General features: G+C 34.5%; 5 protein-coding genes and 2 long non-coding RNA genes across 14 annotated transcripts in view; 4 read left to right on the forward strand and 3 right to left on the reverse strand.

Annotated features, from left to right (window-relative positions):
* The first annotated feature begins 15,199 nt into the window (after positions 1 to 15,199).
* LOC145031406 (Cyclophilin-like peptidyl-prolyl cis-trans isomerase family protein) lies at positions 15,200 to 16,617 on the forward strand. Its single transcript, XM_078979950.1, has 6 exons — positions 15,200 to 15,358; positions 15,441 to 15,536; positions 15,656 to 15,717; positions 15,985 to 16,118; positions 16,197 to 16,281; positions 16,391 to 16,617. The coding sequence occupies exons 1-6, from the start codon at positions 15,290 to 15,292 to the stop codon at positions 16,434 to 16,436; spliced, it is 492 nt and encodes a 163-aa protein (XP_078836076.1). The 5' UTR covers positions 15,200 to 15,289; the 3' UTR covers positions 16,437 to 16,617.
* A 1,476-nt stretch (positions 16,618 to 18,093) lies between these two features.
* On the forward strand, positions 18,094 to 20,346 carry LOC145030018 (protein FAR1-RELATED SEQUENCE 5-like). Its single transcript, XM_078978459.1, has 4 exons — positions 18,094 to 19,186; positions 19,296 to 19,357; positions 19,412 to 20,164; positions 20,206 to 20,346. Exons 1-4 carry the CDS (start codon positions 18,094 to 18,096, stop codon positions 20,344 to 20,346), a joined length of 2,049 nt encoding a protein of 682 aa, XP_078834585.1.
* A 4,625-nt stretch (positions 20,347 to 24,971) lies between these two features.
* LOC145029024 (uncharacterized) lies at positions 24,972 to 25,456 on the reverse strand. Its single transcript, XR_013676322.1, has 2 exons — positions 25,357 to 25,456; positions 24,972 to 25,251 (listed from the first exon to the last, which is right to left on the reverse strand). It is a non-coding gene; the product is annotated as an uncharacterized LOC145029024 (long non-coding RNA).
* A 4,296-nt stretch (positions 25,457 to 29,752) lies between these two features.
* LOC145031407 (large ribosomal subunit protein eL21z/eL21y-like) lies at positions 29,753 to 30,667 on the reverse strand. Its single transcript, XM_078979951.1, has 2 exons — positions 30,346 to 30,667; positions 29,753 to 30,166 (listed from the first exon to the last, which is right to left on the reverse strand). Exons 1-2 carry the CDS (start codon positions 30,580 to 30,582, stop codon positions 29,909 to 29,911), a joined length of 495 nt encoding a protein of 164 aa, XP_078836077.1. The 5' UTR covers positions 30,583 to 30,667; the 3' UTR covers positions 29,753 to 29,908.
* Positions 30,668 to 55,307: 24,640 nt separating this feature from the next.
* On the forward strand, positions 55,308 to 57,048 carry LOC145031408 (uncharacterized). The gene is made up of 6 exons (XM_078979952.1): positions 55,308 to 55,513; positions 55,655 to 55,705; positions 56,283 to 56,334; positions 56,408 to 56,466; positions 56,561 to 56,606; positions 56,764 to 57,048. Exons 1-6 carry the CDS (start codon positions 55,388 to 55,390, stop codon positions 56,904 to 56,906), a joined length of 477 nt encoding a protein of 158 aa, XP_078836078.1. The 5' UTR covers positions 55,308 to 55,387; the 3' UTR covers positions 56,907 to 57,048.
* Positions 57,049 to 60,988: 3,940 nt separating this feature from the next.
* On the forward strand, positions 60,989 to 61,864 carry LOC145030019 (uncharacterized). Its single transcript, XM_078978461.1, has 2 exons — positions 60,989 to 61,246; positions 61,529 to 61,864. The coding sequence occupies exons 1-2, from the start codon at positions 60,989 to 60,991 to the stop codon at positions 61,862 to 61,864; spliced, it is 594 nt and encodes a 197-aa protein (XP_078834587.1).
* A 7,770-nt stretch (positions 61,865 to 69,634) lies between these two features.
* Positions 69,635 to 72,089, reverse strand: part of LOC145031409 (uncharacterized) — a 4,500-nt gene continuing 2,045 nt past the window's right edge. For 2 of the 8 annotated variants that reach the window (XR_013676944.1, XR_013676937.1), the window contains exons 3-5: positions 71,473 to 71,697; positions 70,415 to 71,277; positions 69,635 to 69,945 (exon numbers count right to left, since the gene is read on the reverse strand). This is a non-coding gene — a long non-coding RNA (uncharacterized LOC145031409). Of the gene's footprint in view, positions 69,946 to 70,414; positions 71,278 to 71,472; positions 71,714 to 71,897; positions 72,004 to 72,089 lie in introns of all 8 variants that reach the window. The other 6 variants (XR_013676939.1, XR_013676938.1, XR_013676942.1 and 3 more) reach the window with 6 other exon arrangements.

Genomic DNA, 72,089 nt, shown 5'->3' on the forward strand with positions numbered 1-72,089 from the left:
ACTCATCTCCCGACATCCTCTCTCATGGGTCCTACTACACGTAGCACAACGACCCCGGCCCCGATGGCCTCCCAAATGTGAAATCATATTAAAATTGTTCTGACTTCCTTTTCCTGAGGTGCTCCATATCGATATCCCACTCTCAGGCTCTAGAAATCATATTATTTAGGGTCTCTCACTCTGAAAAACTCATAAATTCCCTGATGTCATCCCTCAACATATCATGAGACCTTACCTTATTTATCTCCTCACCCGCTGCAACTGCGCAACCAACAGAGACCGCTCCCAGAATTTGGCACTGATTTCTCCCATAGTCTTAGTCATCTGGAGAAGGTCCTGAAACTCCCTCGCCAACTGTTGCACCTCAATAGGTGGTGCAAACTTTGCCCTAAAACTGGGTCACAAAATTTTCCCAAGTCATTCGTCTTTAGGGCTTCGCCTCCCAAAGCGAAGTCTACCTCCTCTCACCAATCTCGAGCTCTGTTTTTTAGAAGATAAGAAGCAAATCTGACCTTTGACCCCACGATGCAGAAACTTGTCCGGAAAGTGTTCACCATATCTGACAACCATCTCCTACTAGCAATGGGGTCTTTCTCCCCAAAGAATGTGGGCGCTCCATAAGCACGAAACTCTCGGAAAGAAAGAATGTGAGCACCTACAATAGCCATAATCTCAGTGCAGAATGCGCCCAAACGCTCATCCAGAATCTCCATAATCCCATACTTGACCATTCAGAATATCACAAGAGTCTGCCCCAAAATATTGTGGATAATCTCCGACGAGATGAACTCCTACACCCACTCATCAATCAACTCAGTATCTATAACATCCCGATGTTGAGGTATTTTTTTTAGTTATAACCCTATCTATAATTAAACATTGCATTTTGGTCCCCGAGTACAAAATGGTTAGAATGCATAGATACCCTAGGTAGGATAACACCTCGTATGCGGGGCGTATGTAGAGAAAATGCAAACCATAATTTTTAGGGTTTGGTCCATATATAAACATCATTATCTCTTATTTCTCATTACATCACCAGCCTCCCTCTATGAAAATCAACACCAAGCAAACCCGAAGTGAGAAGTGTACATTTTAAGCCTATTGGTGTACTTTGGAAGTGTTATTGAAGAAGAAGAAGGTGGTAAGAAGATCTTGGAGCTTGGAAGCACTTTGGATCTTGGATTATCCTCTTGTTAGCAACATCTACAAGGTAAAAATTTCACAACTTGATCGCTTCATCATGTAGATATAGCCATTTCTTCCTTTATGGCACTTTTTGGTCCCAAATATGGTGATTCTTGAGCATAGCATATTCTTTATCAAAACAATCACCCTTTTAGACCTTATGGGGGATCTTAAGTCATAAAAATGTAGTCTGTATGGTTGGTTTTACTCCATGCATGCTATAGAAGGTCTTAATGCATTAAGACGTTGATATTTTGTGTTTTAAGCGCTTATTGGACATGCAAAGTCATAAAGTAGGAAACTTTATGACTCATGATGATATTTTAGCCCTGCATATGCAATTGGAAATATTAAGTCGAAGAAATACGTGCTTAATAAGCTAAGAGGAGGGTTGTTACATACGCTTGGCATACCACAAGGTACGCTGCGCCTACGCAGATCTAGACCCGATGCCTTAGGCATGCTTGTACGCCCCTCGTACGAAGCTTGAGTCAACTCAGCTGAGTTGACTCGGTTGACTTGTTGACCTTTACCAATTTTGACTAAGGGTATTTGTGGGGAAATGTTATTAATTTAGAATGGAAGTGTTTTGGCATTTAGTATTTGGGTTGAGACAGTATTTAGGAGCAGTATATTGATTAGTTATTTGTTAAACTGTGAGGTGAATTTTCCTCACTGTACTTACAGGTCGAAGGCACTAAGGCCGACCCATTGGATTGATATTTTGGTTATTGTATGATGTTCTGATGTTATGATCCGTTAGATCTGTATGATTATTTGTATACGTCGGTTTCGTGTTCATGTTTGTTTGTTTCATATGTTGACATGTTGTTTGGGTTGAGGCGGTCCTGCTTTGTGTTGTAGGCCAAGAAATCCGGGGAGGACCGGATAGGCTGTTAAACCTATGAGGCGGTCCAGTTAGGCCGACAACCTGTTGAGCGGTTTAGATAGGTTGTAGGCTTTACGAGGCGGTCCAGTCAGGTCGGCTGCTCGTGGAGCGGTCCAGATAGGTTGTAGGCCCTGCGAAGTGGTCCAGTCAGGTTGGTTGCTCATGTGTTCATGCTTGTTTGTTATGTTTATATGGTGGTACTTTGGGGAAACTCACTAAGCTTTAGCTTAAAATTTTAGTTTTGTTTCTGATACTTCAGAGGACGGTGGCAAGGTGAAGGCGGGACCGTACACATCCTGGGTTTTATGATTGACTGGATCTTGGGAGACTCTGTTTTGAATATTGTTTTGATAACAATGACTATGTAAACATTTATTTGTAGTAAATGGGTTGTTTATAAAAGTTTAAATTTATTATGATTTTGTAAATGTTATAAGTTGGTTTCAGGGTCTTGGTTTGAGTGATTGCGAGGAACATCCGTGTGAATCTAATCGCAAACCAAGGAACTGCAAAAGTTTTAAAAATGATTTTCAAAATTGTTTTCAAGATTAATTGAGAAAGGATGTGATTTTCAAAATTTTTCACTTCTTCAATATTTTCCATAAATTATTCAAAATCTACAAGAAAAAAAAATGATTAATGCAAGAACACGCACAAAAATGCACATGTATATATCATGTAATATTCACATGTGATTATATAATGTGATATTCACATGTGATTGTGTCTTTTAAGATTTAAATGTGAAATTCACAATAAAATTTTAAAAAATAATCAACGAAGAACACTTACACAAAATGCATGTGTACATATAGACGTAATTCATATGTGATTTACATGTGAGTCACATGTAATTGACTTGTGATTTACATGTGAATCACATGTAATTGATATGTGATTCACTTGTGATTTACATGTGATTAATATGTGAATTGCACGTGATTTACATGTGAATTACATATAATTCATATGTGATTAACTTGTGAATCACATGTAATTCATATGTGATTCGGTTGTAATTTACATGTGAATCACAAATTAATCATATGTGAATTACATGTAATTCATATGTAAATTATATGTTATTTACATGTAATTCATGTGTGATTTACACGTGAATAACATGTAATTCATATTTATATGTGAATCACAAGTGAATCATACATGAATTACATGTGATTTATATGTGAATCGTATGTGAATTACATGTTATTTACATGTGAATCATATGTGATTCACTTGTGATTTATATCATATATGAATTTGCATGTGAATCACATGTAATTCATATGGATTCACTTGTGATTTACATGTGAATCACATGTAATTCATATGTAAAGTTTGCAACCAAAATACTTCAATAAGTTTGTATTTTTATTTATATGTTACACTAATAGATTAGTTTATTGGATGCTAATATGACCTTTGGCTACTCTTTTATTTATAAGTTTTTAGGCTTGTAAGCTTCAATGCGCCATGTTCTTGAAAAGGCTTTTTTTAGTTTCAGTAATCTCCTATTCTTGGTCATCTTTCACCTTTGTTATGTCCATGCTAAAGTAAAAAGATGACATCCATATGTTGGAAAAAGGCAGTGACTTTATTTGATTTAGTAAATGAGTTAACTCACCTAACTTGTAAAAAGATGACATAGCCCAAGCGCTCCAAACACATTGAATGAGATCATAAGAAGCCTATATCTGATAAATGGCCCTTTTCTTCCCCATATTTTGAACCCTAAAGCTGAATTCTGAATTTTAGCAGCATTTATATATTCAGGTTTGTTAGTAGTATTAGGTTGTTGATCCATTATTGTTCCAATTGTTGTCATCCTTAAATGCCACAAAATCAGGTAAGATTTTGTATGTATAAACCATGAAAAGAAATAACATTCCTCGTCATTTCTGACGAATAGCAACAATTTTTTAAATCTAAACACAACCCATTAACGAGAACTAAAGAATAAACATCAATCTTGGTAATAGGAGATGATCTCCTATTACCCATAATCAGGTTCATCTTCCAATGCTCCACATCCTCGCTTCTTTTTAGTCCCTGCAAGTCAGAGCAAATGTGAAAACCACATCCTGTATCAAGGACCCAAGAATTAGAATGCGATGAGTTTTTAGATAGGATAGTGTAAATACCTATCGAGGTTGGCTTAACTTTGCTATCCTTTATGTCTTGCAGGTACTTGGGGCAACTTCGTTTCCAATGCTCATTGTCATGGCAGTAAAAGCAAGTAAGCTCCTTAGGATCAGAGGCAGGGGGAGCTTCAGAACCAGCTTTTCCTTTGGGTCCATTGCTTGAAGACCCGACCTGGGAATTTCCCTTCAAGTTCTATTTTGAGTGGGATTTCCTCTTATTCCCCTTCCCTTGCCCATTAGCCAAGACGGGAGCAGCAACATCAGGAATGTAGGCAATACTCTTTCCCTTCATTCCACTTTCAGTGGTTCTCAGCAAGCTTTGGAGTTGACTTAATGTGGTTTCATCCTCATTCTGATGATAAGTCATAACAAACTGATCATAACAACTAGGAAATGAGTGCAAGACTATGTCAATAGCCAATTCCTCATCGAAGTTCACATTGAGAATCAAAAGAAAATCCACATAACGTTAGATGTGTTGCAGGTGGGTCGTGACGGACTCTCCGTCCTTCATCTTGTTGGTTATGATGGACTTTACTATCTCGTATCTCTCTTGATGAGCTCATTGATGGTACTTTTCCATCAAGTCCTTGTTCATATCATACGGACAATAGTCCTCATAGAACCTTTGTAGCCCATGAGTCATAGTAGCCACCATGATGCATGAAACTTTGGTCGCATCATTGCAATGTCTCCTATACTCATCTATCTCTTTAGGAGTAGATATTGTTTCATTAATCTCGTCTAGCTTCTTTTCGAGAACATATTCCTTGTCCGCGAAGCGTAAAGCCATCTTGATGTTGTGTATCCAATCATTATAATTAGTACCATCAAAAGTGACTTTTAAGTAGATGCTCAAGAGCGAGAAGTGGTTTGAGTTGTTATTTGAGGAACCGGGAGCATTGTTGGAAGTTGACATCTGAAAAAGGAAAAAGGAAAAGTTTTGATTAGATAAGGAAATCCTCAATATAACACCCAAATGAAATATTAAGATATAGGACCCAACTAAATAATTCACAATTCATAAGAGGGATGTCGTAATCTAATTAAAAATTATTTAAAGGTAGGTAAATGATGATTTACCAATTTCACCACGAAAAACAAAATTTAAACGAATTAGTTTTTAAATGAAATTCCTAGATCTTTTGAGATTCATTTAACTATTCAATGACATGTTTAATCTCGATTATGCCCTTTCCATTTGTAACTGGGATACAGAGGATCACAAACAAGGTGTGAATAACCATGCAAATTAGTTTGGTACTCTCGATGTCATTTATCACCTAATTAATGTGTCGGTTAACCACACACGATCCATTAATCAATGATAATTTACGAGACACCCATTGCCACCCTCTATTAGTCCATATTAGTGTGTCGGTTAACCATATACGCTCTACTAACGACTTTTATAAAGTGCAATGTACAATTTCATGGATTGACATCAAATTCACATTTTTCTAACGTAACTAAGATTGAGAATTTAATAAAAACATTTAGTTAATTTATTTATTCAATTATACTTATTAATGAGAATTAAGTGTCCTATCAAATCCGTTCGGCTAACGACCCTCCACCAATCAAAGAAACGGTGGGTGAAAGTGGACACTCATTCAACCGCCAATTTATAGCCAATTTCCTTATACCCCTTATAGATCGGCTTCGTGAACGAGACATACTAGCGGTTTGACTGACTTGTCTTATACGTATAATAAATATTTAAACTTTTAATATTACATATAGTATAAGAGTGTATTTTAAACATTTCAAAATACTAGGGTTTTTAACTTTATTAAAATTTCGAAAATTAAAAACAATGTTAATTCAAAATTTAAAATTTAAAACCTTTGATTTAATAATGATCTATTAATTAAACATTTAATTAATTTATTTAATCGGTAATGGATTATCAATTATATTAAACAAATTAATTTAACATAATCTATTATCCCCTAATTTCAAAATTATAGGAGGGATTTATAAGATCCCATAATTATCTAGTAAAACAATTAGGAAGATAATTACCAAATATAACAACCCTATCAAACCCTTGATTTTCGAAATATGGGACTTGGAGTGGAAGGAAAGGCTTTCAACCTTGCCTTATTTTTGAAACCATAGGGTTAGGAAACCCTAGATCTAAAAAATATGGAGGCCAAAGGAAAAGGTTTAAAAACCCTTAACAATTATCGAAAACCAGGGTTATGAGACCCTAATTTGCGAAAAATCCAAGGCATAGGGTTTAATTGCCATAAACCCTAATTTTGTCAAATTCAATCAATTACATCAAATCTAATTGAAAACAAAAACCAATAGCTCTGATACCACTTATGGGTTTTGAACATAGCAAACAATCATATGTGTGCATGCAACCCTAATTGTTGGATCTATGTTTTCTCTATTAGACATACAAGCATTGAACACAAAAACTAAAAACCATAGGATGCATGTAAAATTTTCAAAAATAACATTATACTAGGTTTAGGATACATACCTTTATTGTTATTAGTAATAACAATGGTTTCCTTGTAGATCTTGAACTTTGAGAGCAAATGTAACACCTCTAATGGCTCACAAACACACTATGCAAGAGGATGAGAGGATATAGGATAGAGGAGGGAAGTTTCTTAAAGTTTTGGATCTTCTAAGGTTTCACAAGGATGGTCGAAACCTAAAGTGGGAAGCTCCTTTTATAGTTATGGTTGCTTAGTCCCAAAGCTAGGGTTTGCTGGTGGAAACCCTCATTTCCAACTTAAGGCCTAAGCACCCATGGACTCCCCTTCTCAAGGCTTTGAAAGAAAATCCCCATGTGCTCCTTATAATTTTTGACCAACACTCTCCAGGGTGATCCAAGAGACCAAACCACAACTATTAATTAATTGCAAAACAGCCCCTGAACATTTAGTTAAATCCTTTAATCCCAAAATCAATTCAAATTAATTCCTGACTAAATATCAATTAAATAACATGATTTCTAATTAATATATTATTTGCATAACATATTAATAAATCATTTTATATACTATTTTATTATTCCAAATAATAAATTCAACCTCTTTCTCCAAAAGTCATCATGTCAAGTTGCTAGTATGAAGGTAACCCAAAAGGACAGTGATACCATCAATTCAAGTAGATAACAATTATAGTTATGGGCTTAGACACCTAATAAAACAACTACATCCCACTCATGGTTGCCTTTTTGACGTATATTGTTGAGGAATATCCTAAGCAGTGTTGTCCATCCCGATGACGATCCTTAGGCCAGATCCCTTCAATTAGATGATTTGGGGACAAAAAGTGAGGATAACGGGAACGAGTAACCGGGTTGAATGATTTGATGAATATAATGAACTTAATTATTTTGGGTTGAAAACCCTATGTGCTCACCGGGCTCCCAATCTGTGACATCCCCATTTTCACGGCCAGAAAAGACCAATTTTGTTTATGCTTTATAAAACTCAGAGTACTTCTTTTAATAAAAATGTTACGGAATTTGTTCCCAGAAAAACATGATAAATACGTTATTAAAACATTTTCGAAGAAACGTATTTTATTCATTTCAAAACGTTTGGGATGTCATCGTTAATACAGAAACATAAGCATAAACAAAACTTACATTTATTTACACTAGTGATCTACATCTCTTTAAATATCTCAGTGAAATGTGACTTCATATCAACACATGTGATATAAATAAACTGAATGGGTCGGGTTGGGAAACCTGGTGAGTACATAGGGTTTTCAACCCACAATAATATAATTATTATGTTTAAACAATCAAACAATCAACCCAATTACCCATATCCATTATCTTCTTTAATCTTAAGGATCTACCCTAAGAATTAGCTATTCCTCGTTCATTCATTCCTAAGGATCATCCTAAGGAATTGGCACAAAGTCCATCGTCGTCACGGTTTACAACGGTCACTAAGTCTGCATAGTCGTCGGGGTTTAGGCATCAAGTCTGCATGATCACCAAGGTTTAGGCATCAAGTCTGCATGATCACCAGGGTTTTGAGTACACCGGGTGAACACATCGTTCACAACACCTACAGGTTGCAAGCCTGCTAGTGTTTCACTGACTGTCTAGAATAGTCTGTGGTTGTAATCCATACTCTACTGAATGACGGGGCCATCATTTGGGAAAAAGGCTTCTCACATCATCCACCTCTCACCCTCACCTCGTGGTCTATAACACCTCTCAACTCATCATTCAACTCATATTCCATCTATTATATCTACCCATGTTTACCCCAACATTATCGTACATATAAAATACATATATAGTTTAAATCATTTAAAACATGTATAAAATCGTTCATTTAACATAGACAACAAGTACTCAGATAATATGCACACATAGCACGCAATTTATACAAAATACTTCATATCTATGTGTAAGATGAAAGGGAACTATGCACTCACCTGAAAGGTGGTGACTCAGCACTCGGACAGCGCTGCGATACTCTCAAAACAATTTCCTTCGATAAAACCTAGTACCAATACCACTAGGGTTTAGTCTAACGATAACCGCGACAAATTAATTAGTCTGACTATTATTATTATTATATAAGCGTTAATAACACTCAATATAACTCATAATAATAGCTCAAATAATTATTTTAAGGACCTAATAACATTCCTATAATTATTCAAAAGCTATATTAAAAATTGCGTAAGCGTAGCTCACTTACAGCGAATTTTATCGAAAACCGAAACTTTATTTGGAGCAACGCTTCGAAACCGAAAGACCCTTTTTCTCAGGACTCCGGGAGCCTCGGGGCTTCCCTCGGGAGCTAAGGGGTTTAACTAGGGCTTAGGGGTAGTGTGGGGTCTTAGAGAGAGAAAGAAACTAGAGAGAGAATGGAATTTGGAGTGAAAATGAGTGAGAAGTTCGGACCCTTCGCATGCCTTTTATAGGCGCCTGATCTTGGAAATTACGTTGGGTGTACCGAGGGTACGCTGGGCGTACTCCTCGGATAAGGCCTCTAGCTGACTCACACGTGGACCAACCTCAGAGTGGATAAGAACCGGAGGTACGCGGGGAGTACAGACTTTGGACGCTGGGTGTAATACGAGGCGACGTGTCATCATCTGAAGCGAGGACCGTGGGCCGCAAGCGACGGCTGTGATCTTTCCATGTCATCGATCCATGCATCAGTTTCACAAATTCACTTCCTAACTTCTAAAAATCATAACTTCCACATACGAGCTCCGTTTTTGACGTTCTTTATATCCACGGGAAGACAGGAACATACTCTACAACTTTCGTTTAGACTTTGTCGGCTAATTTTGACTCGATTTTAAATTTTATATTATTAATAGGCCGGAACAGGATTGGTCCGTTAAATCCTCATAACTTCTTCATCCGACGTCCGTTTTCGCCCATATTTTTCTCGTTACGCTACTCTTAACGAGATCTTCGATTCTCGTTTAGGTCATGTCAACTGAAAACCGCTCGATATAATATTTGAATTTCGGGTGGTACATTGCTAATTCGAAACTTCGAAAAATCATAACTTCTTCATACGAAGTCAGATTTGGGCGTTCTTGTTATCGATGTTCTTATTTTAACATATTTTACGACTTTCGTTTAGATCACTAAGGCTAAATCTCGCTCTATCGTAAATTCACTATTTACGTTTCCCGGTATCGTGCCGGTTCCATCGCGAAACTTCTTCGTTATAAATCGGATTTCGGTGTTCTTTATATGTATAGAAACCTTGAGAAATATTCTACAACTTGGTTAAGACTATTTATTCTAAATAATCTTTTGTCAAAAAGTCATTTTCGACCCCTATTGCCTCTAAATTCACTAGCCCGGATCTACGGGCGTTACACAATCCTGATCCACTCAGTGTCTTGTATTACAAGTAGTGGCCATAGAGCACATAAGTGATGATCTGATGAGAGATCAATAGATTATATGTCATTAGAATAATAAATGTTGTAAGGCTTGTACTATTTCTATTTATAGTTATGTACTGTATTGACAATGACATCCCAATGTTTTTAATATAATGAAAACAGATTCCTTTGTAAATGCTTTGATAATTTACTTATCATATTTTTGGGAACAAATTCCGCAACATATTTATTCAAAAGTACACTTTGGGTTTCAAATAAAGCATAAACAAATTGTTCTTTTATGGTCGTGAAATTGGGGATGTCACATCTCGTAAGACGAGAAACTCGTGACAAAATTGAGTCCAGGGCTGAGAGTTATATTTTCATTTACTAACCACAAAATTCCTTTGGATATTTGTTCTACAGACCTAGTGTGAACGTGGTCTTTGTAGCTAGAAAACGAGTCTTTCATGAGAGATAACTCATATTCAAAGAGGACAGTGGGAGTGTTGGTGATATGGAATAAACTCTAGAGTCATCCAACGAAGGAACCTTAAACGACACCCGCACTCAACCAGAGGATGAGATACCTTTTGAGTTGATTGACAACTCATTACCTATTCGTCGTTCGAATGGAGTTAACATGCCACCTGAGTTATATGGGTTCCACATTAATACAAATGGGGATACGTTTATCAGCGATAACACGCTGATAAATTTGGATGAACCTATTAACTATAAGGAAGCGATGATAGAGCCCGAGGCTACAAAATGGAAATAGGTTATCGAAATTGAGTTCCAATCCATGTATGATAACCAAGTATGGAACTTGGTCGAAAGACATAAGGTTGCAAGTGGATCTTCAAGAAAAAGACCGACATTGACGGAAAGGTACACACATTCAAAGCTCGACTAGTTGTAAAGGGATTTACTTAAACCCAAGGGTTTGACTATGATAAGACCTTATCACCCATGGATAAGATCAAATTGATTAAGATAATGCTTGCCATTGTTACATTTTACGATTATGAGGTATGGAAAATGGATTCTAAAATTTCTCTTCAAAATGGGAAGTTAACTGAGGACGTCTACATAAGTCATCCAGATGGTTTTGTACATGCCAAATTTCCTGATAGAGTGTGTAAGCTTGAGAAATCCATTTGCGTATTTAAACAAGCATCTCGCGGCTGGAATCTTTGCTTCCACGAGATAGTCAACGAGTATGGAGTATGTAAGATTGAGTATGAGTCATGTGTGTATGCAAAAGCTAGTGGGAGTATAATAACTTCTCTAGTGTTGTATGTTGATGACATACTCATTGTAGGAAACGACATTCCGACCTTGCAAGAAGTGAAATCTTGGATTAAGAAATGTTTTGCTACGAAGGATCTAGAGGAAGCGACCTATATTCTTGGGATAAGAATTTTAAGGGATATAAAGAAACGTCTTATTGGACTTAGCTAAAGTACATACTTTGATAAAATACTGAAACATTTTAGTATGTAAAACTCCAAGAAAAGGAAATTACCTATTCATTGTATTGTTAAGTTGAGTAAGACTCAATCTCCTGGTTATGATGAAGATATAAGTGGAATGAGTTGAGTCACATACGCTTCGGCTATAGGATTGATCATGTATGTTATGACGTGTACTCGCCTTGATGTGGCTTATGCTTTGAGCATGGTTAGTCGATTTTAAGGGAAATCCTGCTAGAGTCCATCGGACTGCAGTCAATAATATTCTTAAGTATTTACAAATAACAAAAGAAAATTTTCTAACTCTTGGCGGAAATGACACGTTGAAAGTAAGTGGTTATAGTGATGCTAGCTTTCAAACAGACCGAGACAATTTTTGTTCCTAATCTGGCCGTGTATTATTGTTGAACGGTGGAGCGGTGACTTGGAAAGGAAAAGTTCCAAGCAGTAAATGGTGGTTTATCCCACTTGTGAATCATATTACGTTGCAATGAGTAAGGCATCAAAGGAAGCGCTCTGGCTGAAGAATTTCATCGTAGATCTCTGAGTAGTCTCGACCATTCAATAGCCAATGGAACTCTTATGTGATAATGTAGGCGTGATTGCTTTGACTAAATAACCAAAGGATCATGGGAGGTCCAAACATACTGACAGAAAGTAACATTACATCGGACATGTGGTTGAAGATGGGCATCCCCAGGTGAAACGAGTGTCATCAGAAGATAATCTTGCAAATCCTTTCATGAAGGCTCTAAATAGGGTCAAGCACATCCAACATAATAGGAACATTGGCTTTATAGATGATGTTAATCTTAGTAGTTAGTTGACAGATTAAAACTTTGTAACAAAACATATGTAATTGATTTTGGTGATTGAAAAAAAGATAACTATTTATGAGTATGGGTATTGCCTTCTTTAATTATTTATTCTTGTGTTTCATTTTGCATATTTTTACTTCCTGAGTAATTTTTGATTATTTGAAATTTCACATCCACTCATACTCTTGGAAGTAAATAATGAATTAAGCTTGTCATGAATCGATTGTAGATTGTCTATGGAGATTGGATATTGCATAAAGATTGTTGAAATATTCATGAGTACTTACAAAATAAAGATTTTGAGTATTGGATAAACCCACGCTTAGAGATTACTTCATGGAATCAATCACGAGTAATTATAATATAATAATATATTATATTATTCAAACGAAGATGCATGAGTTGTAATTTACAAGACAATTATGCATTAGCGTTGCGTAAACGCATCAATAACATGATGTTATAAAATGCAGTGTCATGTATAATTGTAACACCTCAAATTTTAAACCAAAATTTCCATTTTTAAATTACCAAAATATTGTTCATAAGCCAAGTCATCAAAAACATAAGTGTCAAATACAAGTCATCATAACAAAATATCAGAGTATCACAGACTGACCCAATACAAATCTCCTAACGAGTGTGTACAATCAGACCTTCGCCTTCCTGCGATCCTCAGAACTACCTGAAACACATATAACACAACATAAATAAACAACTATGGGTTATCAGCAACCCTAGGGACTATCAACAGTCCCAGTGGGCAACAACACGTCCTATGGGTTATTAGCAACCCTGGAGGCTATCCGCAGTCTTAGTCACACATAAACAACATAATAAAAAATAATAGTTAGACCTAACTGGTCATCACAAATACAACTATTTCAGAGCGGAGACATATTATGGAGTTCTAATTCTATTTCAGATCCCGAAAAGCGTGAAAATAACCCTTGGAAGGAGATCGGTTGGAGATTAAAGATTTGAATAATCGTAGCAAGAATTTACATTACACATTCGGTTTGCATTAGATTAAACATGTTTAGCTTGAATTCTTATGTGTTTTTGTGCTTATTTTCTGCCATGAGTAGCTAAAGCATTGAACATTCGTTTAGTGTAGATGAACCCTAATACTATGTGTTAGTTTCTTGCTTTTCATGGATTTTTATTAAGTTGGTTTTATCTTGTGTTTGATTATTATTACCTAACATGTTCAAGTTCTACTATTTGTTGCTTTAATTCAAGTTAAGTGTAATTGAATGACCATTTGAATTGCATGAACTCGTTTACCTAGCAGTTAGTGATCGTTAAATTGCTAGGGCTATGAGTAGCCAAGTCTTAGATAAAGTAATAAATGTAACAACTTTAACTGTGTTAGCGAACATAATTTGATCATAATTGTGTTTGATTATCTGTCTTGATTAGATATAATAATCTTACATATATCTTACATAGGTCAGCTATCTTTAATAATCACTTTTGTGTTTACTTGTGTATGAATGTTACATAGTAGTTCATGAATTGGTGAAAACATTAGAGATCGGATCAAGACTGCTAATTATATTTATATTGGTAACCAACTAAATAAATCCATGTTTAGAAACTAACCATAAGAAAAAAAGGGATTCAAAGCTAAACGAAAGTGATCATGATAGTAATCTTTCTTAGTTAAGTGTTTGATTAGTTTTTAGTTAACTGAATAGTTAAGTTAATCTAAACTTGCAAAATCAGATAAAACCTCTTTTTAGTTATTGTTTTTAGATTTAATTTTTAGTAGTTATTTTATTAGTTAAATTCCGTTTTCTATGATATACCAAACTTACTTTATTATACTATAAACTGACTAGGTACATTGTCTATATGTGCATTAGTAGATAAGTACTTAGATTTATAAATTTAAAAGTTGATAGGTACTTCTGCAAATATACATCAAGTTTTAACATGCTGCCAGAAGGGAATAAAAAGCAAGGATGAATGGTACTTATGACATATAGGTTCTTTATTCCAACAATGTCCAAATCCCATTTCATTTTCTGTGAAGTATTGTGCAAAATTAGGAAATAAAACAAATGATGTAAGAATCATAGCTGGTGGGGTGAGATTCGAGACTTAATTTACTTCTTCATTGTCTATTATTTTGGTCAACCTTGAAAAGCAAGAAAAGAAGAAACATCCTTAACCATTTTCGTATTGTGGTTGAGCGATGTGGGAAATAAGACTAGAAAGAAAATAAAGTAGACATAACTCACTTACTCGAAGAAGTATTACAAGTACGCAACACCATCAAGCAACTTTTGTTCCCCTTCCCAATCTAACACTTTCTTCAACGAACCATTAATCAAAGTCTAGCACACCAATAACCGACTCTAAATCGAAACCTAACAATCCCTCTAATTATTCATCTTCCCAGTTAGCATCTTATATTTCTCGAAAGATTTTAAGGGGTAACATGGGCTATCCCTAACTATAACATCTTATATTTCTTGAAAGATTTTAAAAGATAACAAAGACTATCTCTAGCTATAAACTGAGTCTGCCACTGCTCATATAATTTATAGCTTTCAGTCACATATCACCTCCTATCATTTTTTTTTTTTTTTGCAAAACATACAATAAACAAAGAAACTTATAAAGCAAAAGTAGAATAAAAAAAACTGTCACATACCACCTCCTATATCTAATTCTTTTTTTTGCAAAAAACACAATAAACAAAAAAAGTTATAAAGCAAAAATAGAATTAAAAAAAAAAAAAAAAAAACTGAAAAAAGGTTTTTACAACACTTGGGTCGGATAAAACCCACATGCCTTTCACGACCCGATATATTGTAATCCAATCGACGGTAACTTAAAGTCTTAAACCCTAACCCTGGTCACTGACGAACCATCACCGGAGTAGCCTCTCCTCCAGCATCTACGCCATTGCAATCGACCATGCCGAATGCCGAAGGAGGTCCACCGGAGGTAACCCTGGAAACATCAATGGGTTCTTTCACCGTTGAGGTAAAGTATTCGACTACTCTCGAGCTTTTTCTCACTGTTACAAAACAACTTTGAACAAACTAATTGATGTCAAATTGATCAGATGTACGATAAGCACTCCCCCAAAACTTGCAAAAACTTCATTGAACTATCTCGAAGGGGTTACTACAACAACGTTAAATTCCACAGAATCATCAAGGTCTGTAACTCCAAAAATCCCCAAGTTTCAACACTTTTGTGTTTTCGTGTGTCGAGTAACGATAATAATCCATGGAAGTAAGTGCTAATTCTGGATAATTGTTTATATTTTTGTAACAGGATTTCATAATTCAAGGAGGTGATCCCACCGGCACAGGAAGGGGTGGAGAATCCATTTATGGGTACGTTTTCTCATCTCCAATTAAGCTTTCCTTTTACGATTTTTATGCTTCAATCTTACGAACTTGTTTGATTCGAGATTGTTGAAGCTAATCCATACTCTTGGAATCCGTAATCCCAATCAAATCTGTCGTTTGAAGTCTGAACACAAAAAAGTAGATATCAAAACTAGAATTCAAATTGAATTTCAACAATCTACTGACAAGTTGCGCTTATGTTTGAGAAATTTGACTCTTTTTTTTGACATGAGTTTGTTTCCATTGTTGAAGCTCAAAGTTTGAAGATGAGATCACTCCAAAGCTGAAGCATACTGGAGCTGGTATCATATCCATGGCTAATGCTGGTCCAAATACAAATGGGAGTCAGTTCTTCATCACCTTAGCACCAGCTCAATCACTTGATGGTAATTGTAGTTTTTCAAAAAGTGATTATTTTGATCAATTTGATCCATTTTAATATTAACACTTATCATAATTTTCAGGAAAACACACGATATTTGGAAGAGTATGTAGAGGAATGGAGATTGTGAAGAGACTTGGTAGTGTTCAGACTGATAATACTGATAGGTATATTGCTTTTTTATTCTATTTATTTGGAAAATGTATGATTGATTTTGATAAATTCTTGTCTTGTTATTATTATTATTATTATTTTTAATGTTTTGTTTTGTTTTAGGCCTGTTCATGATGTGAAAATACTACGAACAAGTGTTAAAGATTGATGGTTTTTGGCACCATAGATTTCTCAAAGCAAGGTGTTGCTATTATCCATAATCCCATATCAATGTAATCGAATTATATAGGGCTTCATATGTATGCAATTTAACATGAAAACATTAGTATCTTGTAATTTGAGATTGTAACAAAATTATGATTTACTCCTCCTTGTTCTAATTTGGTCAAGTTATTGACTTCTTGTGATTTGCATATAAAGATAGTGTTTTTTCATATGGTCAAAAAAGGTTGCCAAATGGTTAGGTTAAACCACAATCACAACAAACCTTCGTATCTTCTTCTTCGTTACTTTACTGGTTTTTTTTACTCTATTAAATAAAACCATTTCTGTCGCTGGTCATTCTCTCATGCATCATGTTAAATGTCATTTTGTGGTGATTTTAGATTAAATTATATCCATACTAGTTTATAACCCGTGGGAACCACGGTTACAAAATTATTAAACTTGTAAAAAATTCAATATTATTAATCATTTGTTTTGTATAAAATTTTAAATAAGTTATTAATTAAAAGATATTTTTATTAATTATGTAAAATTATAATCATTGATTCAAATAAATCCGTGGAGTTAATTTTCCATATATATATTAAACAAATATAATCACATTAATTAGAAGGTTTAATCAATTTAAAATAAAGAATTAATAGAATGATAAGTGACATCATATTAATTAGGAGATCTAATATTATGACACTTGTCAAAAGAACTACTATTTTTATTAGCATAAGATATGTCATTTATGTTTTTTTTTTCTACTTATTAAATTTCATATAATATTTAAATGAAAAAAATATAATAATAAATGCATATCAAAATTTTGTGGGTTTTTTTTTTTTTTTTTTTTTTTTTCATTTTACTATATTAAATTAATTATAATATTTACTTTAATAAATGAAGTTTTTTTTGTTACTTGTTACACTCTCATTCAATTTATCAAATCTCATTTTGTGGTTATTTTGAATTAGTTTTTTTGTCCACATGTCATTTTATGACTTTTTCTATTTTATTAAATTTCATAATATTTTAATGTAATAGTTGCAATAAATATACTAATAAATGAATATCAATTTTATTAATAAATTTATTTTTTTAATTTAAAAGATAAAAACATTTTCATTATAGTAATTCATTATATTTTTTTTCTTATAAACTCAAAGTTTTCAAATATTTTGACCTTTATACATGTCATTACGCATGTCATCCTTCTCCAGTTCCATTTAATTTTAATTGATATCTCTATAATACCTTTAATGAGGTAACTGAAAATTAAAAAAAAAAAAAAAAAAAAAAAAAAAAAAAAAAAAAGAAAGAAAACAAAATCACGTAAACAAAAAGAAGTAAAATCACGTAACCAGTTTCTTCCATATGGCTCCAACCCTATTCTCGTTTGATTATTCTCATTTGATTGTTCTCGTTCTTCTCTGTTGCACACATCGACATTGACATTGACAGCCATAGCCATCTTAAACAACAAGTAAGACAACATGTAATTTTTTCTTACATTCTCACTGCCCCGCTGGTATGATTATTTTCTTTATTGTTAATACAATTTTTGTTTTATTGTTGAAACAGTCTCTGGTTTGATTAGTTGGTTTGTTGTTAATAAAATATTTGTTTTATTGTTGATATAGTCATTGATCAGTATGGAGGACGCAAATTTAGGTGAAGGGGATACAATTCTCAATCCTCAAGATCAAAACATTCCTAAAGTTGGAATGATGTTTGATTCAGAAAACGAACTTGAAGATTACTTTAGAAAATACACATACCAGATTGGATTTGGTGTACGAAAAGTTAGTACAAGAATAAAAAAATGTATTGCCACAACATACTACTCACTTGGATGTTCCAGAGGAGGTGTATATGAGCCTAAGACAAACAAACCATATCTAAAGTCTTCTAAAACAAATTGTCAAACAAATATTTGTGTAATTGCATATGGTGATGGAAGATGTACTGTCTCTCATGTTTTTCTTGAACATAACCATGCTTTACGTCCCAAAAAATCTAGTTTTCATCGATCACATAAGAAAATGGATTCATATGCCAAGAGAAGACTTGAGTTGAATAATTATGCTGGAATTCCATTAAACAAAAGTTTTCATTTGTTAGTTGTTGAAGAGAAAGGGTATGACAATTTGCCTTTTGGCGAGACAGATTGTAGATCTTACATTGCAAAAGTAAGACAACTAAGACTTGGGCAAGGGGATGTTGAGGCAATTCGTAATTATTTTGCCCGTATGCAAAAAAGAAGTTCAAAATTTTTCTACGTGATTGACATGGATGATGAAGGTCGTATGCAAAATGTATTTTGGGCAGATTCAAGGTCTAGGGTAGCTTACGAGTCATTCGGAGATGTTATTTCATTTGACAACACATATTTGACGAACAAATATAATATGCCGTTTGCACCTTTTGTTGGAGTAAATCACCATGAACAATCTATTTTATTTGGATGTGGTTTGCTTTCTCGAGAGGATACAGAAACATATGTATGGTTATTCAAGTCATGGTTAGAATGCATGAATGGAAGGGCACCAAAAGCAATAATTACAGATCAATGTCGATCAATGCAAGGAGCTGTGGCACAGGTATTCCCCGAATCTCATCATCGTCTTTGTCTTTGGCATATTATGAAAAAGATTTTTGAAAAATTAAGTAGATTGGATCAATATAAAGTAATAAAGAAGACTCTAAAAACCCTTGTGCGAACACTCAAGAGTTTGAAGATGGGTGGTGCAAGCTGGTTGAAAATATGGACTTGAAAAAAATGAGTGGTTATGTTCTTTATTAAACGATCGAAATCATTGGGTGCTGATATATGTAAAAGTAAACTTTTGCGTAGGGATGTCTACTACACAACGAAGTGAAAGCATAATTGCTTTTTTTGATCCGTATGTTAATTCTAAAACATCATTACGATAATTTGTTGAGCAATATGACAATGCGCTAAAAAGCAAGATTGAGAAAGAAAATAAGGCTGATTTTGAGTCTCTTAATTCTTCATATAAGTTAGTAACTGGGTTTTATTTTGAGAGGCAGTTTCAGGAGGCGTACACAAATGCAATTTTTAAGTTGTTTCAAGATGAGTTACGAGGTATGTTGTTTTGCAATTCTTTATTGGTCAAAGTGGATGGTGCACAATATGTATTTCATGTCATAAATGTTATCGAAGGGAAACATGGAGATTTAAAAAAAAAAAGAGTTGTTTATATTGTTAGGAATGATGCAATCGCATTTGATATACAATGTTCTTGTCATTTGTTTGAGTTTCGCGGAATTATTTGTAGGCATATGGTGAAGATATTGATTGAGAAGGATGTTAAAGAAATTCATCCACGATATATTTTGTCTTGGTGGATGAAGCATGGACACTACTCGGTAATAAATTGTTATGAAGATTTGATGAGTGGTGAAAATGCTAAACAGTTTGACCACTTGTGTTCCAATTTTTATGAGGTTGCGCATATTGCTAATTCTCACGAAAAATATGAATACTTGCTAAGTTGTATAAATATGGCTAAAGAAAAGTTAAAAGATGATTCATTTTGGGGTTGTAGTAGTAATATAAATTTGATAGTTGAAGATGTTCGTGTTCCAGACTTGACTAAAAAATTGTTACCGCCCTTGCAAGTACGTAGTAAAGGCCGTCCACCATCCAAGAGAAAAGAATCTACAGTAGAACGGGTTATGAAGAAGAATAGAAAGAAAAATGTAATATTTTATCTATTTATATATTTTTTTGTTTAATGTAGTTTTTAATAACTGTGTTTATTTATGTACTTGAAAAAACGGATAACATACAACAAGATCCAACGGGTTTGAGTCGTGAGCATGGAGCAATTTCTTATAATGATGAGCCGAACTACCAATTTGATCTTAATGTACCGTTTTGAACAAGAAAGACCGATGAATATGTGGAAAAGACTGATTTTCAGTTTTAGTTATTTTTAGATTAATTATTTTGAAAGAACCGATTGACATTATGAAATTATAAAGAATTGGATTTCTTGGTTTCAAAATAAAGGGCACATTGGTCATTTTTGGAATATTTATGATTTTATTTCTTTGAGGTTCAAAAGATGTCGCAATGTGTATTTTTCTTAAGTTTCCTATGATGCATACCAATAGAGTTTTACATGATACATACAAATGAAACCAAAAATAGCAATGCACTTTAAAAATTAAATCAAGAATAACAATGCACTTTCAAAATAAAAAGTGGGACAAATTACAAAAACAGAGTTACAAATAGAGGGGCATTTATGTCTAAAATATTTAACAAAATGGAACCTTTGGCCATTTTTGTCCCCTTTTACAAAATACAATACATGAGCATTTGTGTCCAAATGAGAAATGAAACTAATGGACATTTTAATATTATCATCTAGAAGAAAGAATAGATACATGGAACTTCGTTTGACACAAAAACACTTTCTAGATCAAGTATATGACCTTGTTAACCATGGTGACAACAACTTCCAAGATATCCCATTTGAAAGGTCAAAACACAACACATTGATACTTAACAGGAAAAGTAACAAAACCAATGTTATCTCTAAGAAAAAATAGATACATAGTTTAATACAATAATTGATATTAAACCCAAATGGTGTGTTGTTTCTACCTAATGACATGTCCATTTTCTCTTTGGTCAATGTTATTACAGCGGTTATATGTGGTTTTGTAGCCATCTGCACAAGTTCCTCCAAACATTTAAGCTTGATAAAGTGAGACAAAAAAATTATGTGATATACACATCCCATGAATATTTTACAAATAGTTAAAAGTGATAAATTGTAGTGATAAATGCAAAAATTAAATTGTAATCTCAGTTTAACTAAAATATTTCCTAAAAATATTTTTATAATCGTTAAAAGGTTTCAAATATGTACCTTAAAATAACATAAAATAATAATGTTAAAAATAACTCTATATAAATGATTATATTGTTACCTTTAAAATCAAAAAACAATGTTTGATGTTTTAAATAATTATAATGATAGAATTTAAAACATTAAGCAAATAAATTTTAAAAAATTAATGAATAATAACAACAACTATAAATAACATTAAACCATATATTATATTTAATTTTATTCATATGTAACTTGCGGATAGAAGTCAATCAAACAATTGAGATTATGCAGTTATAATAGATGTATATATTATCATATAATTCAAAATAATCAATATATTATATCAATTTAATATACAAATTATTATATCAAATTTAACAATAATTTTATTGTTATATTTAAAGAAAACATATATTTGTAAAGACTTCAACTATATAAGTGTTTCAGCGCAACGCGCAGACATTCGCCTAGTAATATACATAAAATCGTTTCTACCACTTGTCATTCTCTCATGCGTCATGTCAAATCTCATTTTATGGTAATTTTAAATTAAATTATATCTATCTATCTATATATATATATATATATATATATATATATATATATATATATATATATATATATATGTCATTTTATGTTTTTTTCCATTTTATTAAATTTCACATACTATTTCTATTTTTTCTCATAATTATTTTAACCACTTAAATGTACTATTGTGAAAGGCGCAAGGTTACGTCTCTCTCTCTCTCTCTCTCTCTATATATATATATATATATATATATATATATATATATATATATATATATATATATAATATAATTGTTTCTGTCACTTGTCATTTTCTCATGCTTCATGCCACATGTCATTTTGTGGTAATTTTATATTAAACTATATCCATACTAGGCGAATGCCCACACGTTGCGCAGTGGGATAATTATGTAGTTTAATATGGTTATATATGGTTTAATGTATTGTGAATAAGCCATACATAAAACTTGTATGCGATTAAATAGCATGTATATTTTTTGATTTACAAATTTTTTATCATAAGAAATAATGAATTTTTTTTACTATTAGTTTAAAATTTTAAATGTAATTTTTATGTACACATTAGTATCTAATGTAATTAGTTGATGATTGATTAGATATGGATTCTCATTTGTAGTCGTTTATTTATGTTGAACCTCATAAAAATACATATTTAACGACTTTTGTTAGTTTTACTATTGAATAGAAAATGGTATCGTATTTTAAGTAAATATAAAAAATCACATTCTCAATCTATTTTAAGATACTGACATATTTTAAGTTAATATAAAAAAATCATATTCTAAAACTAATGAAAAAAAAATGGAACCAAATTTTTTAACTATAATAAAGTTGATTCCAAATAAAAAGTGCTCAATCGAAGATAATATCATTCAATAAACATCATAAGATATTACGTTATGTTCAAATTACAGACATCATTTTTGTAAGAGTCATTCAAAATATATTTAACTATAGCGCCTAATACAACAATGTAATAACCAAATGACCCTAACATATTTTAAATGAAATATAATTATAATATATTATATATGCAACTAAATTTCTGCACAACATGTGGGATTCGTCTACTATATGGTATTCTTTTAATATATTATATTATAGTATAAACATTATATTTGGAAAACCACTTTGGGTTTTATTGTAGTTTATAACATTAAATCTGTGATGGACTGTATTTGATACACATTTATGTATGTATGTATGTATGTATGTGTATATATATATATATATATATATATATATATATATATATATATAATATTTAAAACAAATCTTATATAAACATCCAACCTAAATATTCATCTTCAAGTTTTCTTTCTTCGCCACGTAAATAAAATTTTGTTATAAAATCAAAAATTGAATAAAAGACACTTAATTCTATGATCATGATATATTGTATTTTGATTGGGACTTGTACAAAACATGCATGAGCATATATTATTAATTTATCTGTTGTTTTGGGTAATTCGAATAAGATAGCTTCAAATCCAACGTATCAAACGGATTACCCATTTACTAAAGTCTAAAACCCAAAAACTCAAACATGTTCTAATACTATACAAATGCATGAGGTTTTAGCAAATTATTATCTCATATGAGTTACCATTGATTATGTGTGATTAATTATTAAGAAGGTGAAAATGTTTGGGGGTTTCAAATGCATGAGGTTTTAGAAAATTATTGTGGGGGGTTTCAAATGAATGACAATCAAGGAAAAATGCAAGCTTTATAAGTATGTAAGATATATCATTTTGTGCTTTGTTTTTTCATTTTATTAAATTCAATATAATATTTAAATATAATAAATATAATAATAAATGCATATCTAAATTTTGTGGGTTTTTTCCATGTTATTAAATTCTAAATAATATTTAAAGGTAATAAATATAATATTAATAAAACCGTTTCTACCAGTTGTCATTCTCTTAAGCATCATACCACGTCTCATTTTATGGTAATTTTAGATTATATTATATCTATATGTCATTTTGTGCTTTTTTTTCATTTTATTAAATTTCATATAATATTTAAATGTAATAATAAATGCATATTAAAATTTTGTGTGTTTTTTTTTCCATTTTATTAAATTCTATATAATATTTAAAGGTAATAAATATAATATAAATAAAAACCTTTTTTATCACTTGTTATTATTTCATTCATAATACCACATATCATTTTATGGTAATTTTAGATTAAGTTATATCCATATATGTCATTTTGTGCTTTTTTTCCCATTTTATTAAATTTCATATAATCTTTAAATGTAATAATAAATGCATAACAAAATTTTGTGTTTTGTGTTTTTTTTCTTCATTTTATTATATTCAATATAATATTTAAAGGTAATAAATATAATAATTAATGCATATAAAATTCATTAATGTAACTTTCATTATAATTTATAAATTTCTAAATTTAATCTAATTATTTTAATTGTTTATTTATTTAAATTATCTGTTTATTTTTTTTTTTTTTAAATGAGCACTTCAATCTTAATAGTTAAATATTTTTCTCTTTTTCCTTCTAAATTCAAACTTTCTAATTTTTTTGATCTTCTTATATTTTTTAATTTTTTTGAATAAACTCATGTAATAATGGGTTTCACAATTAATTTATAAATAATTAATGTATTGAATATGATCAAGAAAGCTATATAATTCATAATTGAAATAATGTTATAATTGTTTTAGTAGAGGATGGATATGAAAACATTGTTGGTGAACCGGTTACATTTTTTTTAGTTTTAAACTTTTATCAAAAAAGCAGTCAGATGAGAACACCAATCTGAACTAAAACTAGACTTTTGGTCCTAGAAAGACCAAATAAAAAGAAAAAAAATAATAATTAGATTTATATACAAAATAAAATAAAAAGAATTAGACTCGAACCAATTTGATCCTAAAAGGGCCGTATTTTTTTGTTTCTAATATCGAATTCTACATAACCGGATATAAATTGGTCTTTGTGATAAGAGTTGGTACTCACCATTATTTTTTCCGTCTTCGTGTTTAAGTTGATTTGATGTATGTGAAGATGCATATATCTAATGTTTTAAAAAGATTAAATATTAAAAATAAAAAATAAAAAAATAACAACTAAGAAGAAGATTTGGGCTCTCAACATAGATCAAAGACCTTATTTCTAGAATGGGGAGGCTTACATACGTCAAGAATCATAATCATAATCACATTGGGGGCAACTCACAATAATATGAACATATACACATATTACCACTACATTTTCCAACACCAAATGGCTCTTTTTTGCTACACTTATCTTCGCATCCTCTCACCTCACATTTCCTCATGCTAATCGTCTTTTTGCACGCGTGCTCCGGGATTCTGATACCATGAGCAACACCAAACACCATAGTTGTGGTTGCACAAGCTATTCATCTCAAAATAAATATATATTCTTTTAAATAAAATGAAGAAATAAAGAAGTGATTTATGTTGGAATTACTATAACTGAATGAGAAAATAGAAATCATACCTAAAAAGAGTAGGAGTATAAGCAAAAATGTCGGGAATTTGCTTGATTTTGATGTCTTCATTTTGAGGTTTGATGGTTAGGCTTAAGGAAGGTATGTTATGTATGCATTAGTTTATAAAGGGTTGTTTTGTTTCCTCTTTATACAGTTTGTAAGCCTCTACTTTATTCTATGCCTCTTTATTGTGTGTTTTTAAAATGATTATTGTGAATTTAAGAATTGAAATCCAATACATATTTTATTAAAGTAAGTGCTAGTTGGAATACTTTATATTTAATCTCAATAATAAATTTATTTTAGCAACTTCTATCAAGTTATAACAATGTGTAATGTGGTAGAGTTTTTAGAATATAATGTTCTAATAAGGTAGATTTTTAAAATACAATATTATAGTACACATAAATAAATAAATAAAAACAGAATTAGTTTTGTCAAACATTTAGGATTGCAATAATAACATGTTCTTTTCTTTGTGCTTACTCACTTCCCCTTTAGTTTCAATGTGATTTGTAAGCTTCATCAAACAAATGGCAGATGCTTGTTATGTCTCTTGACACGTGGATATAAAATCTTCAAATGCTTTTTTGCTTTAAGACCTCTTTAATACCAAACAGATCTTAAATATTTCCATTTCTAGTGAATGGAAAACATATTGAACAAGTCATTTGTAATGTATATGAACAAAAATTGAAACGATAGTTTTTTTCCACATATTTTATTACTTTGTTCAACTATAATAGAACTGTAAAAGATAATGTTTGAATTTACTTTTTATTATTCAAGTGTAAGAATCAAGTAATATAGTTTGAACTTTGAAGTGTTTTAAGCATATTATGATTATGTAAAGAGTTCATAACCAACATGACTGATTATATATATATATATATATATATATATATATATATATATATATATATATATATATATATATATATATATATATTACCATAATAATATTTTCATAACTATAATAACGTTTTTACATCTTATTTATCATTAACATATAGAAGATCGTTATTTATAGTTCTAGGGACATACGATTTTTTGTTTCAATTGGTTATTCTTTTTCAAAATCTGCACAAAAAAGTCATATCCAGATGTATTTTGAAATTGAAATTGAAATTAAAATTAAAATTTGAAATGTAAGATGAAGATGATGAGGTTAATATGCTTATTAATACATATTATTCAAAAGATAAAGAAAATTGGTCAATTACAAGTGTACTTAAAGTTTGAATATATGATTTTGGTAAAGAAGACTTCAACGTGTACGTTAAAAAGAATGATGGAAAATTGCTTATTGGAAAAAGCTAAATGCAAATATTGATTAGAAATGGGTAAAACCAATGTAGGATGTTATTCTTAAAATATGTAAAGTAAGAATATTTGAATGTACGATAGAATGCAAGTGAATTTGGAAATGGTCAATAAGTACGAAAAAATGTAAATAGAAGTAAATACTTAAAGCTTGACGAAAAAGAATTGAAATTGGTAAAATGACCATTTTAAACATGAAAATAAAAGTGGAAAATGACTAAAACCTAATTAGTATGATTCCTTATCTTAGAATGATACACGAATGAAAGAAATAACAAAGTTGGGTTCAAGAAAAAAATATGTATTTTGTTTAATCCTAAAAATAACCGGACAAAGATAAAAGTAAAAACTTATATATTTAGCACATAAAAGTGCAAGTGAATATACTATAGACTTAGAATGATATTTATAAAGGGTTGGGAATACATTAGAGGCAAAGTAGATGAAAAGTAATGAGTTTTACAAAATATTATGTTTTTGAAAATTTTAACGGATCAAATTATCAAAAGTTGCATAAATGATAAAATTAAGCGATATTTTGAAATCTAATTGTTGGTATTAATGAGAGAAGTATCAATAAAATCTCGAATTGATTTAAAAGAACCTATGAACATTTATACATGTTTAAAACACTATTGGTGCATGTATAGATTATGAGGGTGTTTGACTAAGCTTTTTAGTTTTTTAACTTACAGTTTATTAACTTATAGAAGTGTTTAAGAAAATGTTTGGATTAGCTTATCCAATATCATAATGTTATAAGTTGATAAGTTATTTTTAATGTTTGGCAAAATAACAATAATAATAATAATAATAATAATAATAATAATAATAATAATAATAATAATAAACTTCTAAAGGTGTTGGACAACTATATGCTATAATGAGTTTTGATAAGTTATGGATTAGTAACTTTAGAAAAATGACTTATCTTCGGTTTTACACTGTTATAAATTGTTTTTGAAAAATAATCTATCCAAACATTCATTTTAACTTATACCGGTATAGAACCAGTAATAAGTTAACAAACCATTTTTTAAGTTAACACCTTCTATAACATAACATAACATGGAGTTAAACACAGTTAAGAAAGAAAATGACTAATTGGTCAAAAATAAGATAAGAAGACTAAAATGACAAAAGTGATTACTAAGTTTATATGTATGTTTAACTGTTGGAATGGATTTGAAATACTATAATAATGACTATATTAACATAGACATCATATACCTATGAGATTTGAAGCATTTTATTAAAATAAAAAAATAAGATCGTATAGTAAAAGAATGAAATAATACCAAGATGGTTTTAATGTGAGACACATGTGGTTATTGAAACAACTTTGGAATGCTGCTAGAATTACTAAAACAACATAGTTATTGCATGATCATGATAATTACAATAGGTAGCTAAAACTGATAAAAGGGAAAACTTAAAGAAAATCCAACAGTATTTTCATAAATGAAACCATTATATTATCTTTTAGTGTACTAAAACTTTATGTTTTTTCAAATTCTTATTTAAAGTTTTTTAATCTCAGAAAAACCTAATCTATTTTCTTGAAAGAATTAAAAAAACCATTATATTATTTCTTTAATGCTTTTAAACCCTCATATTTTTTTGAATTTTTTTAATCTAATAAATTGTAAAAATCAAAATGTCGAGAATTGATTGCCTAGCATTTTTGGCTAGCTAGTAGATCTGGTAATGGAGTGGGTTTGGAGCGAATCGGCCTTGATCCAAACCTTTTTAAAAATTTTCAAAATTCGATCCAAACCCGTTCCGTAACCCGCAGGGTTTTAAATAATCAGACTCATATCTTTATCCACCGAATCAACGAATATCTAAAATTGCCCCGTAACCTAAAGGTTTTTTAAATAATCAAACACATTTTAATTAATTCCTAAAATAAAATTTCATAAACAAAAAAAGGTATACTATATCTTAATACTTAAAATAACATTTTGTTAAATAAAAAGATTGATCTAGAAAAGGACGTTACATACTCGAGGAATTTCAATCGGAATTAAAAATCACTATAGCAACAACTTTGGATTGATTTATGACTGTCGGTTGTAGCAGCAATTGCCAACTTTTTTCATGTTAAAAAGTGATTTATTGAATTAGAAATGGATATGTCGATTTGTTGATGAATATAAATTGAATGACATTATGATTCTTGATAGAAGTCTATATGTTTAGAAACCGACTTATTGATTTCTATGTAAAAACATTTTTTCTCTTTGGCCTTTGCCCTTTGGAATTTTGATTGGAATTAAAATTAAATGTTAAGAAGTATAAAATATAAATGTATAATTCTAAAATTTATATGGGGCGTATTATAAATGGAGCGAATAGATGATGATCCATACCCGACCCATTTAATAAAAAGGTTAGTGGGTATGGATCGTTAACGGGTAAACAAATCAACAACTACGCTGCAAACCCATATAATTCTTACGGGTTTGGATCGGATCAATGTTAAAAACCGCTCCATTGTCAGGTCTACTATCTAGGTAGAATTTACCGAGCTCAATTACGTTTTAAAAAATATAAAGATTCTAGCATACAAATAAATAACACCAAGATTTTAACATACAAATAAATAACACAATGGTTTTTTTAAAACTTTGATGAAAATATATTATGTTTTTATAAGAATTTCCCCTGTTAAAAACAAACTTGTTTATGAAATAAATGGAACCCTTGATGTCAAACGACCTATGCTTATAAGACAATACTACATTAGAACAACTTGGATTGGAGGATCAATAAGTACGAAGATGGTGTTGAACTTGAACAAATTATAGTCAAATATGTCAATTCAAAAGATAACGAATGGTCGTATTTCGATGTAATAATCATTAAAATCTTATCAACTGTAAAAAAAAATCTACAAGAGCTGTATTTTTCTCAATTTTGTTATATGTTTTAGAAAATTTCAACATAATATTGAATAGTCAGATTATAATGTTGGAGAAAACATCCAACATCCAAAATAATTTAACTTTTCAATATACGCCACAACTTTCAACGATTTCAAAGCAATAATCAAATCACAAAGTTGAAAGCACAAATCCATACGAAAACTAACATCTGCTTCATGAAAATAGTTTAAAAAGTTTCAACCAAATCCTTGATAAATCAACAAAAACACAAAACCAGTCTAAATTAAACATAAAACATATCAATGTCATAAAACAAAACTGACACAAAGATTTGAAACAAGCTTTAGACTTAATATCCACCCTTGAGATCATTGACAACATCATATGGAATCGGAGTTACAGTCTCTAGAGTCGTCCCTTCAACCATAAACCCTGGTTTCGGTCCAAGTGGTTGCCTTTTGGTACTGATCACAACCCCCTTCGCCTTCGCCTCCGCCTTCAGCTGATCGTTCTTCTTAATCCTCTGTTTCAGTTCCTCATTGCACCTCGAAGGCATCACATGTTCAATTCGAACATGAATCCTCTTCTTGATGATTCTGTTACCAACCTGTTTGATCGATACGTATTAAACACACAAATCGAACAAAAGGGGGATAATCAGAAACCCTAAAAGCACATCCAATGATATCTCGAACCCAAATGCGAGATAGATCTTAAATAGCAACTAAAGTATCAAATTCTTGAGATACGCATAAAGATAGAGGTGGGAAGGAAGAGAGATTTGACCTGTTTGTTCATTTCGACGCCGATGGCGCGCTTGGTGACGTTCCAAACTTGACCGGTGCGGCCATGGTAGAACTTGTGGGGCATACCTTTGTGAATGGCGCCGTTCACCTTGACGTCGACGTAATCTCCGACGTGATAAGTTCTGAGGTAAGTGGAAAGATGAATGGTACCCTTCTTCCTGAATCCTCTTGCGAACAAATCCCTTGTTCTTGAACGTAATCCATGTCCCGCAGGCATCTTTCCCTCTCTCGATCGATAACAAAATTGCAGACGAAATCGAGTGGGTGTTTAGAAGAGGCTGTAAAACTGTGGCGCGATATATGAGATGTTTGGTAGGTATCTAGGGTTTATGATTTGGGCTTAATGGGCTTTCATTTACTGGGCTTTTTGAATGTAGACTAGCCTAGGATATAGTGTGCCTGACCTTCAAACATGGTTAAAGGAAATGCTATCCAAAAATAAAATAAAATCTCTGGTTAGGATTTTTTTTTTATACTGATCGAGTTTTATAAATAAATATCATTCTAATTTGAATTATATAATTAAAGTATTGTAGATTTGTTTTATATAAAATTTAATAATTGAAACTTTAGTTTATTTAAAAAGAATCATTGTAATTAGGTATAAAAGGTTTTTGAGTAACACAAAACTTGGAATCTATAAAAATAAGAGTAAATTACACTAATTGTCTTTATGGTTTGGAGTAATTTGTGTACTTGGTATTTTTTTTTTAACTCGGATGGTTACTACTGTTGTTTTTGTTAAATGTTTAGTCCCTATCTTATCTAAAAATATTATTATTTAAATAGAGAAAATAGAGAGTTAGGTAATTTAAGGTGAGGAGTGAGATTGAGGTGTCATTTTTTAAATAAATCAAAAAAAGCAAGAGCAAAATACTTTTTTTAAGTAAGACATTGACCAATCGTATAACAAAAACAAATAGTAAGACCTTCTAAGTTAAAAAAATATGTTAGAGACTAAGCACGCAAGTTATCCTAAACCATAAGGACTATTCGTATAATTTACTCTAAAAATAATAACTATAGGTTGGAATTTTTGTTGATTAATCATTCAAATTCTTCTTAATATTTATCCGCTAAAACTCTGATTATTAAAAAAACTACTTTATGAAAATAAAGGAGTTTTTCAATTATATTTATAACTTTTAATTTGTGTTTTAAAATTATATTTGATTTATCCACATGGGATGGTAAGTACTAATGATTTAAGTAGATATGATTATGTTTATTTGATTAGACATAAATCATATACATTTGAAAAGTTCAAGGAGGTTCGCAACGAAGTAAATAATCAATTGGGAATGAAGATAAATGTTTTCTAATCCGATAAGGCGGGGAATACATTAGTATTAAGTTCTACAGACAGCTTAGAAATTGTGAAATAGTTTCACAGTTAGATTCCCTAAAGATGCCGCAATTGAAAGGTGTTTCTGAAAGGAGAAATTAAACCTTGTTGGATATGATTCTATCTATGATGAGTCATGTTACTGTAACGTCCCAAAAATTAAGACTAAAAATTTCGATTTTTAAATTAATAAAACCAAATCCAAAACAATATCATGAAAACCATAGTTATGAATTAGCAAATTGTAACATCCTGGAATAGCAAGAGTAGAGTTGAAGGGCTAAAAGTGTAAATCTTGAAGGGCGACTCGGCGAGTCCATGGATGGACTCGGCGAGTAGAGTCGCGACTTTGGTCGTGTGTCAAGCGACCTACTCGGCGAGTCGGTGCTGGGCGAAGAAAACCCTAAATCCGGGGAATGAGCCCTATATAAAGACCATTATGTTTCCTCCACAGCCTCCTTGATCCCTCTTGAGTCCCATAAACCCTAATTTCGTGGAGGAACCCCATTGTTGAGCAAATTGGAGCTTGGAGAGGTGTTTGTTGAAGAAATCTTGAAGGAGAAGAGGCTTGGATCAAAGGGCTTTGCTTGGATTCGAGTTTCATTGTTGTTGGGGCATTCTTTGGAGGTAATATTTCGTTCTTGGGCTGTGTTCTCTTAGATTCTCATTTTGGGGTTGTGTGGGAAGCTTAGTTGTGTGGCATCTTGGGTTTGAAGGATGGATCTGAGGTTGCTACCTCAGATCTGGAGTGGAGAAGATCTTAAGAGCATTAAAGCCCCTGTTCTTGTGTTGTTAATGGAGCTATCATGTCCCAAACCTTAGTCCTAAGGTGAATAAGGCCTAGATCTCTTTGGATTCACGTAAAGTTTGCCACTTTACGTGATGGATGGATTGTAGGAGGTTGGATCTATGTTTTGGATCAATTGCATGGCCTGGAGTGCTTCTGAATTGATTCAGACCGGTGATACCCGGCGAGTCACATGGGTGGACTCGACGAGTTGCTTGAAGATGGCCTGGAACTCGGCGAGTTGGAAGAACAACTCGGCGAGTAGGTTGAAGATAGCCTTAGACTCGGCGAGTCTGTTCTTGGACTCGGCGAGTCTTGTCGAAGAGTCCCAATATTTCCTGGTTGAGTCGAGAATCGATGATTCAAGGGATGACTCGGTGAGTTGGGTGCGAGTGGACTCATAGTTGTTGGACTCGGCGAGTCTTGGGGTGACTCGGTGAGTTGGGTCGCTGATTGAGGGAAGTTCTGAGCATAGGGACTCGGCGAGTCATCGGGTTGACTCGGCGAGTAGGGTCAATCGGGGGTTGACTTTGACTTTGTCCAAGGTTGACCAGTTGTCTTCCATGGGTAATTTGGTAATTAAGGGCATTTATTGAATTGAATGTTTTGGTGTTCAGTGGAGGAGTTCGTGTCAGAGTTGGAGCAGCGGGATCTTATCCTTTCAGCCGGCAGTTTCGAGGTGAGTTATCCTCACTATATCATCAGGGTCTAAGGCACCAAGGCCGGCCCTTATCGGATTGAGATCCGGGTAGTTGTTGTTATATTGTTGTTGTGTTATGCTTGCATCCTGAGAGTTAGGATGGTATATGTTAAAGACCTGATTGAGATCGGTATCCTGAGAGATAGGGAGATGCTATGCTAATGACCTGTTAGGTCGGTATCCTGCTTAGAGTATGTTATGCTATGTGATCTGCTAGATCGGCTTGTTTGAATGTGAACTGTTATATGATTATATGTTTATGTGTACATGGTTGTTTGGACTGGAGATTGGTTGAGGCGGTCCTGCTTTGTGCTGTAGGCCAAGATACTCAGGGCGGACCGGTTGTTCCGAAGGCCCAGCGAGCGGTCTGGATATGCTGTAGGCCCCACGCGGGCGGACCAGACGTGTCGAGGCTCGGAGAGTGGACCAGGCCGACTGAAGGACCGATGCGGGCGGACCAGTCATACTGTAGACTCAGAGAGTGGACCAGGCGAGTTGAAGGCTTAGTGCGGGAGGACCAACCACACTGTAGACTCGAGGTATTTTATTGGACTCGGAGGGTGGACCAGGTGGACTGAAGGCCCGTCATGGCGGACCAGTCCCACAGTAGACCCGTTATGCATGACTGCTCTGTGATTCGTTATGAGATAGTACGATATGTGTATGGTATATGAGGTTGGTATTTTGGGGGTATCTCACTAAGCTTTCGGGCTTACAGTTGGGGTTTAATGTTTTTCAGGTTCTTCTGGGAGCAGTGGCAAGGCAAAGGCGTGATCATACTGTTCCTCGCATTTATGTTTATAAAATGAACCTGGGAATACTCTGATGAATAATGTATTGAAAACCTTTTGTAATAGTGTTATTAAAGTGGATTGTTTTTCTGAAAAATTTAAATTGGCTGGATTTTTCGGTTGTTACACAAATGGATCATGGATTTAAAATGACATAAATAATACAATCACAAATTGAAGCTTATATCATTGCTTGGAATCAATAGTTTGGATCAATGAATCCTAGAAATGAGAATAACCAAATTACCACCAGTGGAACTAGAATTTGATTCAAACATCATGAAATATCATCATTAGCCAAAAGGCTGACAATTGGATCACTTATTGAAGGAAGATGATCTAACTTCTAACCATAAACTCAATCTCATATCATTGCTTGAAGCTTCAAATTCAGATTTGAAAATCTAGGGTTTTAGACACCCATCAAATCACATTCAAACTCATAAATCTCATAACTATTTGTTAGTCAAATTTTGTAGATGAGTCAATGAGTTAAACTACATCAACAATTTCACAATAATCACCCAATTTAAGCATAAACTCGGATTTCACCATTGTTAGTTAAGAAAAATCATCAAAATAACTCCAATCTTACAATTCTCACAACCATTTGTTGGTTGGAGCTTGGAGATGGATTAAGGAAAGGAAGTACATCAATAATCTTATATAAACAACATATATGAAGTATAAATTTTGGATTTGCAATACCACATAAACTCCAAGACGAATTTGGGGGAAAAGGAAATGATTCTACCTTTAAAAGAAAGATCATGAAATAAATTGATCAAGGTTTCATCCAAGAGTTCCAAGCACCAAAATACCATGAATATTATAGGGAAAATCGATCCAAAATGGTGTGCATTTAAGTCATCATGTTGATTGATTTTTTCAGAAATAAAGGGGGCTGATAGAATTGATACCAAGAGAAACAAAGGAGAAAGAGTATCATCTGCACCCATCTAATATAAATGATATATAGAAGAAATATTAGAACTTGACGAAAAATATCCATTCATTAAACCACAAGGTATGGAAGGTGTTGTTGATGTCTCTTCTAGAATTGCAAATGCCTTGCTATAGAGTAAATAAGAATTTAAAGGGTAATTAAATGCAACATAGTTTTATATTAATAATTATAACATCCTAATTTATACTTTCATGTTTTAGCGTAAAATATTTATAGCTTCCTACTCACATTATATATATATATATATATATATATATATATATATATATATATATATATATGTATATGTGTATGTATTTTGTTTAAAAAACTTAAAAAATGGTTATGTAGTTTAACAATGTCCCTTATGTACATGCACCTTCATCGCCCGCTGTGAAGCACATAAATTCTCTGGTTATTATTCTATGCAATATTGTTATGATGTTATTTTAATTGTAAAATATACTAATTTATTTTAAATCGATGAAAAGAATGATGCAGATGCAGAGGCAACTCACGTTGCTTATTTTAGGCAATATCTCACATTTTAATAGTTTGATTATTATTTTTAGATTGGTTTATTTCAATTTTAAAAGACCCATTATTTAGGGATTAGGTTTTATCTTCTTTTTTTGATGTCGTTTGGTTAAGCCAAACTTTGGGGCTCTTCGTAAGTATCTTATTTTCTATTTGTTTGGAGGTGATTTTTTTGATGAATAAAAAGAACACAACCAATAAACTCTCTTCTGTTTGCATTTGTGAGTCTTGACTATTTGAGTGTTGTTTACATCATTTGGTATAAGAGCATATGTATTGTAAATGGTCGGACATGGACACCCTCACAGTCAACCTCGTCGAGACGTCGATGGAAGCAACGACGAAGAACTAAGAGACCCATAAGATGTTAAGATAGAGCTGTTGGATAAGGTGTCTAAGTCCATAACTTATTTGGTATATACTTGACCCGACCGGCATGGTCCATTTGGGTTGCATCTCATCCAAACTATTATGGATAATTTTATGAGAGTTATACACATATGTTTATTAATATATTATAAGTTATAATATATTAATATGAAATTACGTTATTTAATTAGTTTTAGTCTTAAATTAATTATGAATTAATTTAGAGATTAAAATGAAGACTAATTAGATTATGGGCTATTTGTTTTATATAGTGTGGGCTAATACTCATTTGTTAATGGGCTAGGCTTATGTGGAAGTCCATGGATGATCCATGGAGCTTTTAACCCATGGATCCTTGGAAAGGAAAAGACATGGGTTATTAGGGTTTCACCCTAACCATGCACACTATATAAGCATGCTTATGGAGCATGAAATGGAGCCTAAGGAAAAACTAGTGAACTAGTGTGTGTAAGCTTGTGTGTGGCCGAAAATTATACAAGTGTGTATACTCTCTCAAAGTTTTCCAAGAGTTTGTGGTGTTTTGTGATTCCATTTGAGGCATTCACACTATTGGTGCTTGGCCCTCAAACTCCTTAGAACCAAACTCATCAAAAGGTATGTAATCTCTTCTAACTCTTTTATGTTGAAATGTTCCCCATGCCATGTTAGATAGGTTATAAACCTTGGAAAATTTATTATTTTGCATGTATTTAGACAAACATAGATCCAAGGTTTATTAGGGTTGCATGCACACTTAGAAAGTGTTAGATTGCTCAAAACCCAACAGTGGTATCAGAGCCTAGGCTTGCTTGTTTGATACTTGATGCAAAATAGTGAAAAAAGTCGAAATCGTTGATGTCTGCATGATGGACTTGCCGAGTCCATGGGGGGGACTCGACGAGTCCAAGGCAAACTTCAACCTACTCGTCGAGTAGGATCGAGAGAGTGCATATTTTCGACTTTTGCTGCTGGAAATGGACTAGAAACATTACCCTAAACTGTTTTGGTGTTATAAAACTTATTTTAGTTGGTGTAATGGTTGTTCTAATCCATTTACAATAGCATATATCAAAATTCCATGATTTTATGTGTTCATATAATTCTTGAATTTTTGATGATCATGTTCATGTTCTTATGAATTTAGAAAATGATAGGAATTATTTGCTGAATTGTTTAGGATTAATTCTTAATCATTTATGTGTTTTAATGGAGTCCATAATTTGTCCTCAAGTTATGGATTTCCAAAGATCACTCTTATTTAACACACACTTAAAACACATAAGTTACATGAAAATGAAGAGTCTTCATTTTTATGAACCTTTAATTCATAAGTTATGAAATGAAGAGTTTTGAAAAGTTACAAAACTTGCCCTCAAGTTTTGGAATTTGTAAAGTTTCACACACTTTAATAAACTTTAATTCCAACCCTTAGAGTTTTAATAGTTAAAATTCAACCCTTATACTATTTATAACATTAATGGTTAATTATTATATATATGTATAAGAATAAGTCGTTTTACCGTTAGTAGGCCTCATTCACGAAGCCGGTCTATAAGGTGGTTATAAGGTTGTTGCCTATAAAATGGCGACTTAATGGGTGTATACTCTCACCCACCGCTTGCTTGATCGGTGGAGGGTCGTTAGCCGAACGGGTAGGACAATGACTTTAAATCCTCATTAAAAGTATAATGATTATTATAAAGTAACTAAACTCTTTTAATTCCCAATCTTAGTTACCTTAGGAAAAATTTGAACATGGTGATAGTCCATGAAATTCACACTTTGTACCTTACCAAGTCGTTGGTGGAGCGTGTGTGGTTAACCGACACACTAACTAGGACTAGTAAGGATCACGAAGGGTGACTTAATGTTTGTCATAGATCAATGGAGCATGTGTGGTTAACCGGCACATTGATTAGGTGATAATATTAAGGGTACCAAGTGAATTATCATGGTTATTAACACCTTGTTTTGTGATCCTCGGCATCCCAGTCACAAAACTTGAAGGGCACAATCGAGATTGAAACATGCCATTGAAAAGTTCAATGAATCTCAAAAGAATCTAGGAATTTCAAATCCAATTAAACCTAATAAATCATTTCGTTTTCGTGGTGGAAATTGGTGAATCGTCATTCACATACCTTTCAAATATATTATTACATAGATTATGGCATCCCTCTTCTAAGTGTAATATATTGTGATTGGGTCCTAGCCTTAATATTACATTTGGGTGTTTTATTAAGGATCCTATATATCTAATCTAAACTTACTCTCTTCTTTCAGATGTCTTCCAACACTAATGCTTCAGGCTCTAACCCAACTGGTTCTTTCTCTCTCATGAATCTTTGTGGGAGGGTCATCTTTGATGGTTCCAACTTCATGGATTGGATTAGGAACATCAGGATGGTTACTCGTTATGAGGACAAGGAATATGTCCTCGATAAGGAGTTAAAAGAACTTGATGAGTCTACTGCTACTCCTGAGGAGATCGCTGAATTCAGGACTCATGAGAGAGATGCTACGAAGGTGGCATGTATCATGATGGCCACGATGACAGCCGAGCTCCAAAAGTCATATGAAGATTTCTATCCTTTTGAGATGCACCAAGACCTGATGGAAAGGTACCATCAGAGTGCTCGTCAGGAGCGGTATGAAATAATCTCCTCCATAATAACTACCCGCATGAAGGACGGTGAATCCGTCACGGGCCACATGCAAAAGATGCAAAGGTATGTGGACCGTTTGCTGAAGCTGAATGTTAACATCCCCGAGGAGTTGGCAATTGACATCATTTTGCACTCCTTTCCTTCTTGTTATGATCATTTTCGAATGACATATCATATGAACAAGGAGGAAGTTACCCTCATCAAGCTTCAAGGACTCTTGAAGACTGCGGAATCCGGTCTTAAGGGTAAGGCGGTTGTTACCTCTACTATTCCTACTCCAACATCTACCCCTGTTTTAGCTATTGGGCAAGGCAAAGGGAAGAAGAGGAAGCACCCTTCGAAGGGTACCAAGGGAAAGTCTCTTGAAGGCTCCTCATCAAAGACCAAGAGCAGTTCTGTCACTCCTTCTGCCATTCCCAAGGATGCTGAATGCTTTTATTGCCATGAAAAGGCACACTAGAAGCGAAACTGCCCTAAGTACTTGCAGGATCTAAAGGATGGGAAAGTGAAACCCACCCACGCAGATATTTACACTATATTGTCTAATTACTCAACATATTCTAACTCTTGGGTGCTTGATACAGGATGTGGTATTCACATATGTTCTGATTTGCAGGGCCTAAGAAGAAGTGAGAATGTGGAGCATGGGAAGATAAACTTGATCATGGGGAATAGGAAGGCTTCACTTGTTTCCAAGATTGGAGTTTATACTTTGTTGCTTAATAATGGGTTGAAATTAGATTTGAATAGATGTGTGTACTCGTCTGAAATGGCGAGAAATATTATTTCTTTTCATGCTTTGTACAAACAAGGTTTTACCTTTTCGTTTGATAATGAATGTGGTGGTATTAATGCTTTCTTTAAAAATGTGTTTTATTTTAAAGCATTACATTGTGATGGTGTGTATGAAACTATGTCGATTGTAGACAACTTAGGAAATAATGTGTTGTATATTGATTCTTCTACTAGCCTAGATAAAGCATCATTGTGGCATTGTCGTCTTGGACATGTAAACAAGAAACGCATAGGCCAACTCCAAAAGAGTGGAGTCCTGGAATCATTTGACCTTAAATCAGATGATAGTTGTGAATCTTGTCTACTTGGAAAGATGACAAAATCACCCTTCACTGGAACTTGTGAGAGGGGTGAGGGTTTGTTGGACCTAATGCATACTGATGTATGTGGGCCATTCAAAACCGCCACAAGGGATGCTAATCGATATTATGTGACTTTTATTGATGATTCTAGTAGGTATGGGTATGTCTACTTAATCAAACATAAGTCAGAAACCTTTGAAAGGTTTAAGGAATTCAAACAGGAAGTAGAAAATCAATTGGGCAGGAACATTAAGATGCTTCGATCCAATCGAGGTGGTGAGTATCTTAGTACCGAGTTCCTTGACTATCTTAAGGAGTGTGGGATTGTCTCACAATTGACTCCTCCCAGGACACCACAGCTGAATGGTGTGGCTGAGAGGCGTAATCGAACTTTGTTGGACATGGTTCGCTCTATGATGAGTCGAGTTTCGTTACCAATCTCTTTTTGGGGGTATGCCTTAGAGACTGCCGCCCATATCCTTAATCTAGTCCCTACAAAGAAGGTTACCAAAACACCTCATGAGATGTGGACTGGGAAGGTTCCCAATTTGGACCACATAAAAATTTGGGGTTGCGAAGCTTTCGTGAGGCATGAAACTCATGATAAGCTTGAACCCCGAAGTGAAAGGTGTATTTTCATCGGCTACCCACAGAAATCCTTCGGTTACCTCTTCTACAGACCTAGTGAGAATGTGGTCTTTGTAGCACGAAGAGGGATCTTTCATGAGAAAGAATTTATAAGCCAAGGAGACAGTGGGAGGCAGATTGATCTTGAAGAAATTCAAGAATCAATTGGTGAAGGAACCTCAAACACTAGCAATCAACCTGAGGAGGAAACTCCTGTTGATCCAGCTGACGAGTCTGTACCTCCGAGGCGTTCCACACGGGTTAGGAACACACCTTCGTTTTATTATGGCTTTCATATTACTACAGAAGGTGATACATTTATCAGTGATAGTACACTGGTAAATTTGGATGAACCTGGCAGTGTTAAGGAAGCCATGGCAGGCCCGAAGTCTGCTAAATGGAAGGAGGCTATGGATAGCGAGATACAGTCCATGTATGACAATCAAGTTTGGAACTTGGTTGACAATATACCAAGCCGTAAAATAGTCGGGTGCGAATGGATCTTCAAGAAGAAGACAAACATGGAAGGAAAAGTGCATACTTATAAGGCTCGACTGGTTACGAAGGGTTTTACTCAAACTCAAGGTATTGATTATGATGAAACTTTCTCGCCGGTAGCAAAGATTAAGTCTATTAGGGTTATGCTAGCCATTGCAACATTTCATGATTATGAAATATGGCAAATGGATGTGAAAACCGCCTTCCTTAACGGAAAGTTGGCTGAGGATGTGTACATGAATCAGCCAGAGGGTTTTGTAAGTGCAGAGTACCCTAATAGAGTATGCAAGCTTGAGAAATCCATTTATGGATTAAAACAAGCATCTCGTAGCTGGAATCTTTGTTTTGATGAGAAGGTAAAAGAGTTTGGCTTCTCGAGAAGCGAAGATGAGTCTTGCGTGTATGTCAGAGCTAGTGGGAGTATAGTTAGCTTCTTGGTACTGTATGTGGATGACATACTACTTATAGGAAATGACATCCCAACCTTGCAGGAGGTTAAGTCCTGGATTGGGAAGTGCTTTGCTATGAAGGACCTAGGGGAGGCTGCCTATATCCTAGGGATAAAGATATTAAGAGAAATGAGTAGAAGACTAATTGGTCTTAGTCAGAGTACCTACTTGGATAAGGTGTTGAAAAGGTTCAACATGGAGAATTCCAAGAAAGGAGATTTACCGATCCAAAGCAATACCAAACTGAGTAAGACTCAGAGTCCGAGTACAGAGGCAGAGATAGCTGAGATGAGCCAATTACCGTATGCTTCCGCAATTGGCTCGATCATGTATGCTATGACTTGTACCCGTCCTGATGTGGCATTTGCTTTGAGCATGGTCAGCAGGTATCAGGGGAACCCTGACAAGGCTCATTGGACCGTGGTAAAGAACATTCTCAAGTACCAGCGGAGGAGTAAGGATTGGGTCCTTACCCTTGGTGGCAGTGATGACTTGAGAGTATTAGGGTATAGTGATGCTAGTTTGCAGACTGATAGGGATAATTTCCGCTCTCAATCGGGCTGGATCTTTACCTTAAATGGAGGGGCAATCTCTTGGAAGAGTTCCAAGCAGGAGACGGTGGCTGATTCGACTTGTGACTCAGAGTATATAGCAGCGAGTGAAGCAGCGAAGGAGGCGATATGGCTAAAGAACTTCATCGGAGACCTTGGAGTTGTACCAGCTATTAAGGAACCTATGGAGATTTTCTGTGACAACAATAGTGCGGTTGCCTTAGCCAAGGAACCAAGAGATCATGGCAGATCTCGACACATTGACAGAAAATATCACTTCATAAGACACAAGATTGAAGAAGGACTCCTCGTGGCAAGGAGGATATCGTCGGATGAGAATCCTGCAGATCCCCTTACGAAGGGACTGACGAGGGTTAAGCATTTTCAGCATGCGAGACGCATCGGGCTGAGGGACGATATTAGTTTTACAGATTAGATAGTTTTCCTGAAACTTGTAAAATGTAATCGACGTTTGATGATGAATAAAATTTGTGATTTATTTATGAGTAAAGTGTTACTATCATTGTCAATTATTTACTATTGTTTCAGTTTTGCATGTTTTGACTTCCAGAATAATTAATTTATTCAAACCTCCACAATCGATCATACGTCGGAAGTAGGTATGAATCAAGATTGTCATGAATTGGGTTTGTAGATGCCTTAAAGGTGTTTGGACATGGCAATGGTTGCTGCAACATTCATGAGTACTCATAAGTTATGAGTATTGGTATAAACCCACGCTCACTTGTATCACTTCATGGAATTTTCTCGAGTGATCGTGAGACGATAACATCATATAAATCTTCAAACCTAGAGATATGAGTTATTACCTATGAGTTGGTTGTGCATTGATTGCACGTAAACGCATCAGTAACTTGATGTTATAAAACGTGCCTTTGTGTATAATTCAATAAATAGTAGAACAAGCATATCAGTCAAAGTTTATCTGTTCCTTCTAGAAATAGAAGCGATATCTGGGCCCCTCGATGATTTTGTGTTGACCCATGTACCGGTCCCGGTTAGAACTAAACCGATGTGTTCAGTGAAGTTCTTCGTCAAACAAATCAGAAAATCGAGAAACAACTGCTAGACAATAAGCAAGACATAGTTCTATGTGTTTGTCCGACTGATATCATGAGAACAGAGGATTATGTGATCACTTATCTAAAATGGCGCTTCATAGTTCAACAGAGTCTTCGTAGTTCGAGGGAGTTTTCGAGAGCTACGATTGCTGGTTGGTTCCTGAAGTTATAGGCAAATACAGTTATTAGACTTATCCAAGTGGGAGTCTGTTGGATAAGGTGTCTAAGTCCATAACTTATTTGGTATATACTTGACCCGACCGACATGGTCCATTTGGGTTGCATCTCATCCAAACTATTATGGATAATTTTATGAGAGTTATACACATATGTTTATTAATATATTATAAATTATAATATATTAATATGAAGTTACGTTATTTAATTAGTTTTAGTCTTAAATTAATTATGAATTAATTTAGAGATTAAAAGGAAGACTAATTAGATTATGGGCTATTTGTTTTATATAGTGTGGGCTAATACTCATTTGTTAATGGGCTAGGCTTATGTGGAAGTCCATGGATGATCCATGGAGCTTTTAACCCATGGATCCTTGGAAAGGAAAAGACATGGGTTATTAGGGTTTCACCCTAACCATGCACACTATATAAGCATGCTTATGGAGCATGAAATGTAGCCTAAGGAAAAACTAGTGAACTAGTGTGTGTAAGCTTGTGTGTGGCCGAAAATTATACAAGTGTGTATACTCTCTCAAAGTTTTCCAAGAGTTTGTGGTGTTTTGTGATTCCATTTGAGGCATTCACACTATTGGTGCTTGGCCCTCAAACTCCTTAGAACCAAACTCATCAAAAGGTATGTAATCTCTTCTAACTCTTTTATGTTGAAATGTTCCCCATGCCATGTTAGATAGGTTATAAACCTTGGAAAATTTATTATTTTGCATGTATTTAGACAAACATAGATCCAAGGTTTATTAGGGTTGCATGTACACTTAGAAAGTGTTAGATTGCTCAAAACCCAACAAGAGCGCCTTCAACAAAGGATTCGAGAGCTCAAAATAGAAAGAGATGCGTGAGACGAGGAGACTGATACAGATTCCAATGGGGGAGGAAGGGGCGAATGCAAGGAGACAAATGCCTTTTCTAACCAATAAAATTTTCAAAGGCACCCACGTGAAGATCATGTACGCACTTTAGGTATCAAAGTTTGAGATTCCTGACTTTGATGGTGCTGCCCACCCTGATGATTTCATTGGTTGGTTGAGCACGGTGGAATGAGTCTTCGACTTGCGAGAGATACTCGATCATCTCAAGGTAAAACTTGTTGCTATTAAGCTTCATAAATATGCATCGTGATTGTGGGATCACATGAAAAAACAACGCATGCAAGAAGGGAAGTCTAAAGTGGAGACGTAGGTAAAAATGAAAAAAATGTTACAAACCAAGTTTCTTCCCATTAATCATCGCCAAGAGGCATTCATAGTGTAATACAACTTGACTTGTCGGTCCAAGAGTTTATAACTAAATCTGATCGGATGCGAATGAGGTATGCGATGGACGAGGAAGAAGAACACACCATTTATCGCTTTCTTAGTGGTCTTCGAACCGAGTTATCAGAAATAGTCCAACTGCAATAGTATTGGACGTATACAGATGTTTATAGGTTGGCTTTACGGGTAGACAAACAGTTAAAGGGACGAGAATGAGAACAACTAGTAATTTTTTTTCCTCATCTCGAACTCTACAATACAAAACCCAAAACTCATTACACCTAGGGCTGCTAACACTAACTCATGAAAGATTACACCTGGCATTACTTCTATGCAATGTGTGATTCGTTGTTTTAAATATCAAAATATAGGATATCTCGCAAGAGATTGCCCTAACAAGCAATTAACAACATTGATAGACGACCAAATGCCCATTTACGATACAGTAAACAAACAAGAGGCAACATATGATGAGGGTAAAGTCCTTTATGCGGATCAGGGGGTAGCATTGATAGCCCAACGAGTTCTTAATGTTGTCATGTCAGAGCTAATTGATGAACATTTATGGCTTCGAAATAACATTTTCCACTCTAAGTGCACGCCTAAGGGAAATGTGTGTAATATCATAGTAGATAGGGGTACTTGTGAGAACATGGTGGCATGGTTGAGAAATTAGGCCTTGCTACAACAGCTCATCCATCGCCTTATCAATTTACGTGGTTTAAAAAAGGAAACATTGCTAAGGTCACAAAGAGGTGTCTGGTGCATTTTTCAATTGGTAAAAAGTACTCTTATGACATTTGGTGTGAAGTGATTCTAATGGACGCATGCCATATATTATAGGGAAGACCTTGATAATATGATCGAAAAACTAAACATGATGTGTTCAAAAATACATATTCGTTTATAAAGGACGACATACATATCACTCTAGTACCTCTTGATACACACCATGTGACAAAAGATGATTTACTTATCACAAGATATGAAGTTGTTGGTCTTACCAGGCTCAACCCACCTGACCTTCTATTCATATTAGTCATCCAAGAACCTAATAAAGTTGAGCTTACAATTCCAGTTGTGGTCCGGCCTCTCATCACTGAATTTTAGGAGGTATTTCCTGACGACATACCCCCAAGGTTGCCCATGATGCACGAGATTCAACATTGTATTGATTTTATACTCGGATCGGTAATCCCAAACAAACCCGCCTACCAAATGAACCCGACAAAATATGCAAAATTATATCGACAAGTGACGGAGCTACTTGAAAAGGGTCTTATTCGAGAAAGTTTGAGTCTGTGTGTCGTTCCCACTTCACTAGCACCTAAACAAGGGGTGCTTTCCGTATATGTATCGATGGTCGGTCTGTCAACAAAATTACTATAAAATATCGTTTTCTTATTCCTCGTTTTGACGACTTAATATATCAACTTCATGGATCATTTAGTTTTCTAAAATTGACCTAAGGAGCGGATATCACCAGATCTAGTTGTAGACCGGAGATGGGTGGAAAACTGCCTATAAAACTTGAGACAGACTTTATGAATGGATGGTCATGTTGTTCGGGTTATCAAATGCTCTGAGCACATTTATGCGTCTAATGAACCATGTGTTTAAATATTTTATAGGCCATTTCGTTGTGGTCAATTTTGACGATATATTGGTATTTAGCAAGAATGTTGATCAATACATATCGCACCTTCAACAAGTTTTCATGGTTCTACGCGAACAAAAACTGTATGCAAATGCAAATGCCATTTTCTTACCACAAAGGTTACATTCCTGGAGTATTTAGTGTCTTCAGAGTGTATACGCATGGATGCCAATAAAGTTAATGCAATTTGGAGTTGGCCCACACCCACTTTAATTAATGATATTAGAAAGTTCCATGGTTTGGCTTCATTTTATTGACACTTTATTAACAATTTCAACACTATTATAGTTCCTATGACAGAATGTATGAAAGCAGGTGTATTTAAATGGTCAAAAGCAGCTGATGATGCTTTTGTTGCATTAAAACATCGGGTGACGCAATCACCATGTTTAGTTTTTCCTAATTTTAATGATGTGTTCCAATTGGAATGTGATGCTTCAGGGTTGGGTATTGGAGGAATATTGAGTAAGAATAAACGATACCAATCGCATTTTTTTGTGAGAAGTATAATGACGTTCGTCGCAAGTATTCTACTTATGATAAAGAATTTAATGCAACGAGTTTATTCTCTATTCCGATCATGAGGCTCTTAAGTTTATTAATGGTCAACATGCACTCAAACCCCGCCATGCCAAATGGGTCGAGACGTTATAAGCTTATTCTTTTGTTATCCGACACAAGGTTGGGGCATCCAATATCATTGTTGACGCACTCAGCCGCCAACATGCTCTCCTCTCGGCCATGCATGTGCAGGTGCAAGGGTTTGACTCATTTTGCTCCTTGTATCCAGATGATCCAAATTTTAAGGAAGTGTGGCGGCAATTCCAGATTCAGCCTGTCAATGATTTCTTGATGCGCGATGCTTATTTATTTAAAGGATCACGGTTGTGTGTTCCTTTTTTTCCTTACTGGATGCTATTATTTTGGAGAACCATGGAGGAGCCCTTGCGAGTCATTTTGGCCGGGACAAGACGTTATCGCTACTTCAGGAAAGATTTTATTGTGCTAAACTAGCACGAGATGTATCGCGTATTATGAACCGTTGTCGGATTTGCCAAATATATAAGAATCATTGATCAAATGTTGGGCTTTACACGCCATTACCCGTCCCTGTAGTGTTGGTGATTTTAGTGTCACCATGTCATTTTAAGTAACTGGAACTAACATGTGAGCTAAGGGGCTTCATGATTTGTACTCTAATACATGTGCGGGGTTGTGCGGAGTGCACGCATGTATAAGATCGAGTTAGAAGCCAGTTCGACGACTATTCTGCCCCCGGGTCCGGGGTTTCCAAAGGGGCAGCGCCCCAAAACCTCACCGAATTTCGCATGTGGGAACTTAATGGAAAACTCAATTTCTTGAGGGTGATTATGGTAAAACTAACAAAACTTGTTAGTTTTGGTAACCCTAATCCGGATTAATATTACTAACAAAACTCGTTAGTTTTGGTAACCCTAATGAAACCATAATCGTGTTTACTATATAAATAAGTCTTCTTTACAGAAGGGGGTTACGTTCTTTAGCTCTCGTTTTTCATCACACATTCACAGAACCCTTTAGCATAATATCTTACATTTTCTGTGCCTAGAAACGTAAGTGTCCGCTTGGATTATCCTAGGCTAAATTTCTTGTAACCCAGGAATAGGGTAGAAATATCAGTTGAGAAAGTGATATCACGATCCAAGCTGGTATCCAGATCTCCACCGCAAACCCTAATATTCCCAACAATCGAACTGATATTTTATGTTTCTGGAAATGGGTGACTCAATCCGCGAGATGACCACTAAGTTTTCCAAGTTGGAGAAGTTTGAAGGTGTCGATTTCAGGCGCTAGAAGAAAAAGATGCACTTCATGCTGACCGCTCTGAAAGCAGCATACGTGCTGACTACTCCAAGACCAGCAGAGCCTGCAGAAGGTATTGTTGAGATGACTGAAGAGACAAGAAAGAGACAGAGGGGACAATGATGACTACATCTGCAAAGGTCACATTCTGAACAGTATGTCTGATGCTTTATTTGATATCCATAATGAAGCCTTGTGTGCCAAGGAGTTGTAGGATACCCTTGAACTGAAATACATTACTGAGGATGCTTCTATCAAGATAATGACTTTAATAATTATAAGATGGAAGATTCAAGGTCTGTCACTGAATAGTACAATGAACTCCTTGGCATATACGGGCAGTTTAAACTGCACAAAATGAATATAGATGAATCCATAGTTGTTTCCACTATCATTGACAATCTGCCTCCATCCTGGAAAGACTTCAAACATAACTTGAAACATCAATAGGAGGAACTGTCATTGGTTCAACTTGCTAGTCACATTCGTATTGAAGAATCTCTTCATGCGAAGGAAAGTGACAAATCTGACAAACCCAAAGGAAAAGTTGAACCTGGACAACCCTCGGTTCATATGGTTCAAAACAAACCAAGGAACCAGAACCATAAAGGACATGGAAAACGCAAGCAGGAACATGTCCCAAGCAACTCCAACAAAAAGATAAAGGATCTGGTTTGTTGGAGGTGCAATCAAGTTGGGCATTGCAAGCGTGATTGTCATGTGAATTTGGGCAACAATGGTGCTGGAAACAGTGGATCCAATGGGAAAGTGAACGGGTCTTCGGCCCAAGTTAAAGGAGGTCAGTTTTTGACTAACTCTGATAATTCTAATCAGAATTATGTTTATTATGTTTCATTTATCCTTGAATCATTCTATGTACATGATGATGATGTTGCTTGGTGGATCGACTCCGGAGCAACGAACCATGTATGCAAGGATAAACGAATGTTTGAAATATTAACTCCGCTTAAAGATGGCTACGTGCTGAAAATGGGAGACGATTCTTTTATTCCTATTTGTGGTTTAGGTGTCATGTGTCTTGAATTTACTTCTGGAAAGACAATTAGGTTATTTGATGTTTTGTTTGTTCCCAAGATTCGCAAGAATCTTGTTAGCTCTAGTTGTTTGAATTTTGATGGTTTTAAACAAGTTATTGATTCAGATAAGTTTGTTTTTTCTAAGGATGGAATGTTTGTTGGCTTTAGATATTTAAATAATAGAATGTTTTGTTTGAATATTGTTAACAAATTATTACCTGTTTAGAATTTTGCATTTGTATCTTCTGCTTCTAATGTTGATAAATCTATGCTTTGGCATGTAAGATTAGGTCATGTCAACTTTAGAAGGATACATGAGCTGTCAAAAGATGGATTAATTCCAGCCTTTGATATGACATCTGATAAATGTAAAACATGCATGCTTACAAAAGTGACAAAACAACCATTTCTTAGTATCACTAGAAATTCAGTTGTTTTGGAGCTTGTACATAGCAAGGTTCTAAATAACGTAAGGCGTTGCTTGGCGGCAAGGTAAAAGTTAAGTCATGACAAGCCTTGGTGAGCCATGATGATTTTCAAGGGGTGACTATATTATATACATTAAAAGATATAAATCATATAATTATTGAAATTTATCAAATATACGAAGTTTTTAGAAGTGTTATATTAATATCTAATAGAAAAAAGTTAACAAAAACTCATTTATTTTAGGCCCAATAAAAAAAACAAAACAAAAAACAAAAAAAAAAACTACGCCTTAAAAAAAACTCGCCATAACGCGATAAGGCGTGCCTTGACACGTTATTTGGGCGCCACGCTTCACAAACCCGCCTTGGACGTTTTCGTAACGGCTACACCACGCCTCGCGCCATGGCACGCCTTGAGGCACGCCATAGCACGCTTTTTAGAACCATGGTACATAGTGACCTGTGTGATTTTAATTCCACTCCTTCTTTGGGGAATAAAAAGTATATAGTTACCTTTATTGATGATTGCACTCGGTTTGGCTATGTGTATTTGTTGCACTCTAAGGATGAGGCCTTAGAAAAATTCAAAATATACAAAACCGAGGTGGAATTGCAATTGGGCATTCCGGTTAAATGTCTTAGGACTGATAGGGGAGGTGAATACATGGATCCCATATACTTCCAATAGGTGGGTATCATTCATGAGACCACGACACCTTACACGCCTCAACATAATGGCACTGTTGAACGCAAAAATTAAGTTTTAAAGGAAATGGTAAACTCGATGTTGTCTTACTCGGGATTGCGTGAAGGATTCTGGGGATAGGCCATGTTAACGGCCTGCTATTTGTAAATAGGGGTCCAAATAAAAGGAACAAAACAGTCCCATATGAACTTTGGTTCAAGAAAAAGCCGAATTTGAGTTATTTTCGGGTTTGGGTATGTTGGGCAGTTGTAAAACTTATCGAGCCCAAAAAGAAAAATTTGGGAGAGCGTGGAATTGATTGCATATTCATTGGATATGCTGAACATTCCAAGGCATATATGTTTTATGTAATAGAACCTAATGATTCGGTTTCAATTAACACTGTTATCGAATCGCGGGACGCAATTTTTGATGAGATGAGGTTTTCATCGATTCAAAGGCCTAAGGATCTGAATTTTGATGCTAATAAAGAGCAAAATTCAGAAATTCAAGATGGTGGTGTCGTGCAAGAACCACAAGATATTCGTAGAAGCAAAAGAGGCCAAATTGGTAAGAATTTTGGATCCGACTTCCAACTATACTTGGTGGAAGGTTCAAGGGATGAAATTAATCTTGAATACTCTTATTGCTATAGTATTGAAGATGATCCTAAGACTTATAAAGAGGCCATGGAGTCTTGTGATAGTGCCTCTTGGAAGGAAGCAATTGATGATGAAATGTCATTAATTCTTGAGAACAATACATGGGTGTTGTCTGATTTGCCTCCGGGTTCTAAACCTCTTGGTTGCAAATGGATTTTCAAAAAGAAAATGAATGTTAATGGGACCATTGACAAATTCAAAGCCCGGTTAGTCATTCAAGGTTTTAGACAAAAAGTCGGTATTGACTATTTTGATACGTATGCTCCAGTTGCACGTATTTCTACTATTAGATTGTTGGTTGCCTTGGAAAGTATCCACAATCTGGTTATTCACCAAATGGATGTGAAAACAGCCTTTTTAAATGGTAATCTTGACAAGGAAGTTTACATGAAACAACCAGAAGGTTTCATTATGCCCGGTAAAGAGCATATGGTTTGTAAACTTGTCAAATCTTTGTATGGGTTGAAACAAGCACCTAAACAATGGCATCAAAAATTTGATGAGTTGATTTTGTCTTTTGGTTTCAAAACAAACCAATGTGAGAAATGTGTTTATAGTAGATTTGATGATGCTACTAGAGCTGGAGTGATCATTTGCTTATATGTAGATGACATGTTGATTTTTGGCACCAACCAAAATCAAGTGGATGAAACAAATAAATTGTTGTCATCCAAGTTTTCCATGAAAGATTTAGGAGAGGCTGATGTAATTCTTGGAATAAGAATTAAGAGGATGAACAAAGGATTGGTAATGTCTCAAAATCATTATATTGAGAAAATTCTCAAATGGTTTAATTTTACCGATTGTTCTCCTGTGAGTACTCCTATGGACCCAAGTGTGAAATTAATGCCAAATAATGGTATTCCCGTTTCACAGTTGGAATACTCTAAGGCTATTGGTAGCTTGATGTATGCCATGACAAGTACCAGACCTGATATTGCATTTGCTGTGGGTAAGTTAGGCAGGTACACTAGCAATCCTAGTGCTCAACATTGGCAAGCAGTGAATAGAGTGTTTAAGTATCTCAAGGGAACCATGAATTATGGTTTGAGTTACTTGAAGAGTCCTTCGATTTTAGAAGGTCATTCAGATGCAAGTTGGATTACCAACATGGAGGACCATTCCTCAACTTCTGGTTGGGTATTCTTGCTTGGGGGAGGTGCCATTTCTTGGGCTTCCAAGAAGCAATCTTGCATTACAAACTCGACAATGGAATCTGAGTTTGTTGAATTAGCAGCTGCTGGTAAAGAAGCAGAGTGGCTAAGGAATTTAGTCTATGAGATTCCTTTGTGGTCTAAACCAATAGCACCTATTTCTATCCTTTGTGATAGTGCTGCCGCTTTAGCTAAGGCATATAGCCATGTTTATAATGGAAAGTCTAGACACCTAAGTGTTAGACATAGTATGATTAGAGAAATAATCATGAATGGTGTGATTTCGGTTGAGTTTGTGAAATCGCAACATAATTTGGCAGATCACTTGACTAAAGGTTTGATAAGAGACTTAGTGCACAAGTCTGTAATCAGGATGGGATTAAAGTCCATTTAATTCTATAATGATGAGACACACAATTCCCTCCTAATATAATGTTAGGAGTTGAATTCAATGTGGAAAGCTCATACTTATAGATTGGAACACATGAAGTATTCATCCCAGGTATGTGTTCGGTTCTGCAAGTTAGCTAGGTTGAAGTTTAACTTCTTAATAATTTGTTTGATAAATGTATGTGCATATAAATGGAAAGGAGTTACCTACGTGATTGTGAAGTGTAGCCGCATTTCAAGAGGTTGTGGACTTGACCTTGATACGTTCATGAGAGGATTGAGACACACGACTTTATAATAGTGTCAAGTTGTATTATGCTAGAAATTCAATAAACTAGTATGTATTTTACTTTCTGGTATTCAAATGGGTTGACGGGTTCAATTCTTAGAACACCCTGATTCTCGAGTATTTGCAATTGTATGATACTAAGTGGACATTCAATTGTTTCGATATTTTCATTATGTACTAGTTTAGTTTGTTGTTGATAAGGTTATGTTTGTTCAAGGGTTACACTAAAATGGGGGAGGATTTGTTGGTGATTTTAGTGTCACCATGTCATTTTAAGTAACTGGAACTAACATGTGAGTTAAGGGGCTTCATGATTTGTACTCTAATACATGTGTGGGGTTGTGCGGAGTGCACGCATGTATAAGATCGAGTCAGAAGCCGATTTGACGACTAGTCGGGGGTCCGGGGTTTCCAAAGGGGCAGCGCCCCAAAACCTCACCAAATTTTGCATGTGAGAACTTAATGGAAAACTCAATTTCTTGAGGGTGATTATGGTAAAACTAACAAAACTCGTTAGTTTTAGTAACCCTAATCCAGATTAATATTACTGGCTTCCAATGCAACTAATGACGGCCCAACCCTAATGAAACCCTAATCGTGTTTAGTATATAAACAACTCTTCTTTTCATAAGGGGGTTACGTTCTTTAGCTCTCGTTTTTCATCACACATTCACAAAACCCTTTAGCATAATAGCTTACGTTTTCTGTGTCTAGAAACGTAAGTGTCCGCTTGGATTATCCTAGGCTGAATTTCTTGTAACCTAGGCATAGGGCAGAAATATTAGTTCGGAAAGTGATATCACGATCCAAGCTGGTATCCAGATCTCCACTGCAAACCCTAATATTCCCAACATGTAGCTCCACATGCAGGAGGATGTTAGCATGGACTTTGTATTGGGTTTACCTCGTACACAACGAAAAAAAGACTCGATTATGGTTGTTGTTGATCGTTTTTCAAAGATGATGCATTTCCTAGCGTGTGTCACAACTTATGATGCAAGACAAGTGACACAATTATATTCTGTAGAGATTGTGAGACTTCATGGAATCCCAAAGACGATCACGTCAGATCGTGATGTCAAATTTGTCGGTCCTTTTTGGCGCACTCTATGGAGATCGTTGGGTTCGAAACTACACTTTATCAGCTTACACCATCCCCAAATTGATGGGTAAACGGAAGTGGTAAATCGCAGCTTAGGGAATTTACTTCGTACACTTGTGGGGGAACAACCTAACAATGGGATCTTATTTTACTACATGCTGGATTTGCGTATAACCGTTCAGTAAACTGTACAATAGGTATGTCTCCGTTTCACATTGTTTACAGTCGTGATCCTATAACTCTCATCGACCTTTCCTCGATACCTCATGATAGGGTTGTTAGTAGTAATGGGATAGATCACTCCCAATATATTAAAGAGCTGCATCAACGAGTACGTGACAATATCATTAAACACAACAAGTGTTATCAAGTTCAAGCCAACAAACATGCGTAAACGGGTCGTGTACAAGGCAGGCGATCTTGTGTGGATTCAATTACGTCCAGAGCGAGTCCCGAGAGGCGGTTTCAACAAGTTACAACCTCGTGCAAATGGTCCTTTTCGCATACTTCAACGTATTAATGATAATGCCTATAAGATAGAGCTTTTGGGTCACTATAATGTTTCTGCTACTTTTAATGTTATTGACTTTTCACCATATGAGTCGACCAATGACGAGGAGGTGGACTTGGAGTCTATTCCTTTTTAAGCCGAGGAGGATGATGCACATGCATGGGCAACTCACGTTGGTTATTTTGGGTAATATCTCACATTTTAATAAATTGATTATTATTTTTAGATTGGTTTATTTCAGATTTTAAAGACCCATTATATATTTAGGGATTAGGCTTTATCTTATTATTATTATTATTATTATTATTATTATTATTATTATTATTATTATTTTTATAATGTCATTTGGTTAAGTTAGATTTATGGGCTCTTCATCATAAGTATCTTATTTTCTATTTGTTTGGAGGTGATTTTTTGATGAATTAAATGAACGCAACCAAGAAACTCTCTTCTGTTTGCATTTGTGAGCTTTGACCATATGAGTATTGTATGCATCAGAGAAGTTGATGACACAAAGTTATTTATAGGTGCACAAGACAGATCGATTTTGCTCACCAAAAGTTGAAATCGGTTTAAGTCAAGATCGGATAGATTCCAAATAAGTTTCTAAGCAAAAAGATCGAAACTTGTATGAAGTTAGGAATCGGTTAGGATTGATTTGAAACCGGTTCGTGTGAACCTATTTTTCTGCTAGACTTTAAACTTAATGTTTGAATTTAATGTAATATAAATGGTTGATCAGAAACAAAAAAATACCTAAAACCCATGGCAATGCCATGATCTTAAGTACTTTCCGGGCATTTGGGACCATTTAAAGGATTCAAACAATATTCTACAGGCATCTGGGTTTATAAAAGAGGTGAAAATCGGTATTGAGAAATCTCTAAAACCTTGTATAACAACAAATTGAAAAAATAATGGACAAAAACCATACTTTGTTATTATATGAAAATCAGTTTGTTATAGATTCGAAAGCTAATTTGTAAACTGTATTTTCAAACCAGTTTCACCCAAATCGGTTTCATTTCTATAATCCAAAAACCGACATAAATCGACATATAAGTTTTAAATCGAACGCATTTCACCCAAACCATTGATTTCGGTTTCAAACCGATTCCAAATCATGAACCGTTTTTTTTCCCATCGTTGTTGGACTCCATAAGGAAGTCCAACTAACACAAAGTTATTATGTTATTGGAGACTTGGGCCTTGGAGTTTGGACGATCAGCCAATTGGACTATAATTTGGGCCACAGTCCGGTCCATAGGCATGAAAACCGACTCCGAAGTCCAAGCAACCCTCCAACATTGTGGAGAGCAGAACTTTCCTCCGATAGGTTTTCGCTGAAACTGAACGTTTGTGTGATTTCAATGGGGACTCGAGAGGTGTATGAAGAGAAGCTACGAACGGGGAATCTGTATCACGAGCCCACCATCAATCCTGGCCTCGGTACTCCCCGCTGCCCTCGTTGTCTCTCCCTCCTCGACTCAGACTCGGTGCGTTCGGTTGATTCATCGTCTTCTTAATCTCATCCCACTTTCATTATTTTATTCAATTTCATCATGTAGTTTTCTTTCTATCCTTTGAATTTGAGCTGATTCATGGTTTATACACATGCTATGCTTTCATTGATGCAGGACAAAGGTGAATGGACCATCACTCCAGTGTTACATGATGCCACGGCTGTGGTAATACATATCACCTCTACGTTGCTCCAATTTCTCAAATTTAATATGTGAATCATTTCTATTTAATCCATACATACTCGTTGTTTATTGATTTTCAATTACGAAATTGAGATCCTGAGAAGTTCTGGTTGTTGAACACATTTTAGGTTTTGATTATACATACCAGATTTGGTTCTTATATCAAACAACCTAGATTCAAGCTTATATGCAACATGTGATATTTTCATTTCATCCGATTGCCTTATTTAGGCGTTAGGGTTTACATACAAACTTTTTGAAATTGAGTTGCAGTTTGCTGTATCCTAACAAACTTCTCCTGATAGGAATGATGGATTTTCAGAAATGAACAAATTTACCAGTTATGATGGAAACATTTAGTTCTAAATGACAAATGATAATTGAAATATTGACCAGTTATTGCATTGTTTATTTGTTATAACTTACAAATTGCTCTACTCTAAAACCTAATGGGAGTTAAAAAGTTATTTATTATTATCATTATATATCAATAGTTCTCATGAAATTACTATTTAGTTATTACATATATAACTGATAACATATGTTCTGGATTTGATAGGCTGGCTGTGGTTTAGGTGGAATGCTCAGTGCTTTTTATGGTCTGAATACAGGTATATAATATTTTATACATTTTATGAAGATTGACTTAATTTATACGCACACTGAAACATTATTTTATCACAGGAATGCCTTATCTCCAAAAACATGTCAAAGGGCCAAAGTGGCTTCCATTCGTTATAGGGGTATTTCTACGAATTAAATATTTTCCCTTTTTTAATGAAAATGTCTTATGAGTCAACTCATTTTAAAATTTTCACAAGTCTCTTATTTCCACAGGTTCCTCCATTGTTAATGTTTTCTGCTGCAAGTGCTGCATTAGGAGGTATGTAATCAGTTCTCAAATTTAAAAAAAAAAACTTTTTGTTTTGTGTGATGGAATGGAATTGGCCATTCCTGAAGGAATGTGATTCCATTCCATTCCATTTCATGATTCCATCCAACCAAGTTGGCTGATCTATCATATTTATTTAATATGATAGGATATGGGCTTCCAAATTTCACACAGCTGAGTGTGACATCATATTATGCTGCATCAAGTGCTTCTCATTATGGGATTTCATTAATTACAAGATACATTGAAGACACTTATATGACACGTTCACAAAAACAAAGGCTTCGGTGAGTTCAGCCTTTCTTTTGTAAAACATGATCTGTTTTGGCCCTTGTAGTGTAGATATATGTATGATATTGTTTTTGAACTAGAATTATAATGATTCTAAAATGATTGAATAATGGAACTGAAATGCAAATATATGTTAAATGTATGAAGTATTTTACATGTTTGATTATTTGGAAAATTAAGCCTAAAATTAGTTAACCTACCCGAAAAAGCCCAGATTTTCGTTTAGAAAGTTGTTTTTGTTTTATGAAAAAAATGACCATGTAGTTGCATCTAGCTGTTAGGACCCCAAAATGACCATTTTACCCCTCTAGAGTCGGTTTAACTAGTTTTATTTGTTTCTAGATAAAACTGCAAAAATTCCATACACCGAAACACCCTTGAGTAAACCAACGTAATCATTGCCAGTACTCCATGATCTTGGACCTCTGAAAAACCTTTTCCACTTTTCATAGTCGTCCCTTTCATTTTCTTTTGAACGGTGATTATCTCATTAATCATGGCAAAGATATAGGAGCAAGACAGAGGAGGGAATCACATTTTAATCTTTCTAAAAACCCTTTTCAAAGGTAAGAGAGAACAAGAATGGTTGTAGGAGAAGGTGTGTTAAAAGAATTCGCCATTGCAGATATGGAATGATTCCCAAAGTGGTATCCAATCAACGTTAAATAGAGAAGATCAGAATTTTTGATACCGGTGTTTGGCCATGGAGCAAGAACTTTGACGACACCGGAATGGAAGCAGTCCCTAGCGTGTCGATAAATGTCGGAGATGAAGTGGATTTGCTAGAATATGATTTCTTGTGACTTTCTGTATGAATTGTGGTGGTGGTATATCTGAGAGTTTAGGGGAGGTGACCAGAGATAAGTAACGAGATGACAAAGATAGAGATGGCAGAGCATAGCTGGGTGGTGATGGGTTGGTTAAAGGTAGTGATGGTGGCGGCGAACGGTGGTGACTGAGTGGTGGTTTGAGACATTAGTTATTGAGTAAGGTGTTTTTGATTTGAAGAAGATGGGGTGATTTGACCCGAAAGGAATTGCAAATGAAAGAAGAATCTATGTGCTGCCTAATGGTCCCCACTTCCCATATTAATTATTAATAAAACATTAAATTAAATAGAAAATATAAAAAATGTATCATGAGGGCATTTTAGTCTTTTCAAATTTTTAGGGGACCAAAACCACAAACAACGCAGCTCAAAATGACCACGAAACTAAAAAAATTGAGGTTTAGACTAAACCTAAGAAAAAAAATGCTTACCATAATGACCATTTTTGCAGTTTGTCTTGGTTTTAATACTGTAAAAAGCGCTCACTATATGAATATCGATGTATTAAAAGTTAAACCAAATACCCGAAACTTGACTATTTGGTGTAGTTATTATTATTAAATATGAACAAGGGAGAAAAAAGGCTTGTTGCAAGAAATGTGGCAAGTTGTATAACTTTACGAAAACTCGACCTTAAATATCATGCTTGCAAAGTGGTCAAACATGACAATTTCGGTTCGGTGTGAACTAATACCAAAGTGGATGGTGTTTTGTTTGTTTACCACAATGATGTGGAATGAGAAGCGTTTGTGAAGTTTGGCATATAAGAAGCACTTCCATTTGACCACTTCGACAATTCATGACTTACATAAATTGTTCGAACGAGAAGCAAGAAAAGAAATAATTTTAGTATTTGAAAATTATAATTATGAAGTTTGTTTAACATGTAGCGCTTGGATCACTCATGAAAATGCGAATTCTTACCTAGCTGCTACGGTAAATTGGTTCCACCTGTAAATGTGCTTAATCATAAAACGAATCATTGCTTCAATTGTTTGAATAAGAACAATATAGTAATTTGAACGTCTTGTTTGGTCATGTTCTAAGTTTGTCAAATGCATTTTAGACAAAGTGTTCTTGTTCTATTATGGTTATTCCAAATACTATGCAAACCATTAGTCTTGTCCTTGTTCTATTATGCCTTTGTTTTGCTAAATACTACTAACAATTAGCCTCTTTCAGATACATTCAATCATGTTTAATGCAGGTCGTCTAGCAAATACTACTTTAATTCTGGACAAATTTTTAACAACGATATTATTTTTAGAAAACAAGCTTATCTATATTGTCTTCAAATTCACTAACAAAGAAACTTCACATCATCAAAAGACCATGGACTATTGTTTTATGATTTTTGCAAGTATTATGCCAACTTTCTATAGTTTTGGTATAAGTTTAAAATTTTGTTACAAATTTGGTCATCTAGAAATAAACATCCACGTCAAGTAACTATGCGACATTGAATTTAAAAATCATTAGAATTTGGTTCGGTGTAAAGATAAGGAACCATAATTTCATAATCTAGCCGCTATGACCCGTGATTTACTAATCGTCAAAGCTTCTACAGTAGTTTTAAAACCCACTTTTTTTCTCTTAGTGAGAGGGATAATATCATAACGAAGGTCACAACTGATTTGTTAATCGATAGGAGTATGCATCTTGTTTGAAGGATTACTTGGATGATGTTGAAAGGATAAAAAGTTGTATTTCGCTTAAGGTCCACTTCTACCACGAGATTTATTCATGAAGAAGTAGTTGTACACGTGATATCATCTCCAACGACTTAAATAGATGATGGTGAGATTAAGTACGATACTGTATAGGAATAGTCCTTATTGTTTTTCTCTTGTAATATTGGTCATTCAATTTGTTGTTTTGTACACATTCAGTTCTTATGATCGACTACTTCAAGTTAAGTTGTAGTCCTTATTATTATTTTTTTTTTGTTACAAAATAAGTCATTGCTATTTTTGTACATATTCAGTCCTTATAATAGATTTTCTTTAGATTTTGCTCATGTGACATCATACGTGGGACAAACATTAATGATGTGTTCTTCCCTAATTCCTTGGTACGCGATTTTGATAATTTTTCAGTAAATGAGTTTTTTGTTATTTTCATATTGACTCTGAATTAAAAGATGAGCTTATAATTGTTAAAGAGAGTTTTTTTTGTCTCAACAACTAATAAATTAGCAAATTAGACTCAAATAAATTCTCATGTCAATAATTGTTTTAATCTTTCCTTGTGTGTAACCCAAAATAACTATGTTATTTACAGTAATATTACCAACTGTTATGAATGTGGATACTATTAACAATTGAAATCATTATAGAAAATGCATTTTTTCACATGATGTAATGTAATTGTTATTGATATTGAATGAAGTTTGTATTAGTACGAAATATAGTTGGTATTATACTATAATAGTTACTAATATCTAAAGTAGAATGCTATTACCAAAACCAAGACAAGTAACATGTGATTTCACTACCCAAACGAGCAAAGAATGAGAACACTTCATTAACGATTTTTCCCACGTAGAATGTCATATAAGCACAACCTGAAGAAATCCATCATATAGACTAAATGTATACAAAAGCAACAATCACTTTTTTGTAGAAAAACATTAATGACTGGATGTGAAGAAAACCATAAGTTTAAGGGCTTATTTTACAAAAAAAAAAAAAAAAACAATAAAAACTAAAGGTGAAATAAAAACCATATTACCATTTTAGATAGTTTTCCTTTTTTAGATTAAAGAAAGTCCAATTAGATGACGATGTCAATTCAGCCAACTGAAAATAATTGTATTTTTAAATTTTAATTTCTAGTTATATGTTATTGAATATTACCATTGTTTTCTATTTTCTATTTTTGGATATTCAAAAATAAATACGAGCCAAAATTCTCATAACTTATTAAGGATATCTGGATAGGATAAATCTCATACGTTAGATTTGAATCATACCTAAAAAAATTAAATTTGGGACCTAGTTTTATCTAGAAAAAATCTTATAATTTCCATCCATATGGCATACCTCCACTTCGGTGTTTGTAATTAGGGTTGTATGGCATACCTCCACTTCGGTTCACTTACTCTAAAAGAGGAAAGAATGACAAGTCATCAACAAGAGTGTGAATCTTTTAGTGGAAGGGAAATTCCACCATTTTACAATCTAAATCTATTTATTGATTTAAGGGTATTTATCGTTTTCTTTAGATCACTATACATGATAACAATGCAGAAGGGATGGACCTTAATGAATCTTTCCAAGTTGCATCAATGGTTGAAAAGCTTCTTCCCGGTTGGATAGACTTCAAAAACTACCTTAAGCATAAGCGAAAGGAGATGTTTGTGGAGGAACTGGTGGTGCGTCTTCACATTGAAGTAGACAATCGAATGGCTTTGAAGAAAGGCAACGAATTTGAATCTTCTAAGGTTCATATGGTGGAAGCTGGTCAAACTTCCAAGAGCAAAAGCAAGGGACCTCACAAAGGGAAAGCAAAGGTCAAAAACTTAGGCCCTAAGGCAGGAACTTTCAAGAAGAAGTTATAGTGCTATAATTGTGGCCAACCGGGTCACAAGGTTTCGGAGTGCCTGCAAGCTAAGCAGGAAAATTGTCAAGAAAACATGGTGAATGATAACATGAAGTTGGTAGCCATGATAATTGATCTCATAGCTATGGTCTCGGAGGTGAATCTCATGAATACAAATTCAAAGAAGTGGTGGATTGACATGGGGGCTACTCTTCATGTGTGTCATGATAAGAGTGTTTTCAACACCTAAAAGGAAGTTGAAGATGGTGAAAATCTCTATATAGGAAATGCAGCTACCGCGGATATCAAAGGCATTGGTGATGTCATTCTAAAAATGAAATTGGGAAATGATGTGAAACTTAGGGTTGTTTTGTATGTTCCTAAACTTCGTAAGAATCTAGTGTCAGGTGGTTTGTTGAATCGGTTTGGTTTTAAGCTTGTGTTTGAGTCAGACAAGTTTGTTTTTTCCAAGAATAGTATGTTTGTGGGGAAAGGATATGCCTTGAATGGCATGTTCAAATTGAATGTGATGGTGACAAACAAAATGAATAAAGCAAGTTCCAGTTCTTCTTATTTTCTTGTGTGTTAAAATGTTTGGCATGGTTTCTTAGGGCATGTAAATTACAATTCTTTTAAATGATTAATTAAACTAGACTACATACCAAAACTTAATATTGACTCAAATCACAAATGTCCCACATATGTTGAAGCCAAACAAATTAGATTATATTTCCAAACAATCAAAAGAAACACCAAACCTCTTGATTTAATTCACACCGATGTGTGTGATTTAAAGTCAACTCTCACTCAAGGTGGGAACAAATACTTCATTACGTTCATCGATGATATCATGAAATATTGTTACATATATTTACTTAAGAGTAAAGATGAAACAATAGACAGGTTTCTCTTGTACAAAAATGAAGTAGAGAATTAACTCACCAAGAGAATTAAAGTAGTTAGAAGTGATAGTGGTGGAGAATATGTTTCTCCTTATGCTGAATTCTGTGTGAAAAATGGAATTCGTTGAATTCACATCACCCTATTCACCTCAATCCAATGGAATTGCTGAAAGAAAGAACCATACCTTGAAAGAAATGGTTAACGACATGATAATCAGTTCAGGTGTAAATCAGTCAATGTGGGGGGAAGCTATTTTGTCGGCTAACTATCTTCTAAATAAGATACCTCGCAAAGAAAAGGATTAAACATCGTATGAACTTTGATTGGGAAGAAAGTCATCGTATAAATACTTACGAGTGTGGGGGTGCCAAGCTAAATTTGTTATACCACCGCCTAAGGTACACAAGTTAGGTCCTTAAACTATGGATTGTATGTTTATTGGGTATGCACAAAGTAGTAGTGCTTATCGTTTTCTTGTGCATGATTCTAAGAATCCTGAAATACATAAGAATACCATAATGGAATCAAGGAATACGTCATTCTTTGAAGATGTATTTCCTTGTTTGACCAAGGAGGTTGAAAACCCATCTTTACCAAACAATGAAGTTGTTCGAGAGGAAGAACAAACTCAACCCGAGGAAAAAGAGATACAACTCAGAAAAAGTAAGAGGGATAAAGTTGAAAAATCATTTGGTGACGATTTTTACACCTATGTGGTGGAAAGTGGACCTAAAACCTACCAAGAGGCGGTTACTTCTTCCGAGGGACCTCAATGGAAAGAAGCCATAAAAATGAGGTAGACTCTATTTTACAAAATCATACGTGGGAACTAGTGGATCTACCTCCAGGTAGCAAGCCACTTGGTTACCGTTGGATTTTTAAGAGAAAGATGAAACCTAATGGTAGTATTGATAAATACAAGGCAAGACTCTCTTTTCCAGTGCAACTTCAAACAACCATAACTTCTTCATTTCAACTCTTTTTCGGCGTTGTTTATATGTACGGAAAGGTATTGAAGATACCTACAATCCTATCTAATTACTTTAAACTCAAAACATATCGAACTAAAATCCTTATTCCAAGAAAGAAGTCTAAAACATCACTTTCCCCGCTTTACCCTTTGACTCCAAAACACAAACCAAGGGCTTGGATCTCATAACCAATATTATCAACATCCAATAGGGTCTAAATCATATTCCATTGAAGCCTAAGGCCTTTAATTGATCCATTTATTGTCCACAATCCCGAAACAAGAAACTTCTCGAAACACGATGGTACACAATTGGTATCAAAGTCAAGTTTAGAAGCTTGGTTAGATTATTTGATAAGTTGATATTATCTTTGTTGATCGGTGGATATCTTCCAGAAGCAGGTATGTTCGGTTCCATAACAAGTCTAATACGGAGGAGGTTCGAACTCTAGATATCCATATGAACTTATCTGATAAGGACACACATGTCAAGATGGATGAAGGGATGCAGAACAACGAATCATCTGTCATTTATGCCATTGAAACTTCAACCATCAACACTTCCACCATCAATGTAACACCCCAAAATTTTCAAACTTTAAAATGCTATGGTTTTAAAAGTGTTCGGGTGTTAACCCACATTTAACAAAAATCGGTCCCATAATAACATTTACAAGTTTAAAACAATGGGTGTTACCATTAAGCATCAATACAACCATAGCAAGCAAACAAGAATTACATCAATACAATTAATAAGGAACGTAACAAGTTCCACTCGATTCTCTATCACTTACTTCTAACTTCCATCTATCATTCTCTATCCTTAAATGTAACCTGAGATACATGGCATTAAAAAGAGATATGTAAGACAATAATGTCTCGTGAGCTACGTTGGTTTGAGACCCAAAACATTTATCATATTTTCATCAAAAACGTTTCATCTTTGCAAAACAAAGTTTTAGACCATAAAACATTTTCAAGCAGTTTCAAGGAAAACTCATTTCATACATGTCATAAATATCATTTAATATCTTCTCATTTCATTTCCTTTCATTTCATTTCAATAGCCATATTTCCATATTTCAATTTCTTTTATCATTAAGGCTAATTCTGGTATTATACTGTTTCCATTTTTATACTTAGGGTCTACGTCCAATAAAGGAACCACTCCCAAGTCTAGACCAAGGTGGAAAGAACAAATCAATCCACCAAGGCATCATTTTCATTAGGACATCTATCTCGCGAAGGGGAGGCGCCACCCCGATAGTTTCCTCTAATGCCTCTTACGAGGTATTATGGCCCGGACAGTTTTCATTTCATTTCTTCCCAATTCCTTTCATTACTTTTCATGCTTTTTCATTACTTTACAATTCTTTTCATTACTTTCCATGCTTTACACATTTCATACATTAGTATCATAAAATTATTTAAAAAGTAAAGCATCTATATTTCAAAACATTTCAATCATATTTTCAAAACATTCGATCTTCCAAAACATTATTTTCTTTCAAAAACATTATTGTTAAGGCACTATTTCAAAATACACTTTCTAAAAACATTTGACACTTTTGTTTCAAAACATTTCATATATCGAAGCATTGCATTTCATTATCATAAAATCATTTTTCCATGTACCCTAAAGTGGGAAAAAAGCCAACACATACTCACCTCATTCACACATAGGTTAGCTAGTGCCCTTCTACTTCATTTCCCTATAGCAATCCTCTTCAAACACTACCTATACCATATGTGGACATAAGTCAATAAAATGACCAAAATACCCCTCACAACTTCCATTACTAAATTTTATTATTCCAAATCATTCCTCATGCAAAAATATGATTGTAGGCGAAAACCGTACGTAAATCCGAATTCAAATGCAAAAGTTATGAAGAAAACAAGAAAATCTCTGAATCAGAGATTTACGCGGGCCGTGTAAATTAAAGCATGCATTTACACGGGAATTGTTTTCATGTGTGGACACACCCAAACTCAATTTTTCTCAAATATCACCCTACTTTGCATAGTTCTTGAAGACCCTTTTCCAATTCACTTTCTACCACATGATTAGGAGGTGTTTTATCATCCAAAAACACCCCACTTAATCTGTAAGTGCTCATTGAACTCCTTTTAAAAACACATTGGTTATCATATTCCATAAGAAGGGTTAAGTAGCCAATTTTTCAATTGAGCATTCAAAACTCATAAGGATTGTTCCTAATTTATTGATTACTCATATGAAAGTTGTTAAGCATATAAACCTATATTTAATCTCATTGTAAATTCCCAATCTAACTATGGTGTCCTCAATTCCATTCCATGTTCCAAAATTGCCCTTGGGCCAAAACAATCATTAGAGCTAGAACTTCACTAGCAATCCTTCATGTTAATGTTCCAATAACATATCTAAAATGTTCATTCATGTTTATGAATGTCATTAACTTCTAATGTGTCAAAATCTATGTAATAATCCATATATATATTCCCAAAATACCCTTATGCCCGAATATTCTATAAATTTAACTAGGAATCATTCGACTCTTCATGTTCTTGCATTTAAATCATATTATTAGTATCAACTCATATTCATGAGTATCATATACTCATCAAATGCTCAAATTCAAAGGATTCCATTGTTTCATCACATTTTCCCCCAAAACCATATAAATTCCATGTTTATGCAGCATTCTACCATCATAGATGTGTTTGAGCATTCAATTGGATTTACTACTTCTAAACATTACCTAGGTCATTGAATCAATTCCAATTTAACATATAAACATGAAATGCCCAATTTAGATTTCTAGGGTTTATGGAGATTTTTACCCAAGTCATCAAATCTACCAATATAGTGATTGGATTGAGATTGGAATCACCAAAACTACTCAAGGATGGTTAGAAACCAAAGCCCTAACCCTTAGAAAAAGATAAATTCGACATTGGTGTTTTTGTAACATCCCAAAATTTCATAGCCAAAAATTTCATTTTTAAATAAGTCATTACATAAAACCATCAGTATAAAAACATTCATTATAATATCTCGTGACAAACCAAAGTGTCAGTAATCAAAACATATTATCATAAAACCATATCAGAGTGTAATCCCAAACATCCCGTGTGCGGAAAACATAGTGTGATGCGCTGCAATCGAGCCGAATCCTTTCCTTGAAAACAAAATACCTGAAACCAAAACTGAAAACCGTAAGCACGAAGCTTAGTGAGTTCCCCAGATACCACATACCATACAACCCAACTGATCCATACATGTCATACATAGCCAAGAGCTATACATAACCAACATATCCATAATCAAGTAAGGTGCTATGTGCCAAACATAGTCTTGTGGTTATGCCATGGGCCGCACGTGGTCTTCCTGGTCAAGCCTGGGGCCACTCCCTAGGTCTTACGGACAGGTGCTAAGGGCTACCCCTTGGTCTTTCATGCAAGTATCACAAGGACAACTATACATACTACTGTACTAGACTACTCCGCATATAGTGCGCCAGGATCCACCTCCTGGTCTTTCATACATATTGCCTAGGGCTAACCCTCGAGTCTTCCTATCATACATAATAACATAGTGTGTGCCAGGAGCCGCCTGTGGTCTTTCATGCATAATGCCTAGGGCTAACCCCCGGGTCTTCCTATCATACATAATAACATATTGTGTGCCAGGAGCCGCCTCCTGGTCTTTCATGCATAATGCCTAAGGCTAAACCCTGGGTCTTCCTATCATACATAATCTAAATGGGTCAGAATTGGTGCCTTAGACCCATACAAATAGTGAGGAGACTCACCTCTCACTGCTGAACTTTGCTGATGATCCTCTGGCTGCTGACCGACAACTCTCTGATTCGCTGCTCCACTAGCTCCACCAGCTACTAATATCAACATACACTTACTTCCAAACTGAACCCTAGAGGCCAAACTAAGTCAACTCTGGTCAAAGTCAAAGTCCTGGTCAAATTCAACCTTCCACGTCAACCCTACTCGCCGAGTCTGCTTGCTGACTCGCCGAGTTCATACGTTCAGAATCCTTTCGTTTGCGACTCGACTCACTGAGTCTACCGATATGCGAGTCCTGCACTGTCCAACTCACTGAGTCCCCACTCAACTCACTGATCCGAGTCTTAACTCGAAGGGTTTGGGGTTTCGCGACTTGACTCACCGAGTTGTTCATCCAACTCGTCGAGTTTACCCCCATCTTCATACTACTCGACAAGTCCACTCGAAGGACTCGCCGAGTTGCTTCAGTTCTTAATCCATACAGTGGCTTTTTCGAGCCATGCTGGGGCTCCAAACTGTAGATCTACTCTTCCCAAGACTATTCCTCACGTAAAGTTGTAAACTTTACGTGAAACCAAAGAGATATGTGCTTAAAACACTCTAGGGCTAGGGCTTGGGGCAAGGTTGCTTTACCAACACACCAAAAACTGATACTTTATGGGTCTCTAGGCCAAGACACACCTAGAGCTGAAGGGATCTATCTTGAGGACGTCCAAGTCCCGAAATGCATCATGCTTGGTCCAAAATCTCATAAAGAGGGACATGAAGTGATCTAACAATAACAAGACAAGGAGGAAACTTGGTTACCAAAATGAGCAACAAAAGAGATGAATCTTCTGGATCCACAACCTTCCTCTTGAACCCTCAACTCCTTCTTCTCCTTCTAGGCTTCAAGAACACTCAAAATCCTTCAATATTGGCTCACACACTCAAAAAGATCACTAGGGTTTCGTGGGATAACTTCTGGACAATGGGAGATACAAATGAGGCTTATAGAAGAGGAATGAGATGCTTAAATAGGGTACAAGTCCCGGAACTAGGGTTTTCCCAACCCAGACCAGACTCACCGTGTCAATCTCCCCGACTCGCCGAGTCGGTCACTTAAGCCGCGACCCAGATCACAGTTTTGACCTTGGACTCGACGAGTTAACCCCCTTGACTTAGGTTTTTCTTTTCCTTTCTTGACCTTTCGGATTTCGGGTACTACAGTTTTATCCAAGCATTGAACTCGAAATTTAGGAGTAATAGAGAAGAGATTATACCTCATTAGCCTTTGATTGCTTCTAAACTTGCTTGATTCAAACCCTAAGAGCTCTTTAGATCAAAATCGCCATTAGGGAGTTCTTCCCTTTCAAAACATGATCTGAAGAAGAAGAATGAAGGGGGCTTGAATCTTAGTTCCCAATATTTTCATAATTGGCCCCTCTAGTTTACATTATTTGGCCAAACCCCACTAAACCGCAATATTTGTGACTTTAAGTTTTGACATAATGAGTCATTCTCCATCCTTCATATAACTTTTTCAGTCCTTTCCACTATCTGAGTCAACCATTTGGTCAACTCATTCTATTTTTCCAATTTGATACTTTTGGCCCTTTGATTTTCAAAACTATTATTAGTTTCAATTATAACTTTCTAAACTTCATATCAACTAATGATATGATTATCCCTTGATAATTTAACTATATAAATCATTTTTCATTTATTTACTTTATTAATTTAAGAATCAAGTCTTAAATTTTAGGATGTTACAATCAACTCATCTGAAATCGAAACTTCTAATGGTGAAACTTCAACAACTTTACCACCAATTTCATCACCCGTTACAACTTCAGTTCCAGTTTCGACCATCTCACCAACATATTCTTCTATCAGGCATGAACCTATTACAACATATTCTTCTATCGAAACTTCTAATGGTTGTAGTTTGTACATGCATTCCCAGTCGAAATTTTTGGTCAGTGTTCAAGTTAAGTTTTATATCATAAAAAATTTTGTGGGAATATATTTGAGGTTTCTTTGGTTCATAAAAAGCGGCAAAGGAAATATCTATTATTAGGGGGAAAAAGAAGATTAAAAAACAAATGGGAAAGGTGATTTTATGTAGTGAAATATAAGGACAGTTTTGGAATACCAATTATAAAATCATGGTTGAATGACCTTTATCTTAACTTAACCTATTAAGATATTTTGTTAACATAAAATAAAGAAAAAAAGAATCATATATAATCGAATCCATTAAGTTTGTTATACGTTAACTTCATTAAGTTATAAATAAAGAAACAACACCTAAATCATCCCCTCATTGGTGCTTATTCACACCTCCATTTATCTCTCAAAAATTGGTTGATCGGGTTGATTTTGTTGGATTATTTGTTTCACAAAGAAATTGGAACCGTTGAGTTCTATAGTTTTTTATGAACCCGTCCTTAATATTTAAGAGCTTTATATCTGATACCAAGTTACCAGAAGTTTCACCATGGATCCCATTTGATACTTTTTGCATTTGTCATGACATAAAATTTCCAAATTTTGTATACACTTTGTCTGACGGTTGTTTGATTTGTTTTTCATCGGCCTAGGTGTTATTCTTCTAGAAACCGATGATGCAATAGCAATAATACCATGCCCACTTACTTGATAAAGACAGGTGATGAAATATGCAATAGAAGAATTGTTTCATAGCATATTTTGCAACACTTAACAGAAAGAAGTAATTTTTCAAAGGATATAATGTTTCATCATTCAGTTACTTAAAATTGATAGAAATAGTGGTCAATAACAGCCAAAAGATAACAATCAAATTGTTCCAAGCACAATTACAAAATCATGCTTCAGACATTATTTGCTGCTTCTGAAAGACCACACATGACTCATTTGATCCTGGTTCTAAGGATCATCCTTCCTAGCTTTTTTGTTAACATGTTCATCATCAATGCTGCTTCAAACCACTCCCCGATTTAGTTCCAACACTCCCAGGTGATTTGGGAGGCAATTTAGGAGCAATGAATCTGCAAATCTCAAACATATGGATATGAGTTTCTTTCCTAACAATGATTGTGTGATGTATGCTAGATATGTGACACTTTGTATGCTAAGTTTTAACATTCTATCACTTATATGATACAAGAATTGGTGATTATATGACAAATTTCAAGTGGAAAATTGGTTCTAATCAAGTTTACAACCACCAATTATGTATGATTCAATTCAATTAAGTTGAAACAATCAAGAAACTTGTTACTTGTTCAACATGACACTAAAATATAATGAGGTGTCCAACTCTCTAATGAATATGGAACATCATCTATGCCAATCACACACAGGATCTAATCACGGATTGAGTTAACAGGAGGAGCAGGAACATATACAATCAAATAGCAATCATAGTAACAAGAATGTCTAAGTCTCTTTATATGTTTATCTTCCTTTACCACCAACCAAACATTCTAATCAACCAAAAAAAAGATGGCACTGTACCTTCTCTCTACCAACCAAGGTTCACAATACTGTGCTTTTTGTCCTCGATACTTTCCATTAGTCACAACGACAGCATCACCAACTTGGTACTTCTGCACACAAGTATTATATAAGTTTCTTTCCAGTGATCTATATGTTAATGTAAATGAAATGGTTGAATTTGCAGTGAAAAAAGAAGCAGTTCTCAAAACTGAGTTTAACCTAACGTGTTTGTGTTTGATTTTAATCAAACAAACGATGCTTGAATGATAAGCACGAAAGGCCTTATTTGATTTGAGAATTCCCAATTATAATGGAAGACAAAATGGTAAAATAGTATGCATAAAATAGAGTTTAGGGTTTTGAAAACAATATCTATCTGAGAATTAGGGTTTTCAGAATGGGAGAGACTGGAGAACACGAATATAAAATCAGAAACTACTTTACCTTGCTGACATCGACGGTTCTGGTTTTCTTATTCCAGAATTACCATATCATCAAGAGGTACGATGTGAGTAGATTTTTCTTACCTTGCGTGGAGATATCTGACGTTGATGTAGCAATCTCAATAGAGAAGAGTAGTTTCATCTTACACCTGGGTTTATCCCGAGTTATCAATAGATGGCAAAGAGATTGCAGGTACAATCAATTCTCCTCTTGAATCAGTGGTGAGACACATGCCTTTGTCTATAAAATAATGGTGATAGAGCCAATGCAGAGTTGTTACAAGATAAGACGAATTAGACTTTGAATCAGAATTCTTACTACTGATGGATGAACTTGGATTGAAGGAACGTCTTAATTGGAGTCTGATCCAGATGGAATCTAGGTCCGTTTTCCAGTGCTTCTGCTGCATGTACGATTAACTGATGAAGTTCTGAAAGCTGGAAAAAAAAATATCATTTTTGACCTATTGATTCTGATATCTTATACAGTCTATTGCTGATGTGGACATAGATATGTAATAAGTTGATGAGTTGGGAGCTTATAAGTCAATGTGATACTTGAACTTAAATAAAGAAGTAAAAGATCATTAAAACTAAAGTAAACAAAAAGGTAAGACCATATCACACATTCACCTCAATCTGTAGAAGAAACCATTACTTTGCTCAGTTGAACTCAACTTTTTGACTTTTTGTGAGATATTCTAAGAAGGTGGCAAGGTAAACAGCGATGTAGAGGGGCGATATAGGGGCCATTACCACAGCAGCCTCAAAACATTTGCAAAAATGGGGGTTTAGCTGTTCGATGTGATGAACACAGTCAATCTTGGACCTATATCATCATCATCATCATCTGGTTACCTGATTTATCACAAAACTTTAAAGATGTTAAGTTATGGAATTGAAAAAATCTTTACAATTGATTTGATCTTGACTTTAGTAGTATGCAAACTGACAAGGCTGAATCTTTCCTTAAAGAAACCACTATATTTATATTTTATAGTGGCTATATATATATATAAGCTGGGACATTAAAAAATAATAAGGGTCTAAGATCTTACATTACCATATTTAATTGCTTCTTCATATGCTACACGAAACTCACTACCAGGTCAAGCTTACTACCAATTTAGAGGAATAAAATGATTGGTGTAATAAAAGTATTACCTGATTTCAGATAATAGATTAATTAAAGTTAGTAAAAGGTTCAAAACTTACATATCATGCCTTAGCAAGATACCAATATGTTGGAA

The sequence above is a fragment of the Lactuca saligna genome, chromosome 2 (genome assembly GCF_052625555.1).
Source record: "Lactuca saligna cultivar CGN05327 chromosome 2, ASM5262555v1, whole genome shotgun sequence".
Taxonomy (NCBI): domain Eukaryota; kingdom Viridiplantae; phylum Streptophyta; class Magnoliopsida; order Asterales; family Asteraceae; genus Lactuca; species Lactuca saligna.

What these genes read in the sequence shown, in the direction of transcription:
- LOC145031406 (XM_078979950.1), top strand. Translation starts at nt 15,290, where the DNA reads ATGCCGAATGCCGAAGGAGGTCCACCGGAGGTAACCCTGGAAACATCA. An exon ending in ACCAGCTCAATCACTTGATG is followed by an intron (nt 16,119 to 16,196) that starts GTAATTGTAGTT and finishes CATAATTTTCAG; the next exon opens with GAAAACACACGATATTTGGA. An exon ending in CAGACTGATAATACTGATAG is followed by an intron (nt 16,282 to 16,390) that starts GTATATTGCTTT and finishes GTTTTGTTTTAG; the next exon opens with GCCTGTTCATGATGTGAAAA.
- LOC145030018 (XM_078978459.1), top strand. Translation starts at nt 18,094, where the DNA reads ATGGAGGACGCAAATTTAGGTGAAGGGGATACAATTCTCAATCCTCAA. An exon ending in CAAGAGTTTGAAGATGGGTG is followed by an intron (nt 19,187 to 19,295) that starts GTGCAAGCTGGT and finishes ACTTTTGCGTAG; the next exon opens with GGATGTCTACTACACAACGA. An exon ending in TTGATCCGTATGTTAATTCT is followed by an intron (nt 19,358 to 19,411) that starts AAAACATCATTA and finishes CTAAAAAGCAAG; the next exon opens with ATTGAGAAAGAAAATAAGGC.
- LOC145031407 (XM_078979951.1), bottom strand. Translation starts at nt 30,582, where the DNA reads ATGCCTGCGGGACATGGATTACGTTCAAGAACAAGGGATTTGTTCGCA. An exon ending in GCGTCGAAATGAACAAACAG is followed by an intron (nt 30,167 to 30,345) that starts GTCAAATCTCTC and finishes TCGATCAAACAG; the next exon opens with GTTGGTAACAGAATCATCAA.
- LOC145031408 (XM_078979952.1), top strand. Translation starts at nt 55,388, where the DNA reads ATGGGGACTCGAGAGGTGTATGAAGAGAAGCTACGAACGGGGAATCTG. An exon ending in CCCTCCTCGACTCAGACTCG is followed by an intron (nt 55,514 to 55,654) that starts GTGCGTTCGGTT and finishes TCATTGATGCAG; the next exon opens with GACAAAGGTGAATGGACCAT. An exon ending in TGCAAGTGCTGCATTAGGAG is followed by an intron (nt 56,607 to 56,763) that starts GTATGTAATCAG and finishes TTAATATGATAG; the next exon opens with GATATGGGCTTCCAAATTTC.
- LOC145030019 (XM_078978461.1), top strand. Translation starts at nt 60,989, where the DNA reads ATGGACCTTAATGAATCTTTCCAAGTTGCATCAATGGTTGAAAAGCTT. An exon ending in CTCACAAAGGGAAAGCAAAG is followed by an intron (nt 61,247 to 61,528) that starts GTCAAAAACTTA and finishes AACACCTAAAAG; the next exon opens with GAAGTTGAAGATGGTGAAAA.